Source organism: Martes martes (genome assembly GCF_963455335.1).
Source record: "Martes martes genome assembly, chromosome: 4".
Taxonomy (NCBI): domain Eukaryota; kingdom Metazoa; phylum Chordata; class Mammalia; order Carnivora; family Mustelidae; genus Martes; species Martes martes.
Genome location: NC_137891.1, coordinates 29,995,157 through 30,067,245, shown reverse-complemented (window position 1 = coordinate 30,067,245; position 72,089 = coordinate 29,995,157). Strand labels below are relative to the sequence as shown.

The 72,089-nt window shown below is 35.2% G+C and overlaps 1 protein-coding gene across 1 annotated transcript; it reads right to left on the bottom strand.

The window, feature by feature from the left end:
- Positions 1-20,474: 20,474 nt before the first annotated feature.
- EIF3E (eukaryotic translation initiation factor 3 subunit E) lies at positions 20,475-64,822 on the bottom strand. Its single transcript, XM_080802464.1, has 13 exons — positions 64,704-64,822; positions 59,166-59,280; positions 57,608-57,725; positions 55,326-55,368; positions 54,122-54,226; positions 50,063-50,188; positions 49,194-49,318; positions 36,245-36,371; positions 35,315-35,416; positions 33,936-34,045; positions 22,401-22,503; positions 21,979-22,113; positions 20,475-20,663 (listed from the first exon to the last, which is right to left on the bottom strand). The coding sequence occupies exons 1-13, from the start codon at positions 64,791-64,793 to the stop codon at positions 20,625-20,627; spliced, it is 1,338 nt and encodes a 445-aa protein (XP_080658590.1). The 5' UTR covers positions 64,794-64,822; the 3' UTR covers positions 20,475-20,624.
- Between the last annotated feature and the right edge of the window lie 7,267 nt (positions 64,823-72,089).

Sequence of the window (72,089 nt, the reverse complement as noted above, 5' to 3'; positions counted from 1 at the left end):
AACTTCAAAATTAACAGTGTTTCTCCTATTTGGATCACAGGCTGTGGAATATAGTCAAAGTTGTCCAAAGGAGCAATTTCATAAGCCTAACTATTTAAAAAAATGAATAGAGGTAAATGAACATTTTAATTCAAGAAGCTATAAAAATAAATACCTATTAAATTTTGGACTTTCCCAAGGCTAGACTCTGTTCTCATTCTGTTGCAAGGCAATTTCATCCATTCTTAAAGCTTCATTTGTCATTTATATGGCAATCAAAATAAAATTTTAAAAACCCAGAATAGGAATTAATCTTCAAAAAGAAAGACAATGAGTAAAAGAAAACTTTAGAAAGAAGAAAATACTTATAAACAACTTGGTCAGAAGGAAAAGAGAAAGGTAAGAAAAGTCACTATACTTGGGAAACAATTATCATATGCCACTACAGATGATAAAAGAAAAGAAGAGATCTTAAAATCCAAAACAGAATAGACAGAATAAAAATTTTAAATGGTAGTTTAACTAAAAGACAGCCAGCACTTCCAATCTCTGCTCTGACATGCAAAAAGGATTGGAAGTCATATGTCCCACCCTCATACCTTCATAAGAAGAAAAATTCTGAACAAATGGTGGCCACCATGCCATGAGGATACTCAAAAAGCCCTGTGGAGTAATCCATGTAGAGAAGAACGAAGGTCCCTAGCCTACAGCCAGTGCCAATTTGCCACCTTGGAAATGTATCCTCCAGCACCCTGCAAGCTCTCAGATAACTACACTCTCAGACAACATAAAACTTTAATCTCATGAATGACCTAGAATAAGAACTAATTAACTAAGCTCATTCTGAATGTGACCTACAGAGGCTATAAGAGATAAATGATTTTGTTATTTTAAGCCATAAAGTTATGGGTTTATTACACAGCATTGGGTTATTAATGCATTATTTTGATAGGTGTGTGACAGAAACATAGGAATATTTTGGGGAAAAATCACATTATGTATAGAGAAAAACAGATATTGGCAGAGAATTTTTTCAAAACTGATGAATGTCATCTTCTATTATCTTCTACTGGCTCAAATAGTTCAATGAATTTTAAGTAGGCTTGAAAGAAAAAAATCACTTCTAGACATCATAATAACACTACAGAACATCAAAGATAAAGAGATCTCCAGAAAAGCCTAAGAGAAAAAGAAAAATGATCTTCAAAGGATCAAAACTTAGACTGACAGTAGACTTTTTCATAGCAACAATGGGTCCCAGAAGTCTATGAAATGATGTGTTCAATTTTGCTAAGAGAAGGGAATTATCAGAATCTATACCCAGAAAGACTATAACCAAAAAGTCATTAAAAATGGAGGTAAAATAAAAATGTCTTCAGAGAAGGAAAAAACAGTGAGTTTTCCACCAATAAAATATTACTAACTGGCACAAATATAAGCACATAAAACAGAGAGCCCAGAAATAAACCCACGTTCATATGATCAAATAATCTATGGCAAAGGAGGCAAGAATGCATAATGGGGAAAAGACAGTCTCTTTAATAAGTGTTGGTGCTGGGAAAACTGGACAGCTACATAGAAAATAATGAAACTGGGCCACTTTTTTACACCGTACACTAAAATAAACTCAAACTGAATTAAAGCCCTATATGTGAGAGCTGAAACCATAAAACTCCTAGAAAACATAGGCAGTAATTCTTTGACATTGGCCATAACAATAGTTTCAATCTATGTCTCTTCAGGCAAAGGAAAGAAAAGTAAAAATAAGCTATTGGGATGACACTAAAACAAAACAACTTTTGGTGCAGTGAAGGAAACTATCAACAAGACAACCTACTGAGTGAGAGATCATATTTGCAAATGATATATCCAATAGGGGATTAATATCCAAAGTATATAAAGAACTTATACAACTCAACACCAAAAAAATCAAACAATCCAGTTTAACAATGGGCAGAAGACCTGAATAGACAATTTTCTTAAGAAGACATACAGATGGCCAACAGACACATGAAAAGATGTTGAACATCACTCATCATCAGGGAAATACAAATCAAAACCACAGTGAGCTATCACCTTACACATATCAGAATAACTGAAATTAAAACCACAAAGCAGGGGCGCCTGGGTGGCTCAGTGGGTTAAGCCTCTGCCTTCGACTCGGGTCGTGGTCTCAGGGTCCTGGGATCGAGCCCCGCATTGGGCTCTCTGCTCGGTGGGGAGCCTGCTTCCCCCCTCTCTCTGCCTGCGTCTCCGCCTACTTGTGACCTCTCTCTGCCAAATAAATAAAATCCTTTAAAAAAAAAAAAAACACAAAGCAGAACAAGTGTTGGTGGGTATGTAAAGAAAATGGAACCCTCATGTACTGTTGATGGGAATGCAAATTTATGCAACCATTGTGGAAAAACAGTAGGGAAGTTCCTCAAAATATTAAAAATTTTAAGATTAAAAATTAAAATTAAAAATAATAAAAATTACCATATGATCCAGTAATTCCACTACTAGGTATTTGCTCAAAGAATACAAAAACACTAATTCAAAAAGATATATGCACCCCTATGTTTATTGCATCATTGCTTACAAGAGCCAAGATATAGAAGCAACCTATGTTCATCCACAGATGAATGGATAAAGAAGACGTTTTATATATACATACATCTATATGTGTGTGTGTGTGTGTGTGTGTATACACACACACACACAAATGTAATGTGTATATAAGTATATGGGGGTGTGTGTGTGGTGGAATATTATTTGGTCATAAAAAAGAACAAAATCTTGTCATTTGCAACAACATGGATAGACTTAGAGAATATTAGGCTAAGTCAGAGAAAGACAAATACCATATGATCTCACTTATATTTAGAATTCAAGAAACAAAACATATGAACAAAGAAAAAAAAGAGACAAACCAAAAGAACAGACTCTTAAATACAGAGAACTGGTGGTTGTGAGAGGGTAAGTGGGCAGGAGGATGGGCAAAACAGATGAAGGGGATTAAGTGTACACTTATCAAAATGGAGAATGAAAAATGTATAGAATTTTTAAATCATTATATTGTACACCTGAAACTAATGTAACACTGTATGTTAATTATAATTCACTGGAAAAAATATTACTAAGTAAATTCCAAAATATGTCCCTTAGTCACATGGGAGGGGAACTGAGGTGGAATGTTTAAAGTACAAGAAGGAAATGGATGAATTCAATTGAATCTTGATGGTATAAAATGACAAAACTAATGTCTTCCTGGATTGAAATAAAAGCAGGAATAAGTTAGAATTAAAATGCATGACAATAATAGGACATAAATGGGAAGCAGGTGACTGGAATCAACTGTGCTAAGGTTTGTGTATTGTTCAGGAGGGGAGTAAATATTTTTTATTAAACTTAGATCTTAATAACGCAACATTCATGTTACAATTTCTATGAAAATCCTTGGAATAATACCTTTTTTATTATTTGATAGATATGTCATCTACTATAAGACTAATGCAAAATAACAGAAAAATATCACTTGGGAGAAAAGACAAGAGAGAAAGAAACAGGAAAATAGAATAAGGAAACAAAATAAATGTTAGAAAAAATATCCAAATATGTATGTGCAGTAATTTAAAACATACATATCTATGTGAACAGATATTTATATATAAAACATACACTTATATATCATACATACTTATATATACATTTATGGTAATTACATTTACATATAGTAATTAAAATAAGTTTAGATGGACTAAATACAAAGATCATCAGAATACATTTAAGAAAAGAAAAATCTACATCTAAAACATGACTATGAAAAGTTTAAAAGGAAAAAGTTGGAAAAAAATACTAGGAAATAATGACCGAAAGAAAACTGTGGTCATTAGATTACTGTATTAATAACAGACACAACAGATTTTATAATTTAAAAACATTATTATAATAAAGAGGTTCACTACATGCTCATTAACAGAAAGTTAACAGTTCTAGACTTCTATGTACCGAATATTATGGCCTCAAAACATACAAAGCAACAATTAACAGACTTCAAGGAGAGAGAGGAAAATCTGCCATAACTGTGGAAGATTTTAACAAAACTATTTCAGTAAGTGGAAGATTTAGTCGAAAAAAAAATTAAGGATATAGACAATTTGAATAACACAAGTAATAAGATTCATCTTATGTTAGTCTAGAAAATTCACCCAACAACTGCAGAAGGCACTTTTTCATCAGGTACACATGAAGCATTTACCGAAAGTGACCACATCCATAAAACAATTCTCAACCAACTTGAAAGGATTATACTCAAGGAACTTTTTCTCTGACTACAATGTCAGTAAGTTAGAAATCAATACTAGAGTGATAAGGGAATAAAGACCTTAGAAACAAATATCTTTCTACGGTCATTTGCTATATGATAGGGGTGTTGCTGCAGAACATCCATTCCTCACAACATACACAAAACCCATTCCAGATGGATTTCACAGCCACGTGTGAAAAGCAATACTATAAATTTTTTAGAAAACAGTATAGAAGAATATTTTTATGATCTCATAACACAGAAGAATTTCTTGAACAAAACACAGAAAGCACACATCAGAGGAACAGATTAATTAATAGGAAGGCTAAAATTAAGAACTTGTGTGTAGGGGCGCCTGGGTGGCTCAGTGGGTTAAAGCCGCTGCCTTTGGCTCAGGTCATGATCCCAGAGTCCTGGGATCGAGCCCCGCATCGGGCTCTCTGCTCGGCAGGGAGCCTGCTTCCTCCCTTCTCTCTCTGCCTGCCTCTGCCTACTTGTGATCTGTCGAATAAATAAATAAAATCTTTAAAAAAAAAAAGAACTTGTGTGTATCAAAAGACTCCATACAGAAAGTGAAAGGTAGATATCTGCAAAATATATATAACCAACAAAGGATGATATATCAATAATATATAAAGAACATTGTACTTCAATTTTAAAAAGAACCTAATAGGAAAATGGAGGGGAATAATGAATTTCACAGAAGCAGAAATGAAAATACACATACAACAGAAGATGTCAATCTAATTGGTAAATTGGAGAAATGCAAACTAAAATCACAGTGAGATAGTATTGACACTAGACTGGCAGAAATTTAAATGTCTGATAATACCAAGTGCTAATACGAATCCAGAACAAAAGGAACTCTCATCCACTGCTGGTAGAATTAAAAATAAATACAATAACTTAGGGAAAATTTTGGTATTACCTACTAAAAAAGAACATACACAAAGACTATATGCCCCCCAGAGGCCCTATAAGGAGCACAAGAAGACATGTATAAAAATATTTATAGTGACGTTGTAGTAATAATAAAAACCTGAAAATAATTTAAATATCTATCAGTGGTGAAATCAAGTAAGTTGTGGGATATTTACAAAAGGGATCACTGTAGAGACTGAAATGAGGCAAAGCTATGTGCACCAATGTGGACATAATCTCAAAAATAGTGTCAAAAAAAAGGAAAGCAGCCATAGAAAAATGCATACGAAGATTCATTCATATGAATTTCACCGAAGGGAACAACCTAACAGTGTCTTTTTTAGTGGTGCACGTGTGGGTGTAAAAACATAAAAGAAATGCAAGGGGATGGGGTCAACATAAATGTCTGAACAAGGAGAAGTACAGATAGCAGGAACATGGGAAATATCTGGTCTGTTTCTTGGCTCGGGTGATGAGTACATAGAAATCTGTTTTATTATTCTTGTAAATCTTCACACTTGCAATCTTTTTATACTTTGTTCTTGTTTAGATATTTTTTATTTTACAAACACATACACAAAAATCCTTCCTTCTTTTTCTTTTCTTCCTACTCTCCCTCCTTCCTTCCTTAACTTCCCTTTCCTTAACTTTCATTTTCTTTCTAAAAAGCAAAAACCCTGAATAAGTCAAAGTATCCACGAGCGCTCTTAGATGGAAACAAAAGAATTCACTCCAAAGAACTCAAGCAAAAAATTAATGTGTTAGTTATATTATGTGGTCACTGAATTTCTTCTTTTTTTTAAAATTTATTTGACAGAGAGAGAGATCACAAGTAGGCAGAGAGGCAGGCAGAGAAGGGCGGGGCGGGGGGGGGGAAGCAGGCTCCCCGCTGAGCAGAAAGCCTGACATGGGGCTCGATCCCAGGACCCCGAGACCATGATCTGAGCCGAAGGCAGAGGCTTAACCCACTGAGCCACCTAGGTGCCCCTGGTCACTGAATTTCTTAGATGAGCAACTATCCCACCTTGGAGACTATGCAGACAGACATGATGCCCATGTTATTCTGCTAGATGGTTCCTGTGGAGCTGCTACTTTAGCAGCCACAGCAGGGTAGAGACTGTAGCTGGTCACACTGGGCAGTGCACATTGTCACAATATTCTGTCTCTGGGAGTTGCACAGTTCTGTTCCCATGAGCACTGGAATGGATTTCTGCAACAGCTGCCTCTTTGTGATGGCAGTTTCAAAGTGATGCAAAATAATGAACCTAAGTCATATGCTGGTCATTGAACCAAGTAAAACTCTGCAAGGAATAATTCACATAATGGTTTATGTGAATGTTATCTTCCAAAGCTGTGTGGCACAACTGTAGGAGTTTGTAGAGTTTCTGGTGCATGTTTGCAAGTGAGTTTCTGGATTCTAGCATTTAAAGGTGTGAACTCCAGAAGTGCTAAATTCCCCCAAATACAAGAAAGGTATTAGAAATTGTCAGGAGACTTCTAGGGACTGAATTGTGTTCCCCATAGAATTCATATGTTGAAGTCTTAACTCCTAGTACTTTAGAATGTAGAGGTGATCATGTGCACTGAGTGTTATACTGAACTGATGAATCACTGAACATTGTATCAAAAAGCAATGATGTACTATACCTTGGCTAACTGAATTTAAATAAAAATAAAGAAATAAAGAAATAAAGAGGTGACCAAGTTGAAAAAAAGCCCTTAGAGCAGAGCCTAATCCAATATGACTTGGTCTCCTTATAAGAAAAGAGATTTTTGACACACAAGGAGCCACCAGGGTTGTGTACCCATGGAGGAGAGACCATGTGAAGACAGTCATTGCAAGCACAAGAGAGAAGCTTCCAGTCTTAGTTTCTCCAAAGAAACTAAGACTGCCCATATCTTGATTCCAGCCTCCAGAGCAGTGAGAAAATAAATTTCTGTTGCTTAAACCATCTTTGGTATTTTGTTATGGCAGTCATAGCAAACTAAAACAATGGCCAAAGAAGGCTAAATGTTCACTGAGACCACTCCCAAGAGGGAAAAAAAGGAAATAAAAATTATTTTCAAGTCAAAATAGTGATTAGCTTTGGGATGTTGGAACTATTTGTATCTTGATTTGGGTAGTGAATGCAGAGATGTGTATGCATGTGTTTGTATATGCATACAATTTCATTGGGCTATACTTTAGGTTTGTGTACTTTACCATATGCATCATTTACCTCAAATAAAATTTAATTTTGAAAAAATGACCACAAAAATGCTTGGCACCAGTTTTACTGGTAAGGTCTTTCCTAGTTTTTAAAACCAGGTATTTCTCAGACTATACAAACTGAGGAATTTGTAAGTAAATTTGTCACAGATTTTGTGACAGAATTTATAAGAAAAGCTATTGAATTAATATTATGAAATTGGCATAACTCTGAGACTGAGACCAAATAAAAAACTGGACCAATTTCCTTAGAAATGAAGATTTTTAAAATAGTAAATTCATAGTAATACATTTCATCAGCACCTTAAAAAGTAAATCTTTCCCCGGGACAATGCAGAATTTATTCCAGGACTGCAGATAGCTCACTTTCAAGAAATTTATTAATGTATTCTACCACATGTCAGTAGATGTCAAATGGCATTCCACACAGCTTCGTAATTTTAGAAATGAACAAACTAACAAAACTAGAAATAGCTGTTCAAGATTAAAAATAGATACAGTAAAATAAGAGACTGAAATGATACCCACATCATTACTACTGGTTAACATTGCATCAATCGGGGATTCCGAACAATCAGAGAGCAAACAAAAATTGAGTTAGCAGAAGTCAATGCTATTGTAAATAATACAATTATATGCTTAGAAAACTAGTGAAAACCAACTTTACAAAGTTCTAAAATTAGTAGGTTTTCAGCAAAGCAGCAGAGAAGGAAATAAATATGCTAAAATAGCTTTCTTTTCAATCAGCTAAAAAATAATTGACAAGCAGATTCCATTTGCACTAGGAACAAGAAACATAGAATAATTCTAATAGGAATTATGTAGGGCTCTCATGACAATTTGTAACACTTTCCTTATGTAAAATCAGATTTAAATGTAGAAACATACCATGATTCTGAATGGACAGGCTAATTTTGAAAAGCTATCATTTCTTCCCAAGTTAACTTAAATTGGGAAGAATATTGGCGTGTGGTAGTTTTGTAATGTGTCAACTTTCTATTTCTCACAGGAGTGGAAAAGAGAGATTTGGGGGGGGGGAGACTTGGAGTAGAAGTGAAGCAGCAGCCATTTTGTAGGGTGAACATGTTGTCACTGACCCTGTTTCATCTGTCTCGGTGTGATGGAGTGGCTGGGCAGGCAGCGTTCCGCCTTACCCTGTATCCTCCTTCAGCTGCTCTGACTCCTTCTGGGAAAGAGATGTGTTTGGCCTCGGGACTGCAGGCAGACATCTACACCACAACACCAAGGGCAGAGGCAATTTGAACAGGCACTGGTAACACTCAGTGCCCAAGGGACTCAACTCATGATTGTGGCTGCACCTAGTCCTTGCTCTTCCCATGGTAGCCCCATCTTGTCTTCCCACCTGCTTGCCCTCTGGACCTCAAGCTTCAGGATCAGTTGCAAAGACAGCAGCCTTGCAGATACTGCTTACCAGCTCCTACAACCGCGTAAGATTGTATCTGTATGTGTGTACCTCCTAGTGTTTTTGCTTCACAAAAACTGAGAAGTATGATTACATACAAATTAAAACTTTTGAATGTTAATTAAATACATAAATATATTTAAATGCAAAACAAAAACATGATAAAGTTTTAGTGTTTAATACATAAAAAGCTCCCTATGAATAAATTCTTAAAATACTAACTATATAGCTGGAAAAGGGGAGAAAATAGAATTAGGTATGTTAAAGAAATATGTAATTGGCCATTAGACATATAAAATCAACATGGACTATCAATTGTACTTAAAGAAATACAAATTAAAGTAAAACTTGGCATCATAATCTACCCACTATAATTCACTAAACTGTTAAAAATGAAAGTCTAATTTCACCAATAATGAGAAAATAAATTGATATAAGGTTTTCAGAGATGAGTTTGGCCAGATCTATCAAGAGTCTTGGGGGAATTATTAATTCCACTTCTAGAGAACCCACCTAAGAACACAACTAGCATTTGAATAAATAATAAATAATACATAAAGATGTTCACTTCAGTGTGAACATCTTCGTTCATACTGCTAACAAACCACTGCATACAAAATTATTAGGAAATAACAGGAAATTGTTCAAATATATCATGGTACATTCATAAGATGGAGTCATAAATCTTCATTAAAAACTATGTACTTGAAATATTGAAGATAGAATATCCATATATAATGCAACGTGAGAAGAATGGTCTATAAAACATTGTAAAGTAGAAGTTTTGTTAGAAATTATAAATTAAGTTAGATGTTAAAATAAAGGGCCAGAAGAAAAATACATCAAAATATAAGGGGTGATTATGTAGAAATTTATGCTGATTATGTAGAAAATTGTGGAACTTTTAACTTCTTTTACTTTTCTTATATTTTTCACTTTATACTTATATTTTTCTCTTTAATACTTTGCTGTATTTAAATCTTTTATAATCATAAAAATAGATGTTACTGATACATCAAATTATTGTCTCTGGTGGGATTAGAAGCAGCTGTCTGGTTTTATGGAATCCCATTTTTTTATCTATTAAGTTTATAATCTGACTTTTTATAAAAATCATCCTTTTCACATCAACTCAGAGGTCAAGTGAGCACAATTAAAGGTCTCACATATCAGTTTTTGCAAAAAAATGAGCTACCTTTCCTTTCCCTGAAGGTGTGAGGTCTCTGAGTTAGAAGCTGGGTACAAACAGTTAAACTGTGATTGGTCAAAGTCTTGCCATTATTTTTCAGAACATGATTTTCCATGGCGCGACAGTTCTAATTGTTAGAAAGCACTCATCTCATTGAGTCCAACAAATGGTTCTAATTCTATCCTCTTGGGCCACACAGAGTATATCTAATCCTCCCTTCATATGCAAGCCCTTCAAATATTTGAAAAGTTTTCATTCCCCCTGGGTCTTCTCAAGGCTAAATATCTCCAGATTCTTCAACTATTTTTCATAGGTCATGGTTTTGTCTCTTCAACTCAGATGTCATCCTTCAGACACATTTCCTTTATTCAGACAATTAACAAATGGGAAAACCTTACTGACTAGCCACAAAAAAAGACAAAAAGTCAAAGGTAAGATTTATTTTCAGATTATTTATTTTATTGCTGTTTATTAGAAAACAATTTATTTTCCCTCTTAAAAGTTGAGTTTCCAGACACTGTTCATTTTAACTCAAGTACTCAGAAATTTCCAAGTTAAGGACATACTTTACTAAATTATTTAATTACTCCTAGAAGCAGGGGGCAGTACAGACTAGTGTTTAGGGGTACAGGCTTTGGAATCTGGCCATCTGGGTTCAAATCCTTCTCTACTGATAGCTGTATGACCTGAGCATAACTCTGTTTGAGTCCTTCTCCGTAAAATAGATAGTAATAATAGTAAATATCTCATAAATTACTGAGAATTACATAGGATATTGTATGAAAGCACTTAGGTCACAGTGCCTGGCACACAGTAAAGTCTTTAAGTAAAACAGTTTATATATGTTCTCAAAGAAATTTTAAAATCTTCAAAACAAGTCTATATGAAGACAGTGACTATAGGAAGCATCTATAATGAAGAGAGAATACAATCAGAAAGCAAAAGCATAAAATAGTTATTAACAGTGGTTTTTGCAATATTTCACTTGCCAATCCTAAATGCATGATTTCATTAAAAATTATACTTTCACAAATTCAAATCAAGGATATAGAACTTTACTGTGAAGGACATAGATAAATAGGGCATGAGGACTAGTTAACTAAATTCAGTTTCTCAGGGGAGAAATGATGAGGGCTTGATTCATGAAGACAACAATAATGAAGACGATCATTTTGTTGAGAGCTAACCCTGTGCTAAGCACTCACTCAAAGAAGAAAGGCAGGCAGAGGGAGGAAGGGGAGCAGAAGAAAGGAGGATGTCGAGAGGAGGCAAGGGAGGGTAAGGAAAGGAAGGGCCGAGAGAAGAGTGAGTGGTAGCTAACATGCATTCACTGGGTTAATAGTTTCACAGGAATTATTTCACTTAATCCCATAAACCTACAAAATAGGTACTAGAAACAATCTTTAGAGAAGTGAAGTAACTTGCCTGAGGCCATATAAATTTAATAACTGGCAAAGGAGTCAAACCTAGTTCTTAACCACTAAGTTATTATTAAGGGGGTAAGTGTTTTAGGTTAGGGCAGCAAAGGACAGGGAAGAAATTATGAAGGTCTGTTGTCTAAATGACAGAATCAGTAGTGTTAAGAAGTATGGATTTGAGTGGAGATGGTAGGTGAATAAAAGGAGTAGACAGTAAATCTTTGGTTTTTGCATTCTGAGGCAATATTCAAGATACTCTAAGCAAAGAAAATGGGAATATTTCAATTACACTAAATCAATTTCACACTGTAAAGGAATCAAACACTAAAGGTCAATAACAACATTTAAAAGACTAGCTAACATTCCTTTTACTTAAATCTGATTTCTGGGAAAGTAAAATGAAACATGAAAGAGTAAAAAAACACTTTCCTTTTTTTCCCCATCAAGTTGGTTTTTTAAGTTTGGTAACTTTAGAAAGGTCCATGTTTGCCTCAGTTTGATAAAATAAAGTTTAGCAATGGGGAATGGCTTTAGCCACTATCTTCTTAAATCCTTACACCAAAGGAGACCTTTCAGGACCCAGCAGTATGTTTCAGTCATGCCATGTTCACTTTCAGAGAGATGTGGAGAGTCTGGCTGGTGATATTCCTATGCCAGTGCTTTTTTCTTCTAGACACACACCTGATTAAAGGCTACAGGATCAAAGAGCAAACCACTTACAGCAAAGTGCTACAGACCCAAAAGCTCATCTGTGAATGGAATCACTTAAAACTATTTTAAAGGGTCATCACAAAGAGGGTGCTTATTTTTAGAAATGAGTTTTCTTTTGATACAAAGAAAAATGTTGGCCATTTCCCTTATGTTTATAACAACATTCCAATTTAATCTTCAGTTTAAAAATTCTTTAATTATTGCACAACAGTGTTTTGTTGATTGCATAACATTCACATCTCTATTTGATACTAAAATCTAGACTTTTCTACATGTGTGAGTGTGTGCACATGCACATTCTTTTCCTTTATGGTAATGGTATATGTTAAAGCTATGGTTTATAAATTTAATTCTGCTCTCAGGGGAAAGCTATAAACATGAATGATGGAAAAAATATCTGTTATAAAAACATTATATTTCAACTTATTTCATTATGACTTACCCAAATCTTTTTCTGGTAACAGCATTGGGGCTAGAAAAGAGCATGGTATTGTGCAGGTATCTATTTCAAAAGTTTATTTCTCTGAATTCCACGTCTCTATTCTCTTCCACTTAAAGTCATTGACGCATATATAAACATAAGGTCTTCAAGCAAAAGTAACCAATAGGTGTTAGAATTATTCTTACGGTGACGATTAGAATCTGGTACAGAAAAAGGACTTCCAATCTAAATTTCCTTTGTTGGTTATCATGACTATCACTGAAAAAGCTGGAAGAACATATGCCAAAACACACAACCACATGTTTTTTTTGTCCAGTCATACATAAAAATCCAACATAATTATTCTTGAATTAAAATCAAAAGCAAGTTTTTAAGATCTATGTCCTTTTAAATACTGAGATTTCATCTTGCATTCAGTTGATAACAATCATTGTATTTACTTCACTTTTGTTTATAGTGAAACTAAAAGTTGAAATATAAAAAGAAGTCCTACTCAACTGAATAAATTATGTGAAAGAAAACACTGCAAACCACTGTATATACCTTTATGAGCTTTTGGCATTTCTATTCTGAGCAAATATATTGTTCTAATGTAGTATAACTTTTTAATTTTCCTTGTCTTATACCGTTTTATAAAATTGGAGTGACCTTTTAAAAACAAACAAGCAAACAAACAAAAAACAAAAGAAGTTTGTCCGCTCCTAGAAGACAGAACCAAAAAAACATTGGGCAAATTTAAACACACACACACACATTAGCTTTGCTTCTCTACAATTTAGTCATTATAGTAGAATATAAGTTTCAAACACACAAAACCTCGAGTCTCCTGGTGCATCTTGTGTTACCATCTCTTATTCCACTGGCATTCTTATGTTGGAGCAGAGTGTTCTTAGGATAATTTAGCTTAAAAAAAAAAAAAAAAAAAAGCTACAGTTCTTCCTTGTCTATTCAAATATCCAGAGATGCCAAAGAGAGTTCTTCCCCTCGCCTTTTTTTCCTTTGAATGCTATAGAAGAGAGCAAACTATTTCAATAAATTTTTAACCTAAATGTTCACTCTGTTTTCTGATAAGAGAATGCAGCATCTTATAAATGTGATAATTTTGTCACCATGGGATTATATTTTTTGTTCTGTTTTTACTTTAGAGTCAGTTATTCTTTCCAGAGTTCCTTCAGTCACTCATGTCAGATAAGAAAAGTTTACCAGATGATCAAATGGTAAACCTGAAGAATAATGTTCAACTTACAAGGTCCTTTTGAAACTCACTTGAAATAATGTGCATGATTGTTAAGTAAAAGTGAAAATATGAAGCAAAAAAGAGGCATTTTTATTGATTGTTGGTGAAATTTCATTTGAGTCCTACAAATCTTCAAAGAACAGGCCCCAAGTCCCACGGCAAGGGAGTTCTTACTAGATAACCAAGATTGTTTTCTAATCACGTCATCTATTAAAACACAAGGCATAATGGTTGTGTAGAGTTCTGGACGATTTCTGAATCAATGAGACCACATTCTACCCGATATTTTCTAGGACTAGTTATACTAACTTGTCAGTAGAAATGTAATTTTTTAAATAAAATTGATATGAAAAGTTCTAATACTTGTTTGTCACAGCTTCTTAACTTTTGTCCCTATCACGTAGTGTTTACTCTGATAGCAGCACATATGGCAGCAATGTACTGACCTTTGACTATACCAAGATAAAACCTCTGATCTACCATTATGGGATTCATGCTTTATGCTTTGTTTGTTTTGTTTTTAAAAGCTGTGATGGTTTTAAGCTGATATATCTGCACTCTTTTCAGGTCTCCCTCACATCCAATGGCATGTACTTAGGAAACAGCTGGCAAAGGTTCAAGGTGCAATCTGTGGCTAAGAATGGAGAAACACGAACTGGCTGAGGGACAAATGGACCAACAGCTCTGGCCTGATTAGCTAACTGAACAAAGATACAAAGCTAATCATGTGCTTCCTCTCTATACAAATCATTTGTCTTTAAAATCAAGTGAAAAGTTGCATACTCCGTAAGGAAACCAACCAGAGAGACTCACAGCAATGCCCCGTCTACTAGGCTGCTGCTTTAGTACTTCCCAAGCATTACTTGTGTACCAAGATGAATGAATGGGTGGTAAAGGAGTAAATATCTACAGTATCTATTATCATGCCTACTGTTTGGGGAGTACAAAGATGAACATATTTCATGGCTACTGTGCTTAAAGGGCAATAGAGAAGGCAAGAAAAAATGGCCACAAATAAATGTAATTCAATAGTATTCTATTCTCCTAGGAGAGCTGCCAGGTTTCAAGACCTGATTAAATAGGACTGTCTTTCTGTGATCCAGTTTTTTCTCTGTGCTGCTCTGAATAAGCTTGCCTCCGATCCTCCAATAGCTGGGTTCTAGCACTGATCAACATGGCATCTTAGATATATACCTTTAAGCAATCAGACACAATTGTACACACACCTGGAGTTGTGCCTAAGTGCCCATGCTGTTTCCCAGTTCAAAAGAGTAACTTCTCCTAACCCCTCAATTGTCCTCACAACACTTAAAAACAAATGAATCAATCTGGCATTGTTCTCCCAATCCTATCAGACTAAATGGAAGCCAGCACAAAAACCAGAGTTTCAGAACCAAAATAGGAGATGCAGATTAATGTTATTTCTTGCAGATTCTAAGAGTCAAACAGTTTATTAAATACATGAGATGGAAAAATTAACAAAGCATAACAGTGTTTGTGCTACCTCTCCAGAAAGTTAACACTTTTCCAGATGATGGCTTGATCTCTAAGGGAACTTAAAAGACACGGGAGTAAATTATGCATGGAAAACACAAACAACAGTTTAAAGCAGGCTATTTTGTAAGAATCTAATTAAAGCCTCATTGAAAATTTTAAACATTTCACCCTAGCAGATAGTTTGACCTTGGCCTTGATTGCTTTTCTTACTGATGGTCTTTACAGTTCACTATTTTACTTCTGACCTTTTTACTGTGGAGGTGAATCTGATTTGGGTTTTCAATTGCTCCTGTTAGTGGTGGTACTAGAACCAGAAGTATTTAGCTTCCAAGTGACCTCTTCAATACTTGAAGGTATTTGAGGATACCTGTATCCTTTGTCCACACATCTACCAGCTGGAAAAGAAAACAGGGGTCATATGTGAGGATCAACAGTAGGCTGGAAAACCTGAGTTCACAATATTGCGAATTTGAAAGTCAACAGTTTTGAATGTTGTCCAGCTATTTTCCTGACCACTGGGAAGTAGAGAGGAAGGAAAACATCTGAGGTCATTGGTGTATCTGTCTCTCTTTTCATTCCATCAGTACTAAGAAAGGGCCAAGATCAAGAGAAAGATGTTTTGAAACATTTCATAAATTGTAGCTAATGATGATTTTTGCAAGTCTTCAATTGACCTTAACTATTAAAAAAGTATCTTTCATAAGTCTAAGTGTTTTCACATAGACTAGCTCTTACCGTATAGTATTATGTTTGTGTGTCTGTCTCAGACATCAACTGAATATTCATGAAAACAGGTGGGAACAGGGGGTCAGGAATAGTTATAGGGAGAGTAATTTAGAAAATATATTCTTTAAGGGATGGATAGCCTGGGTAAGAGTGGTGCACAGAAGCAGATGGATTCAAAACACAGAATATATAATAAATTCACAGAATATAAGTTGGCATTGAAAAATGGTAAAAAAAATAATAAGAAGAAGAAGAAACTACCAAAAGTGAAATCATTGAAATAAATTCCATGGAGGCTTAAGAGCAAATTAGATACAGTTTATGAGATCACTAACAAACTGGAAGAAAGAACTGAAGAAATTATGCAAAAATGTAATGCAGCACAGGTGGCAGAGATATAAAGTATGAAAGAGAAGGAGGTTTTCGGGGGCAACTCAAAAACAAACAAAAACCTGATGAACCAGGGAGAATTATCCGAAGAGTTAACTTTTCAGAACTAATGTAAGACAAAAGCTGTTTTCAGAATCAGAAGACAAATGAATCCTAACCAGTGTAAATAAAATTCACATTAGACACATCACAGTGAAACTTCAGAACGCTAATGAAAAGATCCCAAAAGCAACCTAAAAGGAACCTGCGGAACGTTGCATTACAAAAGGAATGAATAAGAAAAAAAGGCATTATTGTACAATGTCTAACTTAAGATGTTATAATAAAAACAGAATGGACACAAATAACTGGGGAGGAAGATCACTGCAGTAAAAATTTTCCTTATATTGTTAGAGAGGGGCAGAGATATTAATTTTAGGACATTAAGTTAAAAAACACATGTTAAAATTTCTAGGATGATCATTAAATAGAAAGAGAAGATTTAGTTGCCCAGCTAGAAGAGAGTAAAATCAAACCATAAGTAAGTCAAGAAATAGGGGGTGGGGTTAAAAAAAAAAAAAAAAAAAGCCAAAATGGGACAAACAGAAAGCTTGCAACGAGATGGTAGAAATAAACTCATATAGGTTAGTAATCATAATAAAAGCAAATTGATTTAACTCACCAATTCATAACACAATTGTCAGACCGGTTCCAAAAACTCTAGATAAAGGAGAACATGGAAACACATGCGTTTGCCAATATTTGGCTGAATATAATATGGCATATTCAGACAACAGAATACCACAAGGCAGTGAAAAAGAATCAACTACAGCTGAATACACCAACGCCAATATACCAACGTGGATGAATCTGTGTTGGGAAAAGCAAGCAATAGATTACTAAGCATAATTTCAATTAAACACATGTCAAAAACATGTTAAGTATATATGTGTGTCCATAAAACCATACAGAAAAACAAAGGAATTATTAACATTAAGGTCATGGTAGGGGTCGCTTCTCAAGGGCAAAGAGGAAAATACTATCAACAGAGGGCCCACAAACTTGTCAAAGTTTCTAGGACCATTCTATTTCTTAAGCTGAGTAGCAAGGAGGAGTATTGGGTAAATGAGCATTGGTTTTTCTTTTATGTATTTCATATTTTAAAAAGCATAAACATATATGCTTAGGAATGCATAGAAACTTTTTTAAAAATACACAAGAAACTATTTACTTAATGTAAGCCTCATGGGCTCTTGCTCTTCAATGTGTTCCCAGTGCCTGTAAATGTTACTGACACATACAAAGGTCTATTTATTGAATGGAAATAAGAGAACACAAAAAAGAAAATGAATCACTATGTCATTTGTGCTCAATATCTTACTGGGACAGTTTACCTGTTATCAAAAGTTATGATTAAATCCAGAACGAGGTAATTTGTTTCCATGCAAATTTCAAGAATACATTTTAACAACAAACAAGTATAGGTAATGTGTAAAAATAGTCATTATGTATTTTTTTCTCATTGATACACTAGTAAACTATAGTGGTATCATCTTTCAAGTTCAAAGGGCAGCAATATGTGAAAAGCAAAAAGTGGCAGAAAAGTGAACATTAATTATTCATATAATGGATAACCCTGACGGAGTAAACCATAAATAGAAAAAAATCAAAGAGATGTTCATCAAAGTTTTGTCAGTTCCAAATAGATTTTTTTTTGGTGGGATCACTAGTATCCAATGATTATACTGGTGGAAAAAAAATAGAACATCTTTTACTCTCATTTGAAGATAATGGTGCCAAGAGACTTGAACAGTTTTATGGATCAAGATCCTCCTTTACAACCCACTTACCATACACCACTTAAACCTTTGTAAATTTAAGGCAATAATGATGTAAGAAGGGGCAGTGTGCTATAACTGAAAAAGCCTATATTCAATTTATTGCTTTAACATTTAGTACGTGGGACATAGAGTAACCATCTGTTTCTTCATCAATAATATACAAATATTAACACCCAAATTTCAGTGTTTCCAGGCAAAAGTGAGGCACTCAAATGTTAGCTTTCATTCTTAAAATTTTTCAGATATATAAATGTGAAAATGCCTGACACACAGTAAATGCATATTAGCTTCCTATCTTTCCTCCTTGGGTTTTTTCCTACTGGTCCACTAAAGCACATCAAACAACTGTTAGACTTGCTTTTAACCGCCATGTAATCACCTAGAAATCCTTGCCATTAATGTGGTTTGGTTGAGCTATAGTCTTAAGATAAAGTCATTAATGATGCTTCTAAGAACTTTTTGTCTTTGGATCACTGGTGAAGAAGGAAACAGGCACCTTAACATACTTCCTATTTCTGTATAGCTCGAATAACATGTAATTTTATCTAGTTTTGTGTAACTATTTCTTATGTATCTATACTTCTGATTCATGTTGTTAGCTATTGTACTCAAGGTGAGATGGGCCTGTTTTGATCTAGTTACGGATACGCCCCTTTTTGGTACTTCCTCTATGAACCTTGACCATTTTGTATTATAGATGATCCTTTGAAGTTGGCATTTTCACAACACTGCCTAGATAGGAATAAAAAAAATCAGCATTTGGCTTACCGTAACCAGCAACCCTCCCCTTTACTTCAGCACATTTGGGCTAGTTTAGTAGAACCAATACCATAAACCAGGGATCTGAAACCACAGCACATGGACCAAATCTGGTCCATATTCTCTAAACTTAACTGCGGGGTGAAGGTGACCTGATCAGATGCCAAATAAAAACCCAGTATGCACGCATCTCCAACCCTTGTACCACTTTTTGAGTTCAGAAACAGAAATGTTGTCTGACTAGGTTTTAGTTCAACAACCAAAGTGAAAATCAAACCACTTCTGTGTAAAGGAGACCCAACCAGAGCTTTATATATTTAAAGATCTTGGGTATCCAGTAAAACGTGTTCAAGTGTGTGCATGTGTGCGTGTGCATGCACGCATTTGCAAGATTCAAGAAGTCATCTATAAAGTTTAGCTTATACTCCTTTTAAGTCTTTGTAGTTGCCCACTTTAAGAAATTAAGAAACAGCAGCTTTATTTGTGCTAGCCCCAAACTGGAAACAACCATAATCTCTAAAGGTTCATGGTTAAACAATGTGGTACCTCAATACCATGGAGAAAGACTTAGCAATAAATGGGAAAAAAGTACTGATATATGCAACACTTGGATAGATCTCAAGGTCATTATGAGTAGAAAAAGTTAAACTCAAAAAAATCATACATTGTATAATTCCATTTCTAAAATATTTTACTGATGACAAATTATAGAGATGGAAGACAGATTAGTGGTTGCTAGGGGTTAAAACTAGTAGAGGTAGGTATGACCACAGAGGGAGAAGTTCATAATGATGACAGTTCTTTATCTTTTTTTTTTCCTGAACAAAATGTCTCACATATTGACTATTGAACCAACCTACTGGTGCAGAAGTAGTAACAGAGAAATCATTTCCCCCATAAAAATGTCTATTGTTCAGGTAGCAGTGATGTTAACAGAGTGACAGGATATGAGCATGTGACCTTCACTTAACATAAATATGTGCCACCTCATGTGTGATCCCTTATAGACCCAGCCTGCTTCTTTTCCAATGCCTCCTCTTGGAGTTGTACCTGATTTTATTACCAATTGAATCCCATGGGGAATGTGATGATTCTGCTTTTGTTCCTTGGCCAGGAATCACTTGATCTGAGGTCTTGTGAAAAGACATGGTGAGGAACAGCCGAGCCCACACATCATGATGGTGGAGAAAAGAAGATAGTTCCTTATCTTGACTGTACTGAAGGCTACACAAATCTACACAAGTGATAAAATGGCATAGAGCTATTTACACGCAATGTCCCTATGTCTAGATTCTGATTGTGATAATGTATTACAGTAACACAGATACAAACACACGTAAAATAGGTTTAGGGTTCATGACACCTCTCTCTCTTATTTTTGCAACTTCCTGTGAATCTACAATTATTCCAAAACGAAAAGTTAAAAAACCACAGTCTTGGATATACAAGGAAATTCACAGCAAGATAAAATGAAACACAGCCAATTTTATTCAAATTCCCCCAAATTTATGCTCTAATACGTTAATTGTTCATAAATGTAGGTAACCCTTTATATAATGGTTTTATTAATTCATCTTTATTTTATAGTTTTTTCATTTTATCGTTACACAGTTCTTCAGTAGAAGCCAGAGTCCTGAGTTGCCCAGTTAGGAGCCTAGAACACACAAAGAGAAATGTACAAGGTGAGAAGAAAGTACTTCCTAAAATGCTAGCTTAGAAAAAAGTGATATTAGCAATTCCTTTTTACTATTCTAGCCCAAAACCACTCTCTAAGATTTTAACAACCTCCATAATTTCTAAATGTCAATTATGCTACTTAGAACAACAACCAAAAAAACACATCAAAATACCATCTAAACCAGTTTTTGACCAATTATAAAGTGTAACAATGACAGTATCACCAGTACTGTAATGAAAGTCAATACAAATTGATCCTCAGGCATACAAAAAAGAACATTATATAAAAGCTGTTTTAGGTTGAATTATTTTGGACTTGGTTGGAAAAGGCATAAACATAATTTCCCAATTCTTCCTCTCTTTAAAAATTGAAGAACTATTCAAAGGACACGAATCTTTTGCTAAAACTTTAATCACATGAGGTCACTGAATATCCACCTATTTTAGGAAGAAGCTGTTTTGTCTCCTAAAAAAAAAAAAAACAACTTCCTATGCTCTAGTTACACATAATCATAATGGCTAAAAAGAACTAAAGCTGGTCTGGGATTCCAAAATTACAAGGCCAATCAAGTTCCTTCAAGATCTAATATGCACGGGGAGCCTGGGTGGCTCAGTGGATTAAGCCGTTGCCTTTGGCTCAGGTTATGATCTCAGGGTCCTGGGATCGAGCCCCACATTGGGCTCTCTACAGGGAGCCTGCTTCCCTCTCTCTCTCTGCCTGCCTCTCTACCTACTTGTGATCTCTCTCTCTGTTAAAAAAAAAAAAAAAAAAAAAAAATCTAACATGCACAATTAACCAAAGTGGGGATATATTTTTTTGACATAGTTAAATATGAATATCAGATAAAATCAAGTTTTTAAAGATCAACACTAATAGATAATAAGACCAACATTTTTGTAAAAGTATTTCTTCAGACTTAAAAAGAACACAAATTTCAACCACTTGAAAGAACTCTACATATATAAGTTATCACATGCTAGTATCAAAATGATGTGCTGTAAACCCTTAGGAAAGGAGTCAATGAAGTCACACAGGCAGAATGAAAGAAAAGAAAAACAGATATAATAAACTAGGAACACAATTTTCTCAGTTTCCTTAACTAACACATATAATACACTTAAGAAAAATTCTTTTCAGTTTAGTAATATATCTTTAAAAAAATGTTCACACCCCCAATTAGAAATACAAAATCAGGAATAAACAATGTATTAGTATGTTCTCAAATGAAGTCCAGTAAAATACTTATGTCATTGCTAAATTCCAGACAAAACAGAAAATGTAAGGTTCTTACCTCTGACCTACTATTCTGATTAAGTTTCTTCTCGATATTCATGGCCAACATCTGGCTTCTAAATGAAAGACTTTTGGTTTTTTCAATCACTTGCTGATAGGGTGAGACTGCATTGTTACCCATAACCACATGACCCTAAAATGAGACAGAGGGAAATTGATCCTGTAATGTTACAACTGAGTTTCCCAGGTAGGTCATGAGCATGACACTGCAATACTACATGACTACTGCACACATTTTCACGCACTATACAGAGATGACAATATTCATCCAGCAACAACAACAAAAAGGTGGCTGCTGCTGCCTTAACACAAAGCAAAAATTATTAACAGAAAAGAACAAAATGTCCTAATGAAAAATACCCAGAAAAGTATAAAAGAGTCAGCAACTTACAGAAGTAGTATAACTAATTTAATACTCACTAATTTAGAATCAATCTTGGCATCCAGTCTTGCATTTCTAATCAAATTTACAATCCACCTTTCAGCTTCTTCTGGAGTCATGTTCAGTTTGTCTGCCAACATGCTGATGAAAAAAGTAAAAATACTGTCAATGGAGTCTAAAAACTTAGTTTCATGTACACAGTCTTTGAAGCACACTCTGCATAGAGACTTTCAGGTATTTATGGATCACCTTCTTTCGAATACTAGGACTCAATAACGGCACTGTTCACGTTTGCGCTATTATGTTGTACCGTGCAAGACCTATCCCGATTCACCAACCAGACTGTCAGATCCTTGAGGAAAGGGGACCATATTCCACATTTACAGAAATCTTTGGCTTCTAGAACAGCACCTTACACTTAGCAGGTGCTCCACTAATAATGATTTAAGGGAGGAAAAGGTTTTATGATGCATAATGATTACACAAATTAAATCTACTACAAGGAACATCAGTGATAAGTATAATACAATGAAATAATCAAATCTTAGGGCTAGTGTATATATTTATGTTGCAAACTCTGAGGACACTCTGGGAATTGCACATTATATAACCTAAGTGGCCACTGAATTTCCAAGGAAAGAGAAAGACACACATATACACAGAATGAAAAAGAGGGAGAGTGGGAAAGGAGCAAGGGAGATGATCTGGTTGAAAAAGAGGCCGTTACAGGCCTCTTTTAATTTATCAGGACTAACAAAGGCACCCCTCGGCAGTAGTAAGTAAATCACCCAGCTGAGAGAAGAGTAGGCATGCATAGTATTTAAGAGTATACAGTGTATATGTATGCATATATGGGTGTTTCAACATTAACTGTTCTCTTTTCACCTCTCTTCATTGAAGACATTATACACTTATCAGGCCCTCTAATGTTACCATTCATTTGATGAAGAGAACTAGAATATCAGTAACAAAATCTTTCCTCAGAATATTATAAACTAAAATTCCTCATCTGATAGCCTTTCTGATTTTAAAATGTAGTCAAGACACTGGCAATCACATAATTATGTAATTCCAGAGCTTCCAACCCAAATAACCTAGTTAATAAAAAATACCCTTATGTGAATAATATCTATGCTATTCCTATTTTATACATCTACTGAAAAAGAGTTAATAGAATTTCACTCAAAATGTAAAAATTAAGTTAGGTTATCAATAAAATAATTACAAACTAAGTCTACAAAGATATAGTCATTTAAAATTTATCCTTAAAATATGCTTTGAGTTAAAAACATCTTGATGATGAATACGGGCTAACTCAACCATAAAACTCCCTAGATTTATGTGATCAAAATTTTGTTCTCTGTGTTTTTGCGATCAATTTTGTTCTAAGTACACATTCTTAGCAAAAATAAAGAACAATTAATCCGTGACCATTATTTCAATTTCATGGATTTCATTTTATTCTCTTTATCACTGTTCTCCACTAGACCTCCTTTTATTTAAGCTACTAAAAATAGAGAATTGTGTCAATTTACTTGAACAAGAAGGCATTTTTTTTTTTGACTGGTAAAAATTCCCATAGGGGTGTTTCCTGCTAGTGCCTGACTTATTTTAAAAATGTGTAAATTTCATTGTCTCTGCACTGCTATAGTTAGCAAGTATCTGATACTCTAACCTAAAGCTCAACTCTAAAGGTAAGGAACAGATTTTCCAAAATATACTCATTATTTTAACACGTCCTATAGCAATTTATCTTTTGTGTGTCTCCTACATCCCTCCAAAACACAACTCTTTAAAGTGAGGTCAGTTTTTACTCTGAAAAACACAAAAGAAACTACTAAATATATTAAAACTCCAATGTTTAAGATCATTATATTTTGTTTTAAAGAGCAGAAAAAGTATTCCCAATAAGCTACAAATTATGTGGAGTTGGTATTATAAATGTGTTTTTTAATTATAATATAAAACCTGTTTATGAGGGTTGTTAAGAAAGTAATATTTTAATGAAACATTTAGTTTTGAAGCCTAGGTCATCTGTTGGATTCCTCTTCTTGCTGCCATATACAACTGAGAAGACTTAGAATTTTCTTTAAGCCACTGCCTCTTATCTAATCATTCTACTCTTACAAGGAGGACTCCTCTCCACCAGCCATACTAAACCTCTCTGTTCATTAAACATGCCAACTTTTTAATCACTTTGGGGCCTCTGCATATACTTTGTCATCTGCTTAAAAGGCTCATCCACCTTCTTCTTCATTTAGCTAGCTGTTAAATGAGTCTCTGCTAAATCAGTACCCTCATAAGCCTTCCAAGACACCTCTGCAAATGGTAACATATCTATTTGATACTTTCACAGCCCCTCTATTTTCTTTGGAGCAGTCATAAAAGTTGTAGTTTTTTCTGTTGAATCTGTTTTCATGATACACTGTATATATAACTGAAGAGCATGAACGATAGCTTCTTTGTTCACTGCTATCTATCCAGCAATCAGCACCAATGCCCAGTTTACAGGAGGCAAGTAATAAACATTTACTGTATGGTTCCTAAATTGGTCACTCCCTAGTCCAGGCTCCACTACTATTTCCCAGTTTTTTAACTAATCTACCTCTTTAGTCTCTCCTAAATCTATTTTACATAATTGCCAACTAACCAGTTTATGCCCAAATTCCTTTCAAAACTTTAACAAAGCCCTTCTATCAAAACAATATAATCCAAACTTCTAAATTTCTCATTCATGGTTCTCTACAATTTAGCTACAACCTCACTTTCCAACCTCTCATTATTCTCCCCCATGAGTACCACATGCCAGCCAAACCAAATCAATTGTCTTTTTTCCTTGCCATTCATTCAACAAAATATGAACTGTTAGATACTAATGACAAAAGACAGCCTATTCACCACTGTTATAAAGTTTACGCTGGGGGATGGGGAATAGAGGACAGTCACTTCATCCCCGAAATATATAAACTATTCTAAGTATAAAGATAAAAAAGTAGAAGAAGCTATGTGCGATGCAAAAGAGTTTACTAATTCTAGTCTGGAGGCTTGGGGAGATATTATTTAAGGAAATATTTAAGGTCAGATTTTTAACATAAAAGAGAGAAAAGTCTATTGTGCATAATAACTCCACATAGAATTCTTCATCCTTCCTTTCTTTACATCCATACTTTGTCTCATATTCCAACATGGCTGGGGCAATATGGCAATATGCATCAAGGACCATAAATATCTATATGCAAGCTCTGACCCATAATCCGACTTTGGGGATTTACTGCTTTGCATTGTACTTGTTGATCCTTTATGTATTAAATCAGGTCAAAGCAAAACCTGAAAAAAGGTCCAAGAAGTATTAGTAAATTATTGATGGCATCTCAGGTTATCTAGGCTACCAATCATTCTGAGAGTGAATTAAAGAATGTGGCAACAGTCCAGTTTCTTTTAAATAACAGGAAAATACACAGAATAAAAGAAATTAAATGACAGAAATCCTCAAAAGTGACATTTCTTACAGCCTACTGATTTTATGCGAAAATAGTAAAGATTTAAAAATAAAAATAAAAATCCTATTAAAGCTTAAAGAGCAAACGTTGGCTTATGCTACCCTGTTAATGCTTATATTTAAAATAATTCAGCTTATCAATAAACTTAAAGACAGAATATATCAAAATAAAGAATTTTGAGAAAAAGATCTATTTGATCAAGATCTTAAGCACAAAAACAATTTCCTGATTATTCAGATTGTATAGAAAATCTCAACCTTGTCTACAGGCAGCTTAAAACAGACATTTAAATATTTTGTGTAAATATCCCTTATACATATCTTTAAGTTGATGAGCACTCCTTTCTCAAGTGATGCAACAAGATATTGAATATGTTAAATAAGAAATATATATGGAACCACAGAAGACCCTAAATAACCAAAGCAATGTTGAGCAAGAAGAACAAAGGTGGAGGTATCACACATCCTGATTTTAAATTATAATACAAAGCTATACTAATCAAAACTAATTAGTATATTATGGTACTGATAAAAATAGACAAATGGAACAGAATAAAAAGCCCAGAAATAAACCCATGCATATATGTTGAATTAATGTACAACAAAGGAGCAAAGAATACAATGGGTAATTGTATATTCTTTGATTATATATTCTTCAATAAATGGTGTTGGGGAAACTGGACAGCCACATGCAAAAGACTAAAATTGGGACTACTATCTTACACCATAAACAAAATTAACTCAAAATGGATTAAAGACTGATTAAAGACTTGAACGTAAGACTTGAAACCATAAATACCTATAAGAACATGCAGGTGGTAAGCGCCCTGACATCAGTCTTGGCAACAATTTTTTTGATCTGACACCAAAAGTAATGACAAAAGCAAAAATAAACAAGGAGAACTCTATCAAACTAAAGAGTCTGCCCAGCAAAAGAACCTATCTACAAAATGAAAGGGCAAGCTACCAACAAATGGGAAAACAGATTGCAAATGATAGAGCTAAGAGGTTAATACCCAAAATATATAAGGAACTCTAACAACTGAATAGCAAAAAAAACCCCTAAGTAATTTGACTAAAAAATAGACATTTTTCCAAAGAAGACGTATGGACAGGTAACAGGTACATGAAAAGATGCTCAGCATCACAAATATTAGGGAAATACAAATCAAAACTAAGTGATATATCATCTCACACATATTAGAAAGGCTATTATCAAAAAGACAACAAACAGGGACACCTGGGTGGCTCAGTGGGTTAAGCATCTACCTCCAGCTCAGGTCATGATCCCAGGGGCCCGGGATCTAGTTCCACATTGGACTCCTTGCTCAGCAGAGAGCCTGCTTCTCCTTCTCCCTGCCACTCCCCCTGCTTGTGCTCTCTCTGACAAATAAATAAAATCTTATAAAAAAAATAAGAAAGAAAATATGATACGGGTAGCATTTCAAATTAATGGGGGAAAATATAATTTTTCAAGTGAATACATGAATGATAAGAAGTGAAAAGCCTCATTGCTGATAGGGAGAAATTTTCAGTGGTTTTAAAAAAAGATCAAAATAGGCACAACAACATTCCCTAAAGCCAAAACCTAATCCAAAGCAAAGCCCTAACTCTCATCAATTCTATGAAGGCTGAGAGAGGTAAGAAAGCAACAGAAGAAAAGTCTGAAACTAGTAGAGGTTATTAGTTCACGAAGTTTAAGGAAGGAAGTTATTTCTGTAACATAAAAGTACCCAAGATGAAGCTGCTAATGTAGAAGCTACAATGAGTTATCCAGATTACACCAAACGACAGATTTTCAAGGTAGAGTAAATAGCCTTACACTGGAAGAAGATGCCACCTAGGACTTTCATAGCTGGAAAGGAGAAGTCAATGCCTGGATTCAAAGCCTTAAAGGACAGGCAACTCGCTTATTAGGGGCTAATGCAGTTGGAGACTTTAAGCTGAAACCAATCATTTACCATTCCAAAAATCCTAGGGCCCTTAAGAATTATGCCAAATCTACTCAGCTTGTGCTCTATAAATGGAACAAGAAAGCATGTCTGATAGCAAATTTGTTTACAAAATAGTTTACTGAATATCTTAAACTCACTGTTGAGATTTGCTCAGGGAAAAAGATTCCTTTCAAAATATAACTACTCATTGACAATACACCTGCTCACCCAAGAGCTCTGATGGAGATCTACAATGAAATTAATGTTACTTTTGTCCCTGCTAAAACATCATTCTGCAGTCCATGGATCAAGCAGTAATATCTAGTCTTATTACTTAAGAAATACATTTCCTAGGGCTATAGCTGCCACAGATGTGATTCTTTGGATGGATCGGGGCAAAGTAAACTGAAAACCTTCAAGGAAGGATTCTCCACTAAGATGCCATTAAGAACATTTGTGATTCATGGGAAGAGGTCAAAATAGCAATATTAACAGGAGTTTGGAAGAAGTTAATTCCAAGCCTTATAGATGACTTCAAAAGGTTCCAGACTTCAGTGGAGGAAGTAACTGCAGATGTGGTGGAAATAGGAAAAGAATTAGAATGAGAAGTGGAACCTGAAGATGGGACTGAATTGCTGCAATCTCGTGGTAAAACTAACAAATGAGGAGTTACTTCTTACGGATAAGCAAAGAAAGTGGTTTCTTGAGATGGAATCTACTCTTGGTAAAGATTATTGGAAATGACAACAAAGGATTTAGAATATTACATAAACTTAGTTGATAATGCAGCGGCCAGTGTGAGAGAACGGACTCCCAATTTTTAAAGTTCTACTGTGTAAAATGCTATCAAACAGTATCACATGCTACAGAGAAATCATATGTGAAAGGAAGAGCCAATAGATATAGAAAACTTCACTGCTGTCCTAAGAATCTGTCACAGCAACCCCAATCTTCAGCAATCGCCACCCTGATCAGTCAGTAGCCACGAAAATCGGAGTAAGACCCTCCACCAGCAAAAAGATTATGACTCACTGAAAGCTCAGATAATGGTTACCATCTTTTAGTAATGAAATATTTTTAATTAAGGTCATGTTCATTGGTTTTTTTAGACATAATGCTATACTGCACACTTAAAAGACGGCAGTATAAACACAACTTTTATATGCACTAGGAAACCAAAAATTCCATTTGACTAGTTTTATTGTGATATTCACTTTACTGCAGTTGCCTGAAACCAAACCCACAACATGTCTGAGGTATGCCACATACTACTTTATAGTTAACACAGAAATAATAAAAGGCTTTTGCAACTATATTATCTCCATCTGGAAATGTACCTTTATTTCTCTTTAATATCAGGAAGTATAATTATGAATATAAATTGCTATGTAGTAGTAAGAACTTTAAGAAAAATAGGAAGACCTAAAATGTTACTTAATAAAATAAGCAAAAAGTAGAATGACTTCATAACTTAAAGAAACGCAAGAGTTGTTGGCAAATACATTCATTTGTGAAAAGCCAAACTCACTAAAGAAAAGTTAATATAAATGTATGCTCCAACATGTTTATCACACACATTCAAAATATTACTTCCATACTTTGTTTTTATCTATAATTGAAAACCGGTCCAAGAATTATTCTAGAACAGCTTTTACATTTCAGACACACACCATATCTGATAAACTATTCAGCTATACTAAATTAAATCCCATCATAGTAATCTTTTTTGACAGATGTTGCATACTTTATGGTAAACAGATTGGTAACTTATCCTACAAATCTATAAGGTTGTATATAAACTGATAAAAACATTCTTAATATGCATTTTTATAAAGATATGACTATCATATGTGCTTACGGCCGTTAGTCAAGAAACCTATCAACTGAGAATGTTCCAAATCACAAATAGAAAGAGTTGTTCAATAAACAACCATTGGTTTTATAATATGCACTATTCTCTTCAGAATTTAAAATGTGTCCACTGGTTGGACAGAAAGGAGGACAGAGATAAACCCTTCCCTCTTTACCCTCCAAAAGATAGAATATCAAATAATTTTAAATTAATTAGAGGCAAAGATAGGTCAGCACAAAATAATGAATAATTTGTCATAATTAGTATATAGTAGAAAAAAGTGTACTCTGCAGCTTAAAAATATTCCATTCAGTGGGTTATCAGGCTTCACTGAAGCTTCAATCTAAATTACTTCTCTGATTTTCCAACACACAAATTATGTCCATGTCATTCTAATTACTCTATATTTTTCTTCAAAATATCTATCATAATTTGTAATTTTATCTTTATTTAGTATGTTTCTTCTTCTGGACTTAAAGCTCTGAGAGTGTGCTCCCTACCTTCTAACCAGTGCTTGGCCAGAAGAGCCACTCATTCACATTTGTAATATTCCCTTCTTCGAACACCTGTACCTGTTATACTGCTATTACTAATTACATCATAATCATGATACATATTGTATTTATCCTCTCTGGAAGGACGAACATTAGCTTTTTAAAAAGTTTCTATATATTCTTAAAAATGACAAAATTACAGAAATGGTTAATAGATGAGAATGTATCAATGTCAACATGCTGGTTGTGATATTTTACTATAGTTTGCGAGATGTTATTCCAAGATGTTATATTGGAAATGTGAACTGTGTAAATGGGAAACTGTGTGAAGAACAAAGGGGATCTCTTTATTATTTCTTACAACTGCATGTGAATCTATAACCATTTCAAAATAAAACGTCTAATTAATAAAAGAGGTTTTACATTAGAATTATTTACAGACACTTTAAAAAAATAAGAGATGCCAGTCAAGATTTCTTTCTAGAGAAAATTTCAGATTTTTAGGGATTGGGCTCAGTCTTCATTAATTAATTAATTTTAAGATTTTATTTATTTGAGAAGGGTGCATAGGAGTGGGGGGGGCATGGTGGCAGCACTCGGGGAGGGAGAGAAAATGTGAAGCAGACTCCGCCGTGCAGAGCTCAATCCCACAACCAGGAGATCATGACCTGGGTGACATAGGTTGGCTGTCCAACTCTTGGTTTCAGCCCATGTCATGATCTCAGGGTCATGAGATCAAGTCCCGTGTTAGGGAACTCCGTACTCAGCACAGAGTCTGCTTCAGATTGTTTCTCTCTCCCTGCCACCTCCCCTCTGCTTGCAAGCTCTCTCTCAAATAAACAAACAGAACAACAAATCTAAACCCTGGACTAAGTTCTACTAGATACACCCTCCCCCTGCCAATAACCTTACAGAGATCTCATTGTTGGTCTAAGATGAGTACTTCTTTTTTCACCTGAAGCTATATATTCTGCTTTGCCCCATCTTCCTCATTCTTTATACACTAAAAATATTAAATCACTGATTTTTCTTTTCATTACTTTAATAGGCTGTAAATATGTGACCTAGAAATTGGCAATCTGATGCAGGTTCTTAAATCCCGGATGTGCTTCGCAATAACCACTCTGAAGGTAGAGTATAGGAGCTCTGTTACACATCATAGCAGAGCATACTCAGAAAATCTGACGTAAAAAGTCTGAGGTGGCTTCAGGGAAATCTATATTTGTAAAACAAAACTCTATAATTGATTCTGAGGCACAAAGTTAAACAATGACTTACGGTTTCCATCTTTATCCTCTGGCTTTCAGTGAAAAGACTAATGACAAATTAAGTCTAAATCTGATATTTCTAAAAATATCAATTGTGCACAATGAAAAAGAAAAGAATTTATAGTGATGTACAATACAATGAATGTCAGAGACCTATTAGTCCAGGTTCTGTCATTAAATAAGACCTAAGCAGCTTACTGTCTCTGAGCCTTAAGCTTCCCAGCTATAAATAAGGAGCTACAAAACCACTAGAAAACAAAGAAGTTGTACTGGATTTTTTTTTCTTTTTTTTAAAAACGGTGTTTCCAGAAGTCTTAGGGGTCCACAGAAGTGCTTTGGCCATCAGGAGGAAAGCTGAACAGAGATATAGGTTGAACAGCATGAAGGGGCTCTGAATTGACTTACACAGATGTACACACATACAATGCCACATCCGAAAACAAGTTGTAACACACACACACAATTTAAAAACTATGGTTCTAGAACTTGAAACCTGAGCCACACTTAAGTGCTCAAAAGCCACAAATGACTATTGGCTACTACGCTGAACGATGTAGATATAAAAGCATTTCCATTGCTGCAGAAAAAACTCCTATTGTTGATTCAGTAACTGTGCACTACTGGATCAGAAACTCTCTAAGATTTCTTCCAACTCTAAAATTCTTTCTTAATATTTGAAGAAAATGCATTAATACATGCATTCAAAATCACCTGAGTTAGAAAACATTCCAAAGGTAGCTAAAAATATTTAAACAACTAAAATAAAAAGGAAACACTATCATTGGAAAAGAGAAAAGATTTCTGGACTTTGAGAAAGTCACCAGAACTTTAGTCTGAAAATGCTTTAGACTTTGTCCAAAACTTTGAAAAACTACAGGAATCAAAGAACTACAGCAATCAAAGAAAAACAGAAAAACTACACTGATACCAGCTTTAAAAAATTCTTAGGTAATGATAAAGTCACATAAAAGCTTCTGGAAGCATTATCCACTCCATTAACCTCCTTTGAGCTGTACTTCTCTCTTGAGTACACAGGACAAATACTTTATTTTACTGTTAAACATGGTAAACTGAATCTCATAAACATAAAATAATGAATACAAGGTCCAGGGTTAAGAAAGGGAACAAGTCAGAACTGGAACAAACCTTCTTCCTCATGAAGCAAACACCAAAGTGAGAAAGCATTATCATGGACAAAAATACAAACTCACTAATATAAAGAAAATAATTTATTCATTTAACAAATATTTACTGAACACCTATACTGTACAGACTTAGTATACTAGGTGCTAAAGATATAAAAAGGAGAATTTGCTTTCAAAAGTGTCACAGCAGGGATAATTAAATAAGTTCTAGACAAAACAAAACACCCAAGTGAACATATTGTCCTAAGAAGTGGGGGGAAGTCCACAAGGAAAAAACAAAATATTAGCATCCCTCTTTCACAAGGTTGAATTATATAACTTAAAAAAAAAAAGGCAGTGCATGAATTCAGTTATCTATTGTCCATTAGCATCCCACATATGATTCATCTCTTTATTTCACAACCAATGACATACTAGGAATTTGCATGTATTCTTTAAGAGAATCAGATTTTTTAAATTATATGTTTGCTAGCTATAATAAAGTACTAATAAAACTGCTCAAGGCTTTAATTCCCATAGGAAAAGCCCCATGATTGCACTATACTTCTAACTCTAAAAAACCACTTCAATAACAACCCTAAAATTAGGCAAACAAGTACGGATGCCTCAGCAAAAACAAATGGCACTGAAGAAAAACTCTGGTCTACACACAATTCCAAAGAGGCAAACATTAAAGTAATTTTTTAAACACTTATGGAGCATATTTACTGTTTGACTTCATCTGTGGCCAAAAGGGCGCTAGTTATTTTTCAAATTCTAATATGTAAAATTAGTTTCTAATAGGTTATATAAGTTTCACAATTTTTCCGCCAATAATTTTCTCACACAACAAAGAAAATTTCAACTGAAATTCACCATACTTTCCATGTTTCAACATTTTAGGATGTCACAGGAGTTTACTATATGAGAATTCAAATATATAATTAAATAAAACAAACTCAATTAACTGAAATGATTACCAAATGTGGTCTTTCAACAGTATTCCTGATTCACTAACTTCTTCCTTATTTGAACTCCTGCTGAAACCATTCTAAAACTGTCTATTTCATTTTTCTCTCTACACAGGGCATAACAGTACTCTTCAAAAAGGTTAAGTGACAATCATAATACTGCCTTGAAGTTACCATTTTCAAAAATCATGCTTTGCCACACACAGAGAAGCTAAAGAAGGTATTTCTGAGTCTGAAGCATTCCCAAATAAAAACAAAAGTTAGGATTTTTAATAAATCACTATCAGATTGTTTTCTTTTTCTTCTAAAGCAAAGGGAAATAAAATAAAAATCCAATTAACTAGAATCCTATTAAGTATAATTTTATAGTCAATGGAAATTTCCAGGAATTTAAAAGTAGAAAAATACAAATCAAATCAGGGTGTTCTTACTTAATGCTGATACACTGGTGGATGCGACAAAAAGTCTCAAATATGAAGAGACGAGCATTTTCAATGAAATCTTCAAGACAAGCCACCAAGAAGAAGTCATTCACAAGTACCTACGTATGTAAAATATAACAAAAAAAAATTAATAGCACAGACAAGCAATTTTCAAAAATGTGACCCAAAGTATTTCCTGTATGCTTTACTTATTGTTCCAGTTACTAGAATTCTCTCACCTAATATCACAAGTTCTATACACCATAGCACTTTCTAGAATACTATGTTCAAGTCTCTAACAATTTAAAGTAGTAAATGAATGCTGCAAGAAAAAACCTGAAGCACTGCCATGTTTTCTTGTTCTACTGATGACTTGGGCAACCTTGTGACAAAGGAGCTTTGTCCTGTCCATTACCCTATATAAATTCTTTGTAGATAACATATCTTTTCTAGCTTCTTAAAATAGTTACAACAGACTAAAAATAAGCATATTTCTGTGAAGTAAGTAGACCTGGGAGTAGACAAAGGAAAACAAATTCAAGGGGTGGCTCCTACTCCACAGACGGTATCATAATTAAAAGAGAATATTTTAACTTCATTAGTGTATATTTAACAAATATACACCAATATATAGTAACACCGCATATAACTATATGAACACAAATTACCACATTGGAGTCCATTTTATATTTTGTCCAATGTGTGAAAGTCACCTCTGAAATTATACTTACATGATAATTTTCTTTTCCTTAGAGAAATAAAATCTTAGTCCTTCAATAAACTCTTTATATTTGTGTTAACGTTTGGGTTCAAAAATGAAACTGACAACTAACAACTGATGGATTTGGTAAATGTATTTAAAAGGTAAGTTTTTAGTTTAATTTCTTAAAACTTTGCACTCTAACATAATAAAACCCCAGAAATCTAACTCTTCAAGTTGCTCAAGTTCTACCAATCAACAGAAGACATTATTGTTACAAAATTCATGCCCTTATAACTTTACTGGTTTATAGCAAATGTTAAGTACAATCGTGTGAAAAATTCTAAAGATAGGTGCACTTATGAAACAAATTGAGAATCACAGTTAGGATGTGCAATTCTATATGATCTTATAAATACATACTTCACACATTTACTCATATAGGATAAGACATGGAATTACGGGTGTATGTGTGAATATATAATGCCGCCAAAGTTTTAAAAAAATACTAACAAAAGGGATACACATATGGCAATAACATTAAAAATGTCATTACCCCAGCACATTTCTAAACAATCATTTTAAGACTGTTTGATATATAATTCCTTTAATAAAACACTGCAAGTTAACTTACAATATCCAAACATTAAAGAATGTTATTAATTTATAAGTAAAAATTCATACTTACTGATTCACATTCCCTCAGCTTTTTCTGAGCCCCATCAAAGTCAAAGTTAACATATAAACATTCAACAAATTCTGTAATTGGGTCTTTATATGTGTAAGACTCCTGTAAAATTAAGCCAAAGGTCAAGCTGGATCAGATTCAACACGGTTTGGTAGACTGCCCTTAGACTATCTCAATCTTCCTGTTTTCTCTTCCTTTACCATTAATTTCTAACCAATTACCCTGTGTCATCTCAAAGCAACTGCTCATACCCTGATTCCAGGTGACACCTTAAGCTTATAATACCTTCCAGACTGAGTTCTCTAAATTCTCATCCTAGAGAACCATTCTAGGATGAGAACCATTCCAAAGGCTTTCAAGTTTCTCTATTACCAAAAGTCTCCCTTAGTCAATAAATACTGAAGAACATCTCTAAGTATGAGGGTATTCATACACTGCTGAATTTGTCTTTTTGTATTTAATTCATTCTTAGGTCAAATAATTTTTTTTCTAACCCACAGTTATTGCTGAGAAGCTCACTAAAAACCAATCAGTAGGGCTGCAGCTTTTGTACAACTTGGGGACTACTATTATTGTATCCTATGTAAAGATCATTACTCTGAATTATGTAGGTAAGCCATCTCCCAACAAACAGTGCCAGGCTCCACATCTCCTTCACTCTTTGCAATAAAGACAACACTAATATACAGTGTATAAAGTATCCACCTCGCAAGGATCAGTATTCATTCATACCACATCTAATGTAAGTATATCTTAGAATTAAAGAAAGTAAATGCCCATCTGAGTATCTTGGGTTCCTCTTTCTCGATGTATCCTTTCTCCTATTTTTCAAACATTTTTACCTTAAGAATTATGAGTGTTACTCTAGGAACAGATACTACATCTAGCTTGGACAGACTTATAAAACGCAATAAAGATTTTAGTTTTTACCTGCTGAATAACTTTAACAAGATCTTTTAGCACCTGTCGGCGTTTCCGAACATCTTTGTTTGTTATGACGGCTGTAGTCAAATAGCGCAGAATATGTGGACACATTGTCTGAATTGCATTAAGATACCTAACGTAAAAATATAAATAACTTTAATATTTTTTAAATTTAATATTAGTAATTTACCCAGTTTCTCTAAATCTGTAATTAACCACATGTGATTTAAAGAAACACTTGAACAGCCCATTACACTGCACTGCTTCAGTAACGTGTAACTGCAAACACTTAATGATATTACAAGGACTATCACTTTCAAGGAAATGAAAAAGCAGAAGTCTGCAGAGAATGCCAGCTTGTAACCCCCCAGTATGAAGTGAATTGCCAGACTCACTTCAGAGGTAAATAATCCTATTATTATTGTTGAGTAAAAGGATTTTGGAAGGCCCCTATATGTGCTGTCTATCTGTTCCAAAGACTGCTAAGCTATGGCTTTCAGTCATTCACTCTTTGGAAAAAATGTGTCAAAACCTTCTGTGTGTAAATCAGTCATCATAATCAGAAAATGAGGCACTTAAATAAAGATTCTGATGATGAAAGACTGAAAACTACAGGAAAAAGTAAACTGTTAAAGTATTATAAGGCTTTGGTTAACTTGGTAGCACTGGGAATTAGAAAAGAAGGATTATATGTCAGACAAATATCAACAGGGCCATTGCTAATATTTAACAAATCCTGCTAGTCTGAACATCAGCAGCTGGCCATCCTCTGTCATTTGGTGTTTATGTTGTATTCCTCCCGTTCAATTCTTTAAATAGCTCCCTAATTTTTATCCAAGAAGTACCTCTGAGTGTCAGGCACTATGCCAACCTTGGAAATACATGTCAATAAAGTCCATTTCTCTTGACTGAATATATAAACCCCAAAGTACCACCCAGCTTCATCTCCCACCAAACCATCATTGACTGCTTCTCATTTTTCTCACTTAAAGCTCACTCCATGGACTGTTCTCCCAAACACATCCCTCTGAAAGCCTAAACTCTAGCCATCTTCAAGATCCAGCTTAGATATCGTTATCTTCCAGATTCTTCTCAACTATGGTATTAATAAACCTTTATATTTCATCACACTGTAGATTCCCCATAAAATGTTGTTTGAACTCCGTATAAGACACCAGAATCTGACAGTAGTCCAACAGCTAATGTTTAGTCTCTCCTTAAATTCCCTCTAAATAAGGCAGGGAATAAAAAGAATCAACACCCACTCAAGAATAAACCAATTTCTAGGAAAAAATGACTAAATAAATCAGCCAAACTTTCATTATCTGAAATATTATGCCTGACTTTCAGGTAGAAATTTTTAAATTGCAATCTTCATTCAGAATAATTCTTTGTCTCAATACTCTCTTGCCAGAGACCTCATGTGCAAGCACAGGAAAGGCTAACTATTTTTCTCAATACTGATTTTGAAGTAAGTAATTTTAGTAAGCATTTCTGGAACTCATAAACTTATCCATACGGTTTAAAAAACTAAATTTATTGTATAAAATGTTAAACATATTTTACTTATCCTAGATTTGTATCACTGCATCACATGTATCTTCACTGTTTTTAATGGAGGATAACTTCTTGGGAATCATATCCCACTCTTTTTGAGAGTATATGGTAGGGGTTAGCAAAACTTTTGTAAAAGGCCAGATAATAAATATTTTAGGTTTTGCAGGCCAGGGGGCATAATTGAAAACATTGCACAAGTACTTATATGAAAAGAAAACAAATTTCCAAAACATTTTATTGATAAAACTCAAAATATTAAGAGTGGAGTATGATTTTTTTATAATTTATCTACTAATGAGAAGAACAGCATTTATCTACTGGGGACAATTTTGCTTAATTGCATTCAAAGTTAGAAATTCTAACACTAAAATTTATTGCAAATGTTTCTCTTAATGCTGTTCTATAATGAAAATTTACATACTCAGTCTTTGTAAATGTTTTTCATGAACCTAGTACTACCAAAAACTGGTATCAATTGATACAAATATGATTTTAATTTATCATACTTATCACCTGGAAGGCATTACTGAACTGTTCATTTCTTCTTTTCATATTGTCCCTCAGGGTATATTACACTGCAGATAAATCACTTCCAATTCAACAGCACAGTTAAGTGAATTTTGAAATATGGAAATTTCCCTTGTATTTACAATGAGGTCTAAAACTTTCTGGAATTATAATTTGAGCTTAAAAAATATATCTGCGGCAAATCTGTGTGGGAATGAAGGTCTCCTTTCTTGTTCTACCATGTGAAAGAACAGAAAACATAAAGCAGCTGGACATTTCTTGTTATTCTATGCTATGTTAATTGTCACTGAAGTGATTACTGCAATATAGTTTTCCATATAAATACTATTTTGTTTAGTAATTTTAGGGTGAATTAAGAAATATTAACAAGTTACAGCAAAAGTTGATTTCCAGAGCCACCCAAGGCTTGAAAATAATGTCTGAGGGCAATTTTTCTCATTCAGAAAAAATCCAATCTTAGCCATTGCTAAGGCTAAGCCACCTACCTGTTGTTAAGTAGAGAAAGCCAAGATATTCTATTTCTGACAAAAATTCATGGACTGATAACAGTTAAGTCCACAGGAGCAAAAGCAGCTCACTGTTGACAAAAATGGTTCAAAAATATACCACATGGGATACCTGGGTGGCTCAGGCAGTTAAGCGTCCAACTCTTTATTTCAGCTCAAGGCACAATCTCAGGGTGGTGAGACTGACATGGCTGGGCTCCATGCTGGGTGTGGGGCCTGCTTAAGATTCTCCTTCTTCCTCTTCCTCTGCCCTTCCCCCCTGCTCACTCACTCTCTTGAAGGAAAGACAGACAGAAAGACTGAAATAACACACCACAGATTCAAGTATTTTCCACAAAGTACCTGGTGACGAATAATGTAATGAATAACCATAGGCTTTTAACAACCTTTTTTTCCTCCACACATATTTGCCACCAAGTTTTAAGACATCTTAGCAGCTTCCACTTCGGGTTGTATTAAATTAGTGTTTTATCAACTTTGAAAATATTTTCACCTGTAGCTCTTCCACACAGACTATTTATTCATAATGGCATATTCTTTAGTCACTTCAAATCCAACACTGATTTCTCAAATCAACAACTGGGCCACATTAGTAAAATTTGTTGACTCCTCAAGAGCCAAGGAAAATCACTAAAAATCATGTGCCTTGTTTTTTAATTGACTGATGTTGCTCCAGATAACTCAACTCCGAGTAACTGTCCTCACCAAAAAGCTAATATTTTTAAACAAGTTCATTTTCTCTGGACATTATTTCTTTGGCTGCTGCAACCGAACATGATTTAGACTCACCACTGGTAAATGGCTTTCCTTACCTGGCTAAACAAAAGCCACTTAGAAACTTATCTGCTTGAAGCCTCATTTTCATTAATTTTTGTGGGGAAATTCTGCTATGATGAAATATTGTTTTAAATTTCTGATTTTCCTAATAGTTGCTTTGCTATCAGTTGGATTATAATGGGGGCTTACAATCTTGCAATGTGAATTAAACTGTATTCTTTTAGCATACCTATAGTGTCAATTCAGTGCTTTGCTTTCTCGTTCAAACAAAATAATCTCCACTCCACTTTGCTTTAAAATCGTATCTGAAGTCCTATTTTCTTGTTCTGACATGATGAGTATGCACTGGTGATAAAGTGGTGCAGTATGGCAATACACAGAGCCCTTGAAACATCGGCCAGGCATAACGGTGCGATGGCATCACTAAGTAGCAGTGTGAAGCAACAAGGGTGCAACATTATATGATCCCTGTCACAACTCAACTCTGCCCTTACAGTTTAAAAGCCGCCAAAGACATTATATAGATCAATGATGCTGGCTGTGTTCCAATAAAAATTTATGGACACTAAAACTGTAGTGTCGTATTTTACATGTCACAAAATATTTTTCTTTTTTCAACCATTTTTTTTTAAGATTTTATTTGAGAGAGAATGAGAGACTGAGAGCACAAGGCGGGGGAGAGAGGGAGAAGCAGGCTTCCCACTGAGCAGGGAGCCCAAAGTGGGGCTCAATCCCAGGACCCTGGGATCATGACCTGAGTCAAAGGCACTCAACCGACTGAGCCACCCAGGTGCCCCTTCTTCAACCATTCAAAACGTAAAAGCCATTCTTAGACAGATAACAGGCCTTAAGAAAAAAGGCAGTGAGCCAGATTCAGCTCACGGTCCAGATCCCTAATATATAGTATTACCATGGGTCCTGACTTCTAGACACAGCAGGGACTCCATACCTAGTGGAACAGAAGTGATCCTTCCTATGTATGCACCTACATAGATCAATACATAAGGAAGGGGAGTAGGGATTAAGAGTGACTCTTACGAAGTTATTTTCATTCACAATCTTGTAGGATTAGTGATGATGTATTTTTAGTTCAGGTCATGGTCTCAGGGTCCTGGGATCGAGCCCCGCATCGGGAGCCTGCATCCTCCTCTCTCTCTGCCTGCCTCTCTGCCTACTTGGGATCTCTGTCTGTCAAATAAATAAATAAATCTTTAGTTCAAATACAAGCAAAACGACAGATGTGGTTTAACAGTCTACATATGAGTGTTGTGCTCTTTTGTTCTATTTCACTCTTACCATCTCCCTTCCTGTCAACTGAAATTTAAGGGTCAATTTTCATCTTTACTGGACTCTTCTAACCTTTGCAGATCTTAACTGGTAGTTGTTATACTTATCCTGTGTTTATAATGCACAATACTATCAGTACTTAGTTAAATATGTTCTCAGGCTATTTCTTGTATTATTTGTCTGGATTATAAACTATTTAAGAACAGAGGCTGTAACACCCCTATTTTGAAATCTAATTTTATTATTTTTTCTTTTTTTTTTTTTCCATAGGCTCTGTGGAGCCCAACATGGGGCTTGAACTCAAGACCCTGAGATCAAGACCTGAGCTGAGATCAAGAGTTAGACGCTTAACCAACTGAGCCACCCAGGCACCCCTATTATTTTTTAAGGGGGGGGGGGGTAAGAGCATTGATACTTACTGTGTTCTGAAGTATAATTTCATGATAGATCCTTAAAATGTTTAGCATATTTTTTCTCTAGTACAACCCTGCTCCAATTATACAGTTTTACGGAACTTTTTTACAGGGTTTTCGAATTGCAAGTCAGATGATTTAGTAATCAAAAGATAAAATACCTCAAAATGAAAAAAATACTTTAAGTAGCCATCATGTGCCAGATGCTACAAGAACATAGAGAATAAAAATTTTGTCCTCAAATATGCTTATACTCTAATAGGAAAAATAGCAATTGTAAATTATTTATTTTAAAGACATTAAAAAATTAAGTATCAAATATAAAGTAGGCAAAATATACAGGACTTCATGAAAGATGACGTTAACCTGAACTAGATCTTCAAAAAGAGGCAGGCTTGGATAGGTTCAAAAAAAAAGAAGGGCATTTCCTGAAAGACAGGCTAAAAGAAAAGAAAAAGAAAAAGAAAAAGAAAAAAGAAAAACAAAACAAAAAAACAAAAAAACAATGCAGGACACTTAATAGAACTTCAGAGGATACATCTTTATTTTATTTTATATTTTAGACAGAAACTGTAAAGGTCATCATCCTGAGCTAAAATATAGGTAAAATACCTATATGAAAAAGAATTTTCTCATCAGTAACAATTAGAAAATAGGAAAGATAAAGATGGAAAGGTCAGTCAGGACAATTTCTGACTACTACCCAGCTGACTATTAACAGTAAAACTTGAAATTTCTTAGGGTGTTTGTTATTTTTATTTAGAAAACACTCAATGGAGTGTTTTTTTTTACAGCTGTAGAGTAATAACCAGGGCATTCTATTACAAATGCATTCTATTCTCTAATAGCATCTACGTTTAGTGGCAGCTGTAGAGTAATACAGCTGTAGAGTAATAACCAGGGCATTCTATTACAAATGCATTCTATTCTCTAATAGCATCTACGTTTAGTGGCAAAGCCTCATCTCTTTAATATTCTATGAACACTTCTCTTACACCTGATACCTTATCTTTATATATAAAGTTACAGTTAAAAGTTCAACATTTTTCAAATATGTAAATCATCTCCATTTTGGATTCAGAATACATAACTGCAGAAATGGTAATATATATGATGTAAGAGACTTTATTTAACCTGCCCTGGCACATAAACTTTCACTTCGAGGACAAAAGTATAAATTATCAACAAAGTACTTTTTATTTTACACAAGTCCTAAAGTCCACAATCTACATAAACTATCAATTTAACAATTTTATCAATTAATATACTCAATAAACCACATTTAATTGTATTACTGTGCTATTAGAAATTGAAAGCAGGAAAAATATAACTTCACCAGTAACTTCACCACTTTTTACTATTTATCAAAGATAACTGAAAAGCACATACTAACTACAGACAAATGCAAATTACTCACTCCTTACTAGTAGCTATGCCACTTGAAGAATATACAACCTAGAAAAATGGCTGAAACAATGATTTGTCAAGCCAACTAGGTATATTCTATCTAATATGAAAAAAGTCAGAATCAGCAAAACTCAAAACATGCCATGGAGACATTTCTATTGAGGAAGACTACTGATGGTAACCTGACCTTACAGAGTGAAGAGGAAGCACAATATTTTAGTGAAAAATGAAAGCTGTAATCCTACTGGAGCAGTTTATTTTCCACATTGTGCTAAAAGGCTGTTTCTGTTTTAAAAAAGTTCCAAAGCTATAAAGATTCTTATTGGGCAGTTGAAAATGTTCAAAAACTGATCTATGGTGATGATGCCAATTCTTGGCAAAGTTACTAAAATTCACTGAATTGTAAACAAACAAACAAATGACACTCTGAGTACCTTAGAACAAACAAGGATAATGGCATTATTCTATGCTGGTAGTAACTGGTTTTTTTTTTTTTTTTTCACTACACACTCTTGCAATTTAAAAAAAAAAAAAGCAAGTTGCAACTACGCCCTTGATTAGGCAGTACAGATTGTTAATTAGAAAAAAAACCCAACCCCTGCATACTAATCTTTTTAATAATATGTATGATTTAATGGGAACTATGTGTAATGCTCTTCTGCTATATACTTCTGTGTCACAGTTATCGTAATGAAAAGCACTTGTACAACTGAGTTGTAAGCTTTTTTTCACAGAACACTATTTTTACTTGAAACAATGAACCACAGATAAACCAAAGCTATTCAGAACTGGGCATCTGGCAGACATTTTCTAGAAAATAAAGTGAGCTGAAACTTAAAAACAAATGGTAAAATTAGACCTTTCCTAAAAAAGAAGAATTTTGGAAAATATGTCACCAAGAGCTTGACTACTAACCAGTATGTTGAGGCTTTTCTAATAACATTTAGTGGTGATACTAATGGGTGTTTGTTTTTTTTTTTTTTTTAGTATTGTATGTATGTCAACATAGTTGGAATACCTGCATAGCTCATGGATCTAACATTTCCCAAACAACCAATGGATGATATTATATAGGCACGGGTACAAGATCCATTAAGGTGTAATACTGACCATTATAGTTCAGACTACCAGTATCACTGAGATTCAAAAAACTGAATAAGGTTTCCGATTCCACTTATAATAACTTTTAAAGTACTGCTACTTGTTGACTTTTGTTGGATTACCAAAAAAGAATATTCACAACTATCTGAAAAGGCTACTAAAACAGCTTTTTTGTAACTCTGTATGTGTAAGGCTAGGTTTTCTTCATATCCTTCAGACAAAATAACATCAGGTAGGAAAAATGTATTTTATGCCAGAAATTGAAAAGTCTGCAAAAATGTGAAACAATGCCACTCAATAGTCACTAAACTTTTGTTTTTAAGTTATTCTTTAAAAAATTAGTCAACTATAATCAATTTACTACTTGTCAATTACCAAATATATTTTCAATTTCCCAGTTTTAGGAAATTAGACAAATCCCTATAACATCTAGTGCCACCCAGGTGCATAATCTACCTTTCTGTATTATTACCTTTTGCAAAGTTTATTTATTTAATTGAATTTAAATTTTTTTTTTTTACATTTTAAAACTGACTTCTAAAGTTTCTTTTCTTTTAAATTTATTTTATTTTTAAAGATTTTATTTACTTTAGGGGTGCCTGGGTGGCTCAGTCATAAGAATCTGCCTTTGGCTCAGGTCATGATCCCAGGGTCCTGGGACTGAGCCCCACAATGGGCTCCCTGCTCAGTGGGAAACCTGCTTCTCCCTCTCCCACTCCCTCTCTCGCTGTCTCTCTCTGCCAAATAAATAAATACGATCTTTAAAAAAGTTTTTATTTATTTCAGAGAAAGAGCATGAGCTAGAGCATGAGTGGGGGGAAGGGTGGCAGGAGAGGGAGAAGCAGATTTCCTGTGGAGCAGGGACCTGGGATCATGACCTGAACCTAAAGCAGATGCTTAACCCACTGAGCCACCCAGGAGCCCCAGTTTGATTTTTATCTTAACACTTTCTGCAATCTCAACTGAATTACCTTTGTATTTCTAGTATCCAGAACAAAGGGTTCTACTAATTAATTAAACATATTCTATATGCCTTCTAAATTTCATATAATCTATAAGGTTGTAAGGAATTGATCCATTATCGTTACCCTCTTGTATTACAGAATTTTCAGTGGGTTTGAATATTTTTATTTCCCTTGTTTGCATGCTTCATTACTTGAAAATATTCAAAGAGCCTGTTAAATTTAATGTTACTTCCTAAATACACATGTAACTGCAGAAAACACGGAAGAGTGGGCCTACTAATAAGTAATATCATGGAAAGCCAATTTCTAATGGTTCCTATCAGGTAGAGCTGTCCTTATTCTTAACCCATCCCCTAAGTATCAAGATTACAGCCAGGTGTTACCGGCAACGCCTGAGTCAAATCTGCTCATTCAGGAAAGGCTCTTCCTCCCACACGGAATTTTGGGGATATCAATCAACTCTTATCTTACAGAATTTATTAATCAGAACAGACAAGACACTAACATTAGTGTTATTTTTAATCTCTTTTCATTTGAATGCATGTTTGGTTAATCTCCATAAATACTGAGAAATGTATCCTTAATTCTTTTTTAATATTCTCAGAAAACATCTTTTCTGTAAGATACATAGATAGTTCAACATTAAAGACAGGTATTTAACTATTTTACTAACCAACATTTCCAAATTTCTTGCAATGATTTATTAGTCATTTTCCTGGATACTCCAGATTCAGCCAATACTGGTATGTCTCAACTATTGCATGAGATTGTAATCATCAGTGTCACAAATGAAAAAAGCCTCTCTAAAATGTAATGGCTGCATAAAAGTACTTTTCAAAAGGGTGCTTCTCAAGAATCACTGCCTTGAGAAGATTAAATAAACAATGCAACACAGCAGAAAGAGATAAATCAATTTAATCTCTGATAAGAGAAAGCTACCAGATCCGGAAGACTTAAGAACTTGATAAAAGACATTAACATATTTAAATTAGAATGGGGGATGGGGGGAAGAACACAGTGAGAAGTATTGATCTGAAATGGAATCATGAAAAGAGAAATAAAAAAGCAAATCTTGTAAATGCCCATCCAAATGTTTAGGGTGACAAGTCAAAAAATGTTCATTATTGGGGCGCCTGAGTGGCTCAGTGGGTTAAAGCCTCCGCCTTCGGCTCAGGTCATGATCCCAGGGTCCTGGGATCGAGCCCTACATGGGGCTGTCTGCTCAGCAGGGAGCCTGCTTCCCCCCGCCCTCTCTCTGCCTGCCTCTCTGCCTACTTGTGATCTCTGTCTGTCAAATAAATTAAAAAAAAAAAAAAAAAAGTTCATTATTTGGTCCTAGTGAAAGAACAGTCCTACTGTGAAGATAGATAGGTTAGGCCAGCTTAACCTGATGGGGCCGTTAACAACAGTACAGTCCAAATTCACTTTCCATTCTGATTCCAAGTACTTTACTTTTGTAAATTTTTTAAGATTTTATTTATTTATTTGACAGAGAGAGAGAGAGATCACAAGTAGGCAGAAAGGCAGGCAAAGAGAAATGGGGAAACAGGCTCCCTGCTGAGCAGAGAGCCCAATGCAGGGCTGGATCCCGGCACCCCAACACCATGACCCGACCCAAAGGCAGAGGCCCCACCCACTAAGCCACCCAGGTGCCCCGATTCCAAAATCTCTAAAGCAGCTTCTTTGGCTTAAAGGTCGATTTATGAAGAACAAAACTGAACCAGTCTCAGCAAGACTGATTTATAAACCAGAATACTTCATAATGAGAAGTGTAAGTGGTAAGAGTTCTGACCCTGTAAGTTTTACACATAGGAAGCCAAGAGAAGGAAGGCTGCTTTAAGAGTACTTGGAATCAACTGAGTTTACTATACTAAAGCCCAGAACCAAGTATTATACCCTTGGTAGGATCTTACTTTAGTGTACAATTGTTTCTGGTTTTTTAAATTTTTCCCACTAGCTTTTACTTAATTCAACATACAGACTTTGATTTATATACCTTTTCAGATTATAAACAATTTATCATGGCATTCAGCAAATGGCAAAATATATAATAAATACAATTTAAAAACTGTATATATATAATTTCAACAGTGAATTTCCCACAAACAGGATTTACGGAATAAAAACTCAGAATGAGGCTATATGTACGCATCAGTGAATAATGTGAATCTAGAAGGCATACTTAAGTACCATAAAATACCTCTAATAAAAAAAGAAATATAATGTAAAATTATAAAATTTCACCTCTTATCATTTATACTTAAAATAGGATGCAAAGATCATGTATTGTCTTTTATCTTACCTAATGCCATGTATTTTTTTTTCTTTTTTTTTGAAGAAAGAAAAGCATAACTTCCTGCTACAAAAACTCTTCTGCCTATGTTTGATTTTAACATACTGGGTCATCATGTTGTTAAAATACTATTAATACTGAACTTACATTGCCATGTTAACATGAAAAATAAAACAAGACTACTTCTGTGTAAGACTGCTTCTTTTTAGCAGATCCAGGGGAATATTTAGCATTTAATGCAGAGAACAGAACATATACCATTCAAAAATGGTTCCCTGGTTCTCCATAAAAAAAATACTGGTATTTCTCAGCTGGCTGGGTATTTTTCATCTGCATTACCACTAATAACTTAATTTCTCTTATTTTTCTTTTTTTTTTAATTTTTTAAAAAGATTTTATTTATTTATTTGAGAGAGAGAGAGACAGAGAGAGAGCATGAGATGAGAGAGGTCAACGGAAGAAGCAGACTCCCTGCTGAGCAGGGAGCCAGATGTGGGACTCAATCCGAGGACTCCAGGATCATGACCCAAGCTGAAGGCAGTCGCTCAACCAACTGAGCCACCCAGGTGCCCCAATTTCTCTTATTTTTCAAAGTGCTATTGGTTATGTTAACTTCCTGAAGAGATCAAATATTTTAGTCTTAAAAATCTTACTAAAATGAACATTTAATGTACATTTATTAAAGTACATTAATTAAAGTCACATTTATTTATATGACTCAGTTTAGGATATCCCATCAACTTCTCCAAAAATATTGCCACAGATATTATTTCCAAGACTTTGAAAACTACAAAACGACTTAAAAACAGGTTATTCAATCTTCACTGATATTTAATGCAGAAGGGTATTATACCATCTATGTCTAAGCTATACCTTTATAAATTAAAGTATACATGCATTTTAGAGAAAAACATTAAAATCATAATTTGACAGAAAATAATAAGCAGAAATCAAGTGAAATGTAACAACTATATCTTCACTTAGATTAACATTGAACAAATGTACGGCTCAAGAATGTTTATATGAAGTTTATTTACCTAACAATATAGTCAATATAAGCCATACCATGAACCAAATGCTAGTTATTCCAATCTTGAACTATGTTTATCTAAGCACACATACAGGTCAAGAAGCTAATATTGCCCCTGTAATCTATAAAACTCAAGTAACAATCTTAGAAGTTTGAAGATCTGTATTTCAAGATGATTATGGATAAACTGGCAGTTATCTAAGAAGGGCAATCAAAATACTAAAGAGTCTGAAAAATTACACACTTGATAAAATCATAGATATTTAGCCTGAAGGAAGAGATAAAGAAAAATTATCTTCAATTATCTAAGTGTTTCTACCAAGCAGTTTTGTTTTCTGTTGTTCTAACCAAATAAGGAATTAGAAAATTCAAAGGCACTTTAAGCTCAAATGGAAAAATAAATTTTTAAAAATGATTTGTAGCTAAAAACAGAGTAGTCTAATTCATGAAGTAGTTAATTTCTTGGCACCAAAGGTTGGATAATTGAGCAATGATATAGCGGATTCTGGGATGTATACATTTCTTCCATGTAATCTGGCCTGGAGCACTAATTCTAAAGCTTTCATTAATATGTTAATTACCTGGAATCTTGTTAAGATGCAGATTCTTATTTAGTTCTTCTAGGGTAAGGCAGAATCATGAGATTCTACGTGACGCCTATTCTGCTGGCACAGGAAATACACTAAATAGCTCTTCAACAGACTTAAAATACACTTTTTTCAAATAATTTACTTGAGTTACACAGAAGTTTTTTTTTTTTTTTAAGATTTTATTTATTTATTTGAGAGAGAGAGAAAGAGGGAGCATAAGCAGAGGGAGTGGCAAAGGGAGAAGGAGAAGCAGGCAAGCCCCATGTGGGGCTCAATCCCAGGATCCTGGTATCATAACCTGAGCCAAAGGCAGATGCTTAACTGAGGCATCCAGGCACCCCCATGTAGGCTTTTTCAATTAACAAGCCAATCTACCATGTACAGGGGGAAAAAAAGGTTGACAACAAGTTCAAATGTTAGAGAGAAGTACATTTTTAAGTTAAAAAAAATCCATGTAATTTCATATAACAAAAGCCAGAATTATGCAGTGAAATAACTTACTGTGGCTGGTAAAGGAAGAGATCAATTATGTTATCACGCCCTTTGGGGTGGTTGAAGAAAACGAACAGAGACCAGTGGATGAGCCACGTTCGCTGCTGAAGAGACTGAAGTGGAGAACTCACAGACTAGAGGGTTAAAAAATATATGCACAGGAAAACTTAATATATGAGAAAGAGGCAAAAGAATAAACATCACTGATCTCCAAATTTGAGTTAGAAATGAGAACCTTCTGAGGCATGCTCTATGGCCATTATGATGTAAGTCCTATCCCGTAGACCCTTTGCACATACCTCAACATTAGAAATTACCTCCCTGCTCTAAGAAATAGATTCAATAACGACTGCTAAGTCATTTTTACAGAAGCCATAAATTATACTTATTTCAGAAAACATTTTAAAAGGACTGAACTAAATACTCCATAAATAGTTTTATTAGATACAACTGTAGGTGAAAACTGTTACCTTCTACACAGGACTTTACTGAGGACCTATCACTGAGCTGGTACTAATAGAATTATGCCATTTTCACTGTACAAATAAAAAAGGTGCAGTAGCTGTAAGAGATATGAAAACTTGAGTTCTTGTCTCTAAGAGCCAAAAACAGTTTGACAGCTTCCTTTAGGGAGATTCAGTGAAACGAGTCAACCTACTACTAACCCACTGTGATTTTTATGTCAAATCAACAAAAGCTAATCTGAACCTTTTTTCCCCTTCCTCCCTCCTTTCACCCTTCTCCTTCTTTTTTTCCATCCCCCCCTCCCCAACAACCCCCCTTTACAAAAAAAAAAAAAGTACACAGTGTTTTCCTTATCAGAAAGTATGAAGGTACACAAATATTTCAGAGAATCACCCTGGAAAAATGTAACTCACATTATTATCTATGGTCTCTTTTAATCGTGTAAGGTCTTCCATAGCTGCATCCCAATTCTGCATTAAGATTTCAGAGGCCAGTTTTCCCCAGAGTGAACTCAAAGCATTTCTATCTGTTGCTGGAACCTGTTTAAGCAATCACAATTAATTAAATTCTAAATATTCTAGGAAAAAAAGATACTGTATATTTTATACCTTACATACCCACCTAACCTACTAAAAGACCTCTAACTTTCTATCCCAAGCAGTAATTATCTAAGTCCTTACTGGATCGTGCTGGTTAAACTGATTCAGTTTCCATTTAGCTCAATTTACTAAAAATAGCAGCTCAGAGTACCTGGGTGGCTCAGTCGGTTAAGCATCTGCCTTTAGCTCAGATCATGATCCCAGGGTCCTGGGACTGAGCCCCCATCAGGCTCCTTGCTTAGCAGAGAGCCTGCTTCTCTCCCTCTCCCTCTGCCTGCCACTCCCTGAGCTTGTGTGCTCTCTCTCTCTTGCTATCTCCATCAAACAATAAAATCTTTAAAAAAAATTAAAGAAAAAAGATTTTATTTGACAGAGATAGCAAGAGAGAGCACAAGCTGGCAGAGTGGCAGGCAGAGGGAGAGGGAGAAGCAGGCTCCCCACGGAGCAGGGAGGCCGATGCAGGGCTAGATCCTCTGACCTGAGTTGAAGGCAGACGCTTAACTGACTAAGCCACCCGGGTACCCCTAGAAGTTTTTTTTTTTAATTTATGTTTCTAAATCACAACCAATTCAAGACACATTCCAGGTTGATATTAAAATGTGATAAACTGTGCATCTGAAAATCAATATGAAAGACATCTTTTATACCAACATTATCAAATAGGGCACATCAGACCCAAAACTTCCAAGAGTCATCATTACTTAAGCTTTCTTCAGTCAAGGAAAAGTACGTTCAAATCAAATGGCATGTACTTAGAGGAGATAAATTTTAAATTCTGAGTGAAAAGAATAACAAAAATCACACCACTAAAATATGATCACCAATAGTTCTAGCATCTTAAAATCACTTTTATTTCAAATATCTCCTGGATGAAGGGAGAGTTATATTTTGAGTCAGACCAAAGGGACAGAGAAGGCAGATTTTAACAAAATAATTAAAAAACAGTGTTAATCCCTTTTATTTATTTTTGTAGTAACTTTTAAAACCAAAACGTTCAAAAATCCTTACCAACTCTTCTCCGCTATTTCATTCCAAATTAATTCATTTCTTAGAGCACAATCAAATAGGATGCATGTAAATATTCCTTGATGTATTCTAAAAGCCATCAAATTTTTAAAAAATAAAGGTACATTCTGGGGTCACACAGCTTTAATTTACACAAAACTGACCTACAATAGGTCACCTGGAGAGTCAAATTCTAATCTCAGATCATAGTTACAATGGTTCTTTCATAGCTTATGTTTCCCTAACTATAGATTTAAAAGAATAACCAACCACCAGACAAGCATTTAGAAATGAAAAAACTGGTATTACAAAAAAACCAAAGTAAATAACTAATATGTAAAACACAGACATTTTTCATCCCAAATCCAATTCAGGATTTTTAATCTTTACTACTAACAATATTTTGAACAAATACATAGATTTTAGTGCCTATCTAAACAAAAGAAAAAGAGAAGTAAAATTACCCCTTGTTTTAAACTTAGCTTGGTTAGCCCCTATCAATATGCCAACTCCCAGCTATTCAAATGTTTTGTCACACAGATGGGACATAAATTTAAAATAAATTTCACATAATTTCTAAGCACTACCCAATCACTAGATTTTAACTACTCTTAATGTAAAACATTGATTTTTGTGTTCAAATCATGGTAATCAATCATCCAACCAAATGCCCTTTGAATTTCAACACAAGACCTGTTAGGCAATGCAAAAGCTTAAAACTGAGAATTTTTCTTAAGTTAGGGAACAAAATAGGATCTTCATATTTAAAAAAAAGGAAACAAAAAAACTTCACAAACCTTTAAGTATATATACCTATCATTTGTAAACATTTTCAGACTAATTATAAAACTATACTACATAAATATAATATACTGTTAAAACTAGAATATGTTGTATTTGTTAGGATAAAAGGTTTTTGTAGCAGCACAGCAAGTTTTTTAATCCCCCAAAGTTTCATGCGTACTACTCTGGCTCAAGTCCATGTCAGTACAGTTGGCTCTTCATACCAACCTGCTTTCAAGGGTGGATATGCTAGAAGAGTTTCAGTATCTGGATTTCCAGCAGTTACCTTAAGTTTCCATGTCTTAGCAAAATGGCACATTCACTCACCAACCAGCAACAATAAATTTACTGTGCTAGAACTCTAACATGACACTAAATCTTCATTCTCAAAATTCACTCCCAGCATTAACAAATGATATGAATAACCAACTCTTTTCATGTAGCTGTAATCATATCAGGCTTCTGATTTTACAATCCTGGTTTAAGCTGTTTACATTTCCAAAGTAATCAACTTTTGCTCTCCTAAATCCTTCATAATATTCAAAGTAAAACTGATGGAATTTTCTGATAAGTCACTACAAGTTTAGCATCACTGATTACCTTCAATGCACTTGCAAGCTAACCACGGCTAATCTGTAAATTAAGAATATTCACAAACGCAAGTAAGAGAAAATAAATATTTTTCAAATCAAACTTTGAAACAAACTGAGAATCTTTATTTCCTTTTGAAGGAAGGATGGTAGCTTTAAAAAACGAAGTTAACTACTTTTTAAGTGTAGGAATTAGCAGTATTAATAAAACACCAATCTCTTCCCTTCACAGCTCCCCCAAAAGGGCATATTTAAATTTCCAAAAAAACAACCAAAGATAGAAGCCATAAGTCTTTTCTTTCTGGCAGGTATATGGGGCTAAGAGAATAAAGGCACCAGAAAGCAGAGACAGAAGAAACAGACTCTTCCAAGGTTAGAAAACAGTAAGTCCCTGTCTTTAGAGGTCATTTCCCAACATCTAGGATTAACTAGATAAATCAGAGACTTAGGTACTTGCTGACTAATCCAAAATGAGTAACAAATTATAATTTCTCAAATAAGAAGCTAGTTAAAACAAGGGCATTTCGATAACTGATACACTGATACAATTACCTACACAGAAGGTAGAATGAGAAAAAAATTTTTTCAGTTGAAAGCCTGATTTTGGGGCGCCTGGGTGGCTCAGAGGGTTAAAGCCTCTGCCTTCAGCTCAGGTCATGGTCCCAGGGTCCTGGGATCGAGCCCTGCATCAGGCTCTCTGCTCAGCAGGGAGCTTGCTTCTCCCTCTCTCTGTCTGCCGCTCTACCTACTTGTGATCTCTCTGTCAAATAAACAAAATCTTAAAAAAAAAAAAAAAAAAAAAGAAAGCCCGATTTTTTCCTTTGGCTTCATGTAATTTTCCTTTTTCCCAAATTAAAGCACTGAATCTAGGAGCTTGTCAGACAGGCAAATGAAAATAACAAACAGGGTTCTTTATGGCTAGAAATTTGCTCTAATAGTACAATTCAAACTCACCTTCCTCTTACATTATTAAAAAAAATCATTGAGCTTTATTTTCTAATAGCTAAGGGTAGAAGTAAATGGAAAAAAGCTACTAATAAGGCATAATTTTTTTTCAAATATCATTAGAACTTCATAGTTATTTGAAACAAACTCAGGGGATACATATAGCTTGAGATATTTAATTAAAATTAGGAATAATGGGTTTATTCAAAAAATATTTATTAAGCATCCACAACGTGCTGCTCACTGTGCTACAGAGTAATTTAACAAACTGATCACGACAGAATTTTGCTAATGCTAATCATACAATTATACATAACGTAATAAATTAGCAGCCCTTACGTTTTGTATTTCAAGGACAAGTTAAATCTCCCTCCAAATTCTGAAGTCCTGATACAAGCTTTCCTATTTCTATTTGTTCTTTGTTGAGGAAAGTTTTTCTCCTTTCACCAAGGATTCTTGAAAATTTATGTACAGACCCAAATCTATAGACATATTTTGACAAAACAGGAGAATCCTACAAAATCTGAGAGAAGAAAAACAATTTACTTACCAATACTCTAAAGAAGTAGAGATATTCTGCAGCTCCAGAGTAATTCCCACATTCATATTGGAATTTCGCATACCTGTAGAGTGTATCTAAATATTCCTGCCTAAACTAAAAAAAGGAAAAAAAAAAAGCATCAGTTATATTTTTAACTCTGAGTTTTAAAATTCAAACCATTTACTACTTTAAATATCCCCAGACATCAGTATTTTCAGTGTATCCCAAGTGTCACAAAAAAATAAATAAATAAAACAAAAAGCATGAAGAAACACATGAATCTTAGAACACAAATTATCAACTGACGGATTTATCATTCATAATTCTGGTCTCAAAAGAGTTATGAACTGTAACAATATCTAATTTGTTGCAATGAGCATTTGAATTGCAGGGAAAGGTCTGAGGTGTGAGGTTCTCAGTTAGTGACTGAGCTTAAACAACTACCAAGTGCATGAATCCCTGTAAGGGTTTGTGATTCTGTACAATAACATGTACAAGTAAATTTCAGTTCTCTGTGAAAACTAGCCCCAAATTACAGCAACTTTTAAAGCTAGCAATGCAAGCAAAGTAAAAGTAATGTAAGAGAAAGGCTATGAACTAGAACACTGTCAAACATACCAAACATTGTATTTGGAAACCAGAAAGAATAATTTGCACAGTGATCAGCATACCTCTTGTTACAGGTGTTAAATGAGAAATAAAACTTGAATGCAAGTAAAGAATTAATTATATGCAAATCCTCATACTCTGAGTTAACACAAAGAAAAGGAGAGTGGGAAATGACTACAGAAGGCTATAATAAAATTCCTTTACTGGGGATTTATGAAGACCTTGATAATATCAAGAATTACTATATTCCACAAGGCAGCCAAAATATTACCCAATTCTACTGCTCAAAACATTTCTAATTCAAATTTAGTTCTATCTTTGTTAATCCATCAGAAATATAAAACAGTACCTATTCCTTGGTTATTCTAGAAAAAATAAAAAGTTTTGAACATTTCTATGATCTAAAGTTAAATATAAGCACCTCATTTTTCCATCAGCATCAATTTTTAAAAACTGAAGTTTCAAAAACATACCAGGTCTTATATTTAATAAATTAATCTAGAAATAATACTCTTATAGGCTTCAAACCTTTCTATGCAGCACTATTCTTTAATTAGCCTATTAAAACAGCATAACTAAAGAAAATTTTTAAAATACCACTTACACCATGCTTGTCCGCCAGGTAATCAAAGAGCATCCGACCATCTCTTAATTAGAAACAAAAATTATATTTTACAGGTCACAGAAAACAAAATAAGCATATTCAAAGTTTATCCTATTACCCACATAAAGCCATTTAAATACCTTAATACTTAAAACACTAGAAATAAGACTTTCAGAATAAAATAAACAGAACACTACAAAATTAATCAATTATGCTTAACTTACATAACGATGCCACACACCCTACTGTAATTATTATCTGTATCAGTGTCAACCCAATTGAACCTTTCTTAAATTGGCTTTGCATAATAACTAAGATGTTGCTAGGCAGGCTGGTGAAAGACAAAGTGATCAACAACGACATCAAGGAACAAGTGATAGATGGGCACAGCTTACTGGGCATTTTCAAAAAAGAAAACATTCTCTTAATGCTTATCAAAGAGGGAATGCTATGGCATGTTCTTCCAGAGCATAATTTTACCTGAAGATTTAGTGGGGAAGGAATATATCATCACCAAAATTACATGCGTATAACATAACACTGAATATGAAAGATGCATGAAATTTTAACCTAAGACTTCAAAAAAAAAACTTAACACTTGTGGATCACAGTGAGTAACTTTGTGTTACACTCCTTGTATCTTTCAGATACATAATCGCTGTTCCTTGGTTGACTGGGTATTTCCAGGAAAGGTATGAGAGGTAAAATGTTACATGTTCAGTGAAATTTAGGTATTGGAAGGAAGAGGTTATTCCTTTGCAAGTTTTTAAAACACAATTCCATCCTTTCATTTATCTCAATGCCATGCCTGTTAAACTGCAAGGAATCTTCTCTAATAATTGGTGAATAAATCTATATTCATCTTGATTCATACTGTAATCACATTAGTTTCTAGTATTTAAGTGACTAGACTAAATTTAGAATTGAAATTCTAAATGTTGTGTTGTACCCTAACAGCCGGATTATGTCAGCTGTTCCTTTGTGCGCACTTACAAGTGATCTGAAGGTTTAAGCCATTATATTCTAAGTGTAATAAGAAGTATAGCACACATACGCATAGCTATATATTATTGCTTTGTAAGATACAGCTATCTGTGTATATAAGTATATATCTACCTGTATAGATAGATAAAACATGGTGTAGTTAGTTATGTAGTAGATTACATTATAATATGGTATAGTAATTGTGCACTATTTGGTGTTTTGCTTAAAATTATCTGGTTAACACTTCCCTAAATCATAAATGAAAACTTGAGCTCATCTCCCTAAAAGTTTGTTTTGGCCACATATTGTATGAACTAAAGACACAACATGGCAAAAACTTGAACACTTTCTCTAGTAAATACACTGGCAGCTAAGATTTACCACAACGGCAATATTCAGTTTTAGCAGATTTTGTTTTAAAGATTCCTAATAATCCAAAGGGCTTCAATTAATGATAAACATTAAGTCAGAATGAGGCAACATGCATTTTTTGGAAACCAAGCAATAGGTTTATTTCTAGTTAAAAGGAAGTTAAGAATAAAATAACCTTATCAGCTCCACACTACCCTCCCTTCCTGGGCTGGGCAATGAGGTTGGAAAGATACTAGAGAATGCAGCCAAGTGATAAAGTGAGCTCAGGTTTCCCTCCTGGTACTGCCCAGGCACAGGTACATCAACCTCAGTACTACTGACACTTCTGGGCTGGATAATTCTTTGTTGGGGTAGGGTACTGTCTTATGCATTGCAGGATGGTTAGCAGCACCCCTGGCCTTTCCTTGCTGGGTGCTAGTAGCACCCCTTCAATTGGGATAAGTAAAAATGTCACCAGACATTGCCAATGTCCCCTGGAAAGAGAGGAAGAAGGCAAAACTGCTCCAGCATAATCAGATCTGGATAAATGGTAAAGAAGTTAAAAATAAAATTAGTATTACTATTTACTAAGGAATTCCTGGTCCCTACACCATAAGGATAAGTGAAAACAAACAGATAAAGTATCAATTAAGCCATGAATTTTATGATGGAATATTAGATAAAATTTGAATTTTTAAAATTTTTTCAGTGTTCCAAAATTCATTGTTTGTGCACCACACCCAGTGCTCCATGCAACAGGTGCCCTCCACAACAGTCACCACCAGGCTCACCCCCCCCCCGCCCCCCCAAAACCCTCTGTTTGTCTCTCAGAGTTCACAGTCTCTCATGGTTTGTCTCCCCCCTCTGATTTCCCCCCAACAATTTGAATTAACATTTGTCTTAATCCAGAAAAGAGAATTTTCAGAACTCAAATTAAGGGAGGTTACCTGGTTGACTGCATCTGCCTTGTAGTTTCTGGATCCTCAAACATCTTCACAATTGGTTCTGTTTCTGCCTGAAGCTGTTTCAGTTGTGCAACAACTGTGGTTCTTTTTTCTCTCAAAGCTAATTAAAAATGCAAAGGAGTACTCTAATGTTAAACTATACTGCTCACCATGAGGATGTCTCTGGAAAATTTTCAAATTATTTAAATTATGCATAAATTTACTTATCCCCAATATATTCATATGCCAGCAACATCAACTCAGTAAGTCTCCCAGATCCATTTTTTTTTTTCTTTCTAGTAGTGCAAAGGCACATAAAGAGGGAATCTTCTTCTAACTCTTAAAGAAAACTGAGGAATATGCAGATACAGCCTGGGGGAGGGGTGGCTGCTAAGGAACAATTATCTAATTCCACATTTCAGAAGCTTCATGTTTTTATATTTGTTCTCACTGAATGTTCTCAGATGAATATTATCCCAGATTTTCTGAACAGAGACTCGGAGGGTTTACATATGACTACAGATTTTCAACTAGGCTGAATGGAATTTAAATCCAGTCAGTAATCTCTTTTCACTATAAATCTAATTCTGTAATCTCTCAAACCCAGTTCTAGTTTCTTTTAACTGCATTATGAAGAGACAGAGAAAACTTGCAGATAACCTACCCTGCAGACGTGTTTTAAACTTTCACTAAGAAATAGTTACCTTTTTCATCACAAACTAAAATTTAAAGAGCTACTGTCATTTACTATAATTAAAAAAGGTGACAATATTTACTGTAGTAATTTGTGTTATATATTAAGAAGTATTACTACATATTAAGAAGTATTACTACACAGATACAGGGTATCTGTGATCAAATTTTGGAAAATGTCAATTTAAACAAAGTAAATTGTATCTCTATTGAAAGCATTCTTAGAATTTTTTAAAATACCAGGTTCATAAGAGAAATAATACATTTTTCAAACTTACGGGAAAACTTTTTTTTTTTTTTAAGGAACATCTATTACCACAGAAAACAAGAATGTAGAAAACACCATACCAGAGTAGTTCTCCAATTTAAGTGCTGGGCCTCAGCCAACAGTTTCTGATTAAGTAGATCTGGGGTATGACCCCCAAATTTGCATTTCTAACAAGCTCCCCAGGTGCACTGATGATCTGGTACTGGGAACAATACTTTTGAGAACCTTGGCTCTACCCAGATGCTTCAAGATGAAAAGAAATCTCTAAGGCACACAGATACTCAATGAAAAAGTTAGCAGGCCAAAACCAGCAACATTCTCAGATCATTCCTAAGGAGACAATCTAATTCATAAGCCCAATTCTGATGTTACATACTATGAACTGAACATATTTGAAAAACACTTTTTAAAGAAGTTCCACACCTTTTGTGGTGAGAAAATAATATACTTTAGATGACATGTAACCTTCGTGTTAACTTTCATTCACAGAACTTTTAAACCATTCAAATAGTTATTAAAGACTTTTGACTAAAGCTCTTTTATAAATCATAAAACTTTAACATACATCCTCATTTCATGAGAGAAGCTGACAAAACTTACCATGTGGAATATCATCAGAATAAAGGTTTTTGTATACATCCATAGCAAAGTCCACCATGTTGGTATCACTAAGGAGATCCAATTTCCCTTGTAATAATTCTTTTTCATTATATATCTGCAAGAGAAAATTGCGTTCTAATGAGTATGCTGAAGTTCTCCCATACAAACTGATAAACCACACCAACTCTTATCGACAGGCACATGTAGTTGTTTTCTTGCCACACCAGGTAATTAGAATCTAAATTTTTTTATCTTCTCACCATCTCACATCCACATGATAGGCACTCATCTCTCCTTGGGGTGGCCTTTTGTCTATCCCCATATATATTTTTCACTAAATCATTTGAATCCTTTATAATCCTTTCCCATCCATACCACTAAAACAGAACTAGCACCCGTTCTCTAAGTCAACCATGTCATACCAGGTTTTTGCAAGGACGTCAGGAAACAATTTAACCTACAGGTCAAGGACCAAATAGATACACCAGCAAACTCACATAAATGTGAAGTTTAGGGCAATGAGCAATATGTAAGGATCCTATACAATAGTATTCAAGGAGATAGTAACCAAAACTTAAAAAAAAAATTTTTTTTAAATATGCAGTCATCAGGATAAAGCTTCAGCAAAAGATTTGCATACTAAATCCAATTTTGTCAAGGAAAGAAAAATGTAGGAAGATTCCACATTTCAAGCCTGTGAAAAGATGAAGGTGATCAAATGGTACAGCCATGAGATCAAAACTGAATCTTCCAAACTCTACGAAGAACTCCAACAAAATAGTAAGAAAAGAGAGAACTGAAAATGGCTATAAAATTTTAATGGCCACTTTACAAGAGTATAACCAAATAGCCAACAAACACCAAATGTCTCAACTTCATTCATTATACAGAAAATGCAAATTAAGCCATATTAAAAACACAAACCAAAAAAAAAAAAATGGCAATACCAGTGTTGGTGTGGATTTAGAGTAACTGAACACCTACTCTTCTGGCAGAAGTACAACTGCTTTGGAAAACTGTTTTCATCTCCTAAAATCAAAAATAATTTTTGACCCAGTAATTCTGCTCCTTGATACCCAAGAGAAATGGGTGCAAATATTCAAAGGACATTTCCAAGAATGTTCATGGCAGTACTACTTGTAATAGCCAAGCTTATCAACATTAGAATGGTTAAACTGTAATATACTCCTATAACAGATTAACATTCAGCATTCGAATCAAAGAACTACAGTTATCCTACCAACTTGGATGACTCACAGTGTTGAATAAAAGTCATACAAAGCAGTACAATGCTTAATTTCATATACGTAAAAGCAAAACCAGGCAAAACTATTCTACTTCAGACTAGCGCTTACCTTTGGGAGGTGTGAGTAGTGACTAAGAGGGATCAGTCATAATATCACAGTTATGATATTTGTAATGTTTCATTTATTGATCTGGATGGTGGTCACATAAGTGGGTTCACTTTGAAAAAAGGTGCTTATATTTGGCACTTTTCTGTATGAATGTTATATTTGATAAAAAGTTTACTTAAAAGAAAACAAAACAAAAAAAGCCCCGAGGCTTCCTTTCAGTATACCGTATAGAAATCTAATCTTGTGAAAACATCTTTCCCTAGCATGCCAACCTCTTCTTGCCACTCCATTAATAGCTTTTAATTTGTATTGTCTCTTATCTATTGTAGATTCAAAGCCCTGCTCCTCAGCCATCAGATCTTACTGGCCTCTTAAATCTGTAGCTGCTTATTATCACCTTCCTTAAATTCTGCCTTATACCCACAATTACTCTGTAAAGGGCAGACAGTAAATATTCTAGACTTTTGAGCTAAGAGGCAAAAATCTAGGAAACTAGGGGCACCTGGGTGGTCAGATGAGCAAATGGACTCATGGTTTCAGCTCAGGTCATTATCTCAGGGTTCTGGGATAGAGCTCCACATGGGGTTCTACACTCAACAGGGAGTCTGAGATTTTCTCTCTCCCTCTGACTCTGCCCTCCCCTACCACAAGTGCTCTCTTGCAAGCCTTCTCTCTAAAATAAACAAATCTTTAAAAAACAAACAAACAAACAAACAAAAACAAGATAGTATAAGTACTATAAGAGTTTTCACAATTCCTTTTCTTTTTGAAGCAAAAAATAATTGACTAAACTTTTTTGTAAGAGAACTACTCATGGAAGTATGAAATTTGGGGGGGGTGGGAATTATTTCTCTTAATTGGGGTAAAAAGTTAGTGTTCTATAATTGAAACTGTTTGCAAATGTTCATCACTTAAAAATTATTTTTAGGGGCACCTGGGTGGCTCAGTCAGTTAAGCGTCTGCCTTCGGCTCAGGTCATGATCCCAGGGTCCTGGGATCAAGCTCCACATTGGGCTCTCTGCTTAGCAGGGAGCCTGCTTCTCCCTCTCCCTCTGCCTGCTGCTTTGCCTACTTGTGGTCTCGTTCTCTGTCAAATAAATAAAATCTTTAAAAATTAAAAAAGGAAAATATTCTTTTGACATTTCTTCCTGCTGTCATCCTCTACAAATCCAACATCCATACTGATGATTCCTAAGAAACTCAAGTCTTAAAATTTCCCACAACTTTCCACAACTTCCATTTAGTACCTCATCTCTAAGATTTCAACTTAAATTCATCATCTCTTTCACCATTACCATTAAAATGCTTCATTATACCCTCTGTTCTTTTTAATTTTTAAATTCCCTTTTTTGGTTGTCATTTACCACATTAGATCCATTTTTAGCTATTTCAAAGATCTTCTCATTAGTAGTATCATCGACTCCATCCATTTTCTCCAACTAAACACAATTCAATGTCAATCTTTATTTCTGGAAAAAAGTCATCTGTCTTCTATGTTCTAGCTAGGGACGACTATAAAATGTTTCGGAAACAGGCAATAATGCTACTTAATCACATCTGTGCTTTTCTCTGCTAATAAGCAATCTCTAAATGACATGTAAGTCTACCTCCAAACATTTCTACACTACTTAAATAAACTTCCACTGCTCCTATCACTTACAGAGTGATTGTCATCAACTCTTACAAATGTATAATTTTCAATCTCAGTTGGGCCATCCACACTTCCCAATCCTTATACTTTGGTCAGTTTTCTCAGTCCCCATTTCCATTCCTTATCTCACTCTACTCTCACACAGGATGGCCTAGCCTCCTAATGGAAAATACTCAGGAATTCTCACTTTGTCCCAGAAGGCTAAGTGCTTTATATGCATTATCTCATGTAATTTTTCGAACCCTGAAAGATTTGTGGCAGTATCAACACTTTACGCATGAGACAGGCTTACTTAAAATAAAAAACAGCTCTGAAATACAGAGATATTAAGTAATCATTAAAAGCCTTTAAGCTCCTCTGTTTTACAGCTAAGGACACAACAGAAAATAAAACAAAGATCCTGCTCTCATAGAGCTTACATTATCCAGCATATTACAAATGTATCAAATTGTTACTCTTAGGAATCATGATCGCTGCCTCCAACCTAACCATCTAAAACTCAACTTAAAACCTATCCTCAAGGGGCACCTGGGTGGCTCAGTGGGTTAAAACCTCTGCCTTCGGCTCAGGTCGTGATCCGGGGATCCTGGGATCGAGCCCCACATCGGGCTCTCTGTTCCTCGGAGAGCCTGCTTCCTTCTCTCGCTCTCTGCCTACTTGTGATCCGTCTGTCAAATAAATAAATAAAATCTTAAAAAAAAAAAAAAAAAAAACTATCCTCAAAGTCCTTTTTGCCCACTGAATAGAATCTCCAACTTTGATAGCACTCTGCCCTTACTTCTCTGACCTTTTTTTTTTTTTTTTTTTTGCCTCATATGTAATTATAGACCTTTATCTCCTCTAAAGGATAGGTAAGTTTTTCAGTGGTGAGATGTCTGGGTTTTATCCTGGATTTAACACAACTCCATGATAGGCCTATACTTAGTAACTGCTAAGTAAATCTGTCTTCCTCTTGGTGTATTCCAGCCATTTTACCAACATTATCTACAAAGAGGCAAGTACTGAGCAGTTATTTTCCACCGATTCTCAGCTGCCCTTCATGGTTTTGCTCTTACCCTATGAAAACCTAATTTATACTCACATATTCCTTCCTGTTATGTATCTGCCTTGTAAGACAAAAGTGTAAAGAACACAGTACAAGAATATGAACTTTGGCTGATTTTGAAGCAGTTCTGTAAGTAGCTGATAAAGGATTTCAAATATGGCATTTTTCTATTCCTTGATCTTTGGTGAATTATCCTCACACATCCAGAAAAGGAAAAGGCAGAATGTACCGTTTTATGCAAGCTCTAAAATACAGGTGTAAGTACATCCTACTTAAGGAGAAAAAAACAAAAAAACAAAAAAACCTCTCATGACAAAGCTTTATATTGCTTTATTTTTACATTCCTGAAATTTATTGAAAATAAACTTTGCTTGTTCCCTAACATCACAACTTTAGAATCCCGTTATGTGTTTAGAAAAGGAGCAGATAAATTTGAGGATTAAACCTAATGAACAGTAAATTCCAGGAAGATCTGACGTTATCAAAACAATTTAATGTTTATTTGCAGAGCTTTTCTGTTTTACTGTTGAGCCATAAATCCACTCCCCAAATTAGAGTTCCCTAAGTAGGCTTATGTTGTAACCTGCTTTCAGATACAGAATTCATTTACTTTTCTGGCCAATAATCGAATCCCTTCAACATAGTAACATTATTGTAATTACTAAAACGTACCAACTTCCCAACAAATTCAAGGTGTAACTAAGCCCAGTATTTCAAAACTTTCAGGATTGACATTTGGAAATGAGGTACCAGAACCACAGGCTAATTCTAGGTATCTTGAGTAGCTAAATGAAAGTTAACCTTCGTGTTACTCGAAGTCTGTATATACCGGAAAACCACTTTTAAGTTAAAAAAAAAATTGTCCAATTTTTTTTTTGTTTTGTTTTTCTTTTTGGCGGGGGTGGTGGGGTGGGGGGAGCCGTCCCCATCCGACAAAATATGCCTCGCTTCTAGGAAGTGGCTACTTGCCGAAAAACCAGGAAAACTCTCTGCGAAGAATTCACAACTTAATGTAAATTAAAAGACCAGGTATTTAAGTGTAAGAAAATTATTCCAAAGATCGGAAAACAAAAACAAAGCCAAGCACACCCTTCCCACAGTTCCCTTAAGAGCAAACAAGATCTGTAACATTCCAATTTGCTTTTAGAAGCAAGCGTTACTGCAGGGAAGCGGTGAATGGCTGGTCAACTTGCGAGAGGAACTGACGCGGAAGTCCCTCTGGCACTGTCACCTCCAGTAGTGAAGCAGAGACCTCTTCCTCTCCTAAGTTGCCTGCTGTCCCCTCACTTCTCACCACAACCAAATTCTGCGGTGCTAATTAACTGGGACGATGCTAAATTACCAGCAGATCCTTACTCCCCAACGCAGGACCAAACTCGCGGCCGCCTCACACGTGTATCAGGCCTACGGCTATCGCCACCGCCTCTAGGCCTCGCCCCGCGCCTCATACGCTCCCACGCCTTCCTCGCGGTCAAAGCCCCCCTCACCTCTTTTACGGAGAGAAACTCAAGCAACGGAAAGACTAGATGCCGATCCAAAAAGTGCGCGATGCGAGTGGTCAAGTCGTACTCCGCCATCTTGCCAAGTAAAAAGGGAGTCTGCCCACTAAAACTTTATTGACAGCGCCGACAAAAGAACAAACAGGTCCGTGTTGCGCAGGCGCAGTAGTTAAACACGCCAAGGGTAAGGGGGGGTTTCTGCCCTAAGCGCTCAGAGAACAACGGCGCATGCGTGCGGGTCCTCCCTTCCTTTGGGCAACTCTGGGATTGGGCAGAGCCGCGAGCGCAAGTTCTTGTTTGCAAGTTTGCGGGTTACTACCTACTCTCCGTTCGGCTAATAAATTTTGCAAAAATCTGAGAATTGACTGCTAAGGGATAGTCGGTTACATTGGGACGCGGCAGAAGACGAGATAATGAAGCCCTTGCTGTCCGGAAAGTTGCATAGAAGGAATTCCTGAGGTTTTATTTGGCATATAGTGATCGTTTTTTAATCTTTTGCTAAATTAAGGTGGACGGGTTTCTAGGCGGGAAACAAGTTAAGTAATTATCGATTATGGTAAGAGCCATAATTGGGTGGGGGTGGTCGGGCTGGGCCTATTTAATTAGGGGGGGGGTTAGAGAAAAAACTCAGAATAACAATTTAACTGAGAGTTGTAGTGACAGAGAGAAGCGGCTAAAATTGGAGCCAGGGTAAAACCAGGGCTGGTGGATGGCTTAGCAAACAAAAAGGTCACGAGACAGGAAAGGACTTGGTATATTCCAAAAGCTAAATATCCTGTGTGACTAGACAGTGAGATGAAAGACGTTGAGAAGGGCCAGGTCATGATTAAGGTAAGGAGCGTGGATTTTATTTTAAGTGCTCTGAAGTCTCCTTTGCTAGTCCGTTTTCATCTTTCAGGCCTCTTCATTTTGGACTGCCTCAGGCTCTTGGACCTCTTCTCTATGTAAGTCAATACCCTAGGTGATATCATTCAACCTGGGGGCTTTAAGTGTAGTCTATACATTGACAACTTCCAAATTATAAGCCAATACAGAATATTAACCGCAGATGCACATATATCTAGCAGGCTAGTCAATATCTCAATATTAACATGTCCAAAACCAAACTCTCCCATGTAGGTCATCAGAACCTGCTCTTTTTGTACTCTTCTCCATCTCAGCGAATGCTAATTCCATCTGTCCAGTTGCTCATACAAAACCTTGGAGTCATCTTTGACTTTTCTCTTTCTGTTACACTGTGCACTGAATTCACCAACAAAACCTTTGGCTTTAACATCTGAAGCATATCTAGATCCAATCAGTTCACACACCACCTCCAAAGTCCCTAGTCCAAACCATCATCCTACCTTGCATTGATTATTGGAGTAGCTTCTTCACTAATTACCTTGCTTCCCCTCTTTTCCACCTGTGATTTATTCTCACAAAGCAGCCAGCGTGACTTTTAAAACTCAAATATGCTTGAGACTATCCACGCTTTGTTATCTAGCACTGACCTCATCTTCATTTTATCTCTTCTTGTTCACTCTGCCCCAGCCCTAAGCAACGCTATTTTTCTGTCTGTATAGATTTCCCTATTTAGGACTTTCATATGAATGGAGTCATATAATATGTGGCTTTGTCTGTCTGACTTTTTTCACTTTGCATAATATTTTCAAAATTCATTCAAGTTGTAGCATTTCATTTCTTTTCCTGGCCAAATAATATTATATGGCTATACCACATACGGTTTATCCATTTATCCACTAATAGACATTGGGGTTGTTCTCTCTTTTGGCTACTATGGATAATGCTGCTGTAAACATCTGTGTACAGATTTTTGTGTGGACATACGTTTTCAGTTTTCATGGCTATATATCCAAAGATGGAATTGGTGGGATATATGGCAACTATGTTTAATCACCTGAGGAACTGCCAGACTACTATCATTTTGCAAGATGTTAACACTGGGGGAAATTGCATAAAGGATACGCAGGATCTTACAAGTGCCTGTGAATCTACTATCTCAGAATTAAGTTTGGGTTAAAAAAACGATTCCTAGACTTTGGGCATAAGAAACTGGGTTCCCACTGGTGACTCGTAGATGAAGGGAGAATGATAAAGGAATAGGTATGGGTACTAAAATCAGGAATTCTGTTTCAGACAGAATAAGATCCCTATTAGATAGCCAAGTGGTGATGTGTAGTATACAAATTGAGATACTATTCTTGATCAGCTGATATAGTTGTTACCACTTACCATGCATGTAACCTTGTACAGTAGACCCTCCCCCCTTATCCATAGCAGGTATGTTCCAAGACCCCTAGTGGGTGCCTGAAACCATGGACAGTACAGAACCTTATATATATTATGCTTTTACCCATACATACATACTTACATGATAAAATTTAAATTATAAATTAGGTACAAAGTTTCCTGGAAGCCCAGAAAGTAAAGTTGTAATAGAATATAGACAGGAAAAGAGGAAGTTAAAGAAATAGCAGCCAAGGCTTCCAGCAGAAGTGAGCTGGAGCAGAAGAAGAAAGCAAGCAGGTACAGTATGGAAACTTACCAAAAAAGGAACAGAGGACATTCTTGAGAAGCAGAGAGAACTAAGATGCAATTCAGTTTGATTAACATTTTGAAATTTTACCATATGGAAGGTATTAAGCTAAGTGTTAATGGGAATATATAATCAGTAAAAGCTATATAGGAGCTTTCAAACTAATAGGTGGGAATTATTTATTCATTCTATATAAATCAAATACAATGTTCTAGGTCCTGGGAATATAAAAATAGAGTACCTTCTCTAAAGAAGTTTATATTCAAGGGGGAGGAGATGGATGCAAACAGATAAATACATACTGTGTCCAGTGGTGGTGAATACTGTGAGGAACAATATACAAGGCAGAAGTTAGACAATTGTGGAGAAAGACTTCCGGTTTATATAATGTGATTAGGGAAGGCCTCTCTGGTAAAGTAGAACGTGAAAAGAGACCTGAAGAAAGTAGGGAACCTGTGGCTCTCTAGAGAAGAAAAATTCCAGGTAAAGGAATATTAAGTATAAAAGTACTGAAGCAAAACTGAATGCATATATATAGAGAAACCAGTTAAGAGACTATTGAAATAATTCAAGCACGAGATGATGGTGGCTTAGACAAGAGTGATAGCATTGAAAAAGTTGTGCACAGTAACAAAATTCTGAATATATTTTAAATGCAGAGCTATCAGTCAAATAAATAAATAAAATCTTTAAATGCAGGGCTATCAAAATTTGCTAATGGATTAGATAAGAAAAAGAAGGGTCAAAGATGACACCAAGGTCTAGAAGAACTGAGAGGCCATTTACTAAAATGAGGAAGGGTGTGATAGATGCATGTTTTAGAGGAGAGAAGTCAAGAGTTTAGTTTTGGACATACTATGTTTTGGATGCCTATTAGACATCTAAATACAACTGATGAGGCAGTGGTGTATAGGAATCTGGAATTTAGGAGATAGGTAAAAGCTGGAGACAGAAAACTAGATCTTGTTAACCTATTGGTGAAATTTATAAACATGTGACTGGATGAGATCAGAGTATGAGAGTGTTTGGAAGGAAGGCTAAATCTTAGGCACTTCAATTTATAAAGGTTGTGACAACTTAAATCAAGTAAAAAAGCTAGAGTAGAATGGGCCAGCAGGTGGTGGAGAGAAGAGGAGAACCAAGAAAGTGGTGTCCCAGGCCCCAAAGGAAGAGAGTGGTTCAAGCAGCAAAGAGCAAAGAACTATGTCAATTGGTGCTGTTGGTTCAAAAAAACAACTGAGTATTGTCCTTTGGCTTTCAAAAATATGCAGGTTATTGTTGATCTTGATAAAAGCAGTTTCAGTGAGTAGCAGATGAAAGCTTACTTTGTGCAAGCTCAAAAGGTGGGAGAAAAAGTGAAACAACATATATAAACATATCCTTTGAGGAATTTTACTAGAAAGGAAGGCAGTGGAATAGAGCTATAGATGTGCAGTCTAGGGAGGGTGTTTTAAAAGTTGTGTGTATACTGACTGAAATGATATAATAGTTCTGTATATAACCATAACGGGAGGATAGAGTATTAGCAGAAACTGTAGGGAATATGAAAAGAGCATGGCTTCCAGTCAGGCTGATCCCAGAGATTGACTCTCAATGGGAGTAGAGAGAATGGAGAAATCTTGGTGGGTTGGATATCTTTTGTATTTGGACTGCTGACTTTTTACAACAGCTATGGAAGAGAGCCTTGCAGGTGATTGAGGAACAATTTGAACATTGTATGTAGAGATACAAAAACAGAAAAGTGGAAGAAATATTTGAGAAAGACAGCTTGGGAAGGTAGCTGAAGATTGAAGTCTAGGGGAGGATATGCCAGAAAATAAGACAGGGGTCAAATAGTAGAAAGCTTATATGAGGAATTTGAAATATATCTGAGGTCATGAGGAACCTTAAAGTATTTTTGAGTATGAAAGTGAATAATTCTGTGTTTCAGGAAGATAATTCTGACAGTTGGGTGGACCGTGGATTAGGTAGGTAGTGAAATACAGCCAGACTGTAGAAGGTCTTCAAAACCAGACTGGGAAACTTGGATTTGATCAGATAGGAAATGGGAGCCACTCATTTAAGTTCTTAAATTTAAAAAAAAAAAAAAAAAAAGTTAAAAAAAATGAAGACAGTGGTGTTTTGTCCTTTAAAATTAAATTAGAAGTGATTTACAAGTTGGATTAAAGTGGTGACAGATTGGAAACTCTGTTGATTTGCCTGGCTTTTCCCCTGGAATTTTCCTTGCTGGTTTATGAAAATATCTTGTTTCTTTTTATAAGAGATTTAGCCCCAAATATGGAAAATCTGACATTCTTGCTTTAGTCTCTTCCTAGTGTTTTAGATAAAAAGAGATATTACAGAAGAACAGGCAAGGCCTCACCTGGTACTCAGTGGTATTTGATTCTCATTCATTTATTAGATACTGATTAAATACTTTCCATTGGCTATCACCAAGTCAGGCTCTAGGGAAACAAACAAACAAAAAGAAACCAATCTCAGCCCACAAGGAGCTTATAGTTAATGGGTGGTAGCAGGTGTGCAAAATGTAAAATAATTGTGGCATAGTGTGAGAGAGTCCATGCACAGAGGGCTCTTGGGGGTCCAAGGGGAGGGAATGATTTGCTGCCAGAGGAAGTTGGAGCTTCATGGGGAAGGTAGTGTTTGACTACCTCTACCTAAATAGATGTAGCTAAGAAAAGAGGAAAGAATGTTTCAAACAGAGAGATAAGCAGGAACACAGGCTTGGCCTTGAAAAAAAGCTTAGCGTGATCAAAGATCCCATTGGGAAGGTCTTTATGCCTAGAGGGTGCCATGTGTGATGTTGAGTGACAGAACATGAGTCTGCTTTGAGGGATCATGGCAAAAATGTCAAGGGCACTGAGGATTTTGCTATTAAGTTCAAATTCTAGCTTACAGACCAGTCTTCCTGATGACTCTTTTAAAATCTCCCTTCAACACATCCTCTTCCTCTGCCTTTCTAGTTCAGTCCCTGATCATCTTGCATATAGATTACTGGAAAGTCTTTCAGAGGTTCCAATTGCCCCAGATCCTGCACTTATCTAACCTGTCCTCCCTCTACTGTCTGGATGACTTAAATATGCATCTAACTTTGCTATGAACTGAATTGTGCCCCCCCAACTATCAAAATTCATATGTTGAAGTCCAAACCCATCACAGCTTAGAATGTAACTGTATTTGGAGATAGGGTCTTTAAAGCGGGTCATTAGGGCACCTGGATGGCTTAGTTGATTAAGCATCTGCCTTCGGTTCAGGTCATGATCCCAGGGTCCTGGAGTCCAGTGCTGTGGCTGCCTCCCTGCTCAGCAGGGAGTCTGCTTCTCCCTCTGCCCCCCACCCCCCGCTCATGAGTGCATGCGCACGCTCTCTCTCTCTCTTTCCTTAATAAATAAATAATTTAAAAAATAAATTTAAAAATTAAAGGGGATAATTAAATTAAAATTAGGTCATTTGGTGAACCCTAATCAAACATGACTCATGTCCACATAAGATGAGGAGATTAAGATACATGCATGTATGGAGGAAAGACCATGTGAAGAGACAGAGAGAAAATGGCCATCTACAAGCCAAGAAGAGAGGCCTTTAAAGAACTCTGCCAACACCTTGAACTTGGACTTCTAGCCTGTTATTAAGCCACCCAATCTGTGGTACTTTGTTATGGCAGCCCTAACACACTAATACACTTTGCACTTCCTATGTCATATAGTAAAAGTCAAAACTTCTTAGCATACTATATCAAGTTCTTTAGAAACTTATCTCTTCAGAACCTTGGGCCTTTCCATGCTAAGTTCTGCTCAAACCACCAAGTTTATTGTTTTTCTACATTAAGAAGCAAGAAAGATCCCAAATAAACAACCTAACCCTACACCTAAAGGAACTAAAGAACAAGCCCAAAGTTAGTATAAGGAAGAAAATAATAAAGAACAGAACAGAAATAAATGAAGTCAAGAACAAACATTAATAAAAAGATTAACCAAATGAAGAGTTGTTTTTTTGAAAAGATAAACAAAATTGATAACTCTAGCTAGCCTAACCAAGGAACAAAACAAGGGATGCAGATCAACAAAATTATAAATGAAAAAGACATCACAACTGGTGCAACAGAAACACTAAGGATCATAAGAGGCTCTTAGAACAACTAAACACAAACAAACTGGACAACCTACAGGAAATGGAAAACAAATTCTTAGAAACATACAACTTAACCAAGACTGAATCAGGAAGAATCAGAAAATCTGAATAGACAATTACTTGTAAGGAGATTGAATCAGTAACAAAAAATCTCCCAATGAAGAGAAGCCAGGACCAAGTGGTTTCACTGGTGGTTTTTACTATTTAAATAAGAATTAACACCAACGTTTCCAAAATAGCAGAGAGGAAGGAACACTCCCAAACTCATTTTATGAGGCCAGCGTTATCCTGATAACAAAACCAGAAAAGGATAGGACTAGAAGAGAAAACTACAGGCCAATCTAGATGGAAATACTCTCAATAAAATACTAGCAAACTGAATTTAGCAGCACATTAAAAGGATCATTCACTATGCTCAGTGGGATTTATCCCTGGGATGCAAGGATGGTCCAACATATGCAAGCCAATCAGTGTGATACAGCACACTAATAGAATGAAAAAATAATCATATCATCTCAACAAAGTGTGTCTATTACACATCCACATCTAGGTGTTTTTTAAGTCTTTTTTTCCCCCAATATAATTATTTGACAAAATTCAACAACCATTTATGATAAAAGCTCTTAATAATTTTGCTATAGAGGAGCACATCTCAATATAATAAAGGGCATGCATGACAAGCTGAGAACTAACATCATGGTGGT

Bases quoted from the DNA above. Each gene is read 5' to 3' on its own strand.
- EIF3E (XM_080802464.1), bottom strand. From the start codon at position 64,793: ATGGCGGAGTACGACTTGACCACTCGCATCGCGCACTTTTTGGATCGG. The intron at 54,227-55,325 runs GTAAGTGGTATT...TCCTTTTTTTAG, and splicing joins ACCTGGCGGACAAGCATGGT to TTTAGGCAGGAATATTTAGA. The intron at 50,189-54,121 runs GTAAGTAAATTG...TTGCTTAAACAG, and splicing joins TCTACTTCTTTAGAGTATTG to GTTCCAGCAACAGATAGAAA.